The 72,089-nt window shown below is 34.4% G+C and overlaps 4 protein-coding genes, 1 long non-coding RNA gene and 1 other non-coding gene across 6 annotated transcripts in view; 1 reads left to right on the forward strand and 5 right to left on the reverse strand.

Annotated features, from left to right (window-relative positions):
- The first annotated feature begins 9,341 nt into the window (after nucleotides 1-9,341).
- LOC142641873 (small nucleolar RNA R71) lies at nucleotides 9,342-9,450 on the forward strand. Its single transcript, XR_012845546.1, has one exon. It is a non-coding gene; the product is annotated as a small nucleolar RNA R71 (small nucleolar RNA).
- Nucleotides 9,451-14,123: 4,673 nt separating this feature from the next.
- On the reverse strand, nucleotides 14,124-18,788 carry LOC142639285 (protein disulfide isomerase-like 2-3). Its single transcript, XM_075813480.1, has 9 exons — nucleotides 18,512-18,788; nucleotides 17,474-17,632; nucleotides 17,174-17,287; nucleotides 16,220-16,377; nucleotides 15,957-16,056; nucleotides 15,100-15,276; nucleotides 14,867-15,012; nucleotides 14,502-14,648; nucleotides 14,124-14,425 (listed from the first exon to the last, which is right to left on the reverse strand). The coding sequence occupies exons 1-9, from the start codon at nucleotides 18,635-18,637 to the stop codon at nucleotides 14,251-14,253; spliced, it is 1,302 nt and encodes a 433-aa protein (XP_075669595.1). The 5' UTR covers nucleotides 18,638-18,788; the 3' UTR covers nucleotides 14,124-14,250.
- A 4,144-nt stretch (nucleotides 18,789-22,932) lies between these two features.
- On the reverse strand, nucleotides 22,933-25,324 carry LOC142640371 (uncharacterized). Its single transcript, XR_012845188.1, has 3 exons — nucleotides 25,118-25,324; nucleotides 24,125-24,192; nucleotides 22,933-23,263 (listed from the first exon to the last, which is right to left on the reverse strand). It is a non-coding gene; the product is annotated as an uncharacterized LOC142640371 (long non-coding RNA).
- Nucleotides 25,325-28,454: 3,130 nt separating this feature from the next.
- Nucleotides 28,455-29,581, reverse strand: LOC142639764 (uncharacterized). The gene is made up of 2 exons (XM_075813903.1): nucleotides 28,534-29,581; nucleotides 28,455-28,465 (listed from the first exon to the last, which is right to left on the reverse strand). Exons 1-2 carry the CDS (start codon nucleotides 29,579-29,581, stop codon nucleotides 28,455-28,457), a joined length of 1,059 nt encoding a protein of 352 aa, XP_075670018.1.
- A 12,529-nt stretch (nucleotides 29,582-42,110) lies between these two features.
- Nucleotides 42,111-46,140, reverse strand: LOC142639765 (triacylglycerol lipase 2-like). The gene is made up of 9 exons (XM_075813904.1): nucleotides 46,012-46,140; nucleotides 45,808-45,915; nucleotides 43,878-44,018; nucleotides 43,682-43,792; nucleotides 43,402-43,545; nucleotides 43,264-43,304; nucleotides 42,843-42,922; nucleotides 42,667-42,762; nucleotides 42,111-42,433 (listed from the first exon to the last, which is right to left on the reverse strand). The coding sequence occupies exons 1-9, from the start codon at nucleotides 46,138-46,140 to the stop codon at nucleotides 42,111-42,113; spliced, it is 1,173 nt and encodes a 390-aa protein (XP_075670019.1).
- A 23,946-nt stretch (nucleotides 46,141-70,086) lies between these two features.
- LOC142639767 (triacylglycerol lipase 2-like) overlaps nucleotides 70,087-72,089 on the reverse strand; it is a 2,338-nt gene continuing 335 nt past the window's right edge. Inside the window, exons 3-8 of the mRNA XM_075813905.1 lie at nucleotides 71,821-71,961; nucleotides 71,623-71,733; nucleotides 71,360-71,508; nucleotides 70,848-70,927; nucleotides 70,667-70,762; nucleotides 70,087-70,409 (exon numbers count right to left, since the gene is read on the reverse strand). Of these exons, the coding sequence (XP_075670020.1) occupies nucleotides 70,087-70,409; nucleotides 70,667-70,762; nucleotides 70,848-70,927; nucleotides 71,360-71,508; nucleotides 71,623-71,733; nucleotides 71,821-71,961 (900 nt within the window). The remainder of the gene's footprint in view (nucleotides 70,410-70,666; nucleotides 70,763-70,847; nucleotides 70,928-71,359; nucleotides 71,509-71,622; nucleotides 71,734-71,820; nucleotides 71,962-72,089) is intronic.

The raw sequence follows: 72,089 nt of genomic DNA on the forward strand, positions 1-72,089 counted from the left end.
CGTCCATTGATAACTAAGTTATATAACATAGCGAAGTTCTCTATGGACGAGATGGTCTACATATGACTAGCACATGGACGACCAAGTTATACTTGGTGAGTTTTGTGTAAAATTCCCCATTATATTCACATAATAGAGAATATGACACGTTGCATGATACGTGGAAGGAATTCCACACACGACGCTCCATATAACCCATTTGCTTTATCAACCGCCAACATTACTCACGATGGTAATGAATCCAAACAAGCAGACCCACATTTAACTCTTTATAAAAGGGGTAAATCCTATTCACCCAAGGTAAGTCTAGACCATTCATTATTTTCTTTCCTTGTGTCCTAGAGAGAAAACTAACTTAACCATCGGAGGGTCTTGGCCAAGTCACACCGGTAACTTTGATAGTTTTTTCTTTCCTTTCAGGATTGACAGCCATTACCGTAGTCCGAAGTATTTCAGCCTACTGATTTTTGTGCTTCATCAAAAATAATTAAATTTTTATTAACTAAATACCCAACCCAAACCCAACACAGCCATAATCGTACGCCGATTGATCAAATGGTAAAGCAAAACTGAAATCCTAACCTAAAGGAAAAATAACCTCATCAACAACATCAGGCGCATTGGCGTCTCTGCCTCAAACTCAGCAAGATATATAGCAATAGAGCACAACGGGCCAGCAATGGCGAGATCAGATTGGAGATAAGAGAAAGAGATTACGTGGGCCTTGAGCAATAGCAACAGAACTCTCAGAGCACATCGACATCGGCGACGGTGAGATTGAATCAGAGATTGATTTGCCTTGGATCGGCCTCGAGTCCTCGACATGCTATTGCAGCGCCGCCCCTCAAGGTATTTTAGTTCTCTACTTCTCTCTCTTTTTCTCTATCTCATCTTACATTTTTACTGTGCTCTAAGAGTGAGAGCGGAGCTCTCTCTCTCTTTTTCTCTTTGAACTGAAAAATGAGATTCTCTCTTTGGAATTGAATAGCTTTATCTTATGTCTAATTGCCTTTATTTGACATTTTGACTTTATCAGTTTGTGATTTTGTCATTTTGTGTATTGTGAATTTTGTGTGTTGTGAGTGATTTATATCTTTAATGTTTTGTGTAATGTTGATTGGCTCTTATGGCTCTTGTCTGTGGAGTGGGGCGTGGATGGGGGCCATGGGGCCGTCGGGTTGGCTATTTGAATTGGGGAAGTGGACAGGTAAAGGCAGTAAATGCATAAATGTGGACAAGCAGAGGTAGTAAATGCATAAAAGTAATTGACCAATACATTATAAAAGACAAAAAATTAAATTATTTTAGGCAGTGGGTTGAGGGATAATGCACATGGGATGACCACTGTTCCCTCTTGGTGCGGTGGTTACTCTACAAGTATAAATACTTGTGGGGTGTAGGGGCAAGGGCCGGGTTTCAAGTCTCTAGGAGGGAGCTTCACACACATTTGCGCTTAGATTAGGCTAGAGTAGAAATTCTATCTTGTATTAAAAAAAAAAAAAAAAAGACAATGCACATGGGATGTGTGTTACTGCATAGTGGGGTGTGTGCTAATGCACAATGAGGTGTGTGCTAGACTGCTAGTAGTTAGTAAAGAAAAATAATGAAACAACTAAACAACAATAACTAATAATTTTCTTAACCAATACATTATAAAATACAAACAAATTAAATTATGTTAGGTAGTGGGTTGAGCCATGGATAATGCATAGTGGGGTGTGTGCTAGATTGCTAGTAGTTAGTAAAGAAAAATAATGAAACAACTAAACAACAATAATTAATAATTTTATTAATATTTCAAATGAACTTATAGTTTATTATTTATTCTTTTGCTATAATTATGGACAAATATTTGATAAGAAAACCACATACCCAAGATTCATCTTTTATGCAAGATTCATTTCTTGTGCAAGATTCATCTTCATCTTTTAAGCAAATTCATGTTGAATTTAACCTAGAAAATCTTCCTTTAGATCTTGGGCTACAAGAAAAGATATCATCTTATCATCTTAATAATCATGATGAAATAAGAAGATTTTATTTACAAAAAGGCCCTTGTTAACCTGTTCTAGAAAGCCCTGTCAATTTAGATCCTAATGGTATGTAAATAGAAACTAGTTGGAATATAGTATAAATAAGGATGCAGTATTTTGCTACCTATTTGGGCAAAATGCTGGTAAGCAAGGAGGAGGAGAGACTTTTGTAATGAGGGGATTCAAACTTTGGAATCAGAAAGAGAAGTTATTATCCCATGTTGGAGGAGTTAATAGTGCTTACAACCAAACTGTCAAGAAGAGTGAAGATCTAATGAAGGAAAAGCAACACATTCAAAGTGTTTTGGTTAAGCAATCAAATCAAGATAAAATTGAATATTGAGTTCAATTAAATGCAATAGTTGATTGCATAAGATTCCTTTTATGTCGGGGATTAGCTTTTCGTGGTCACGATGAATCTCAAGGTACAAGTGATAAAGGAAATTTCCTTGAGCTTTTACAATTTTTGGTGGATCACAATAAATCTATCAATGAAGTGTTGCAAAAAGCTCTGAAAAATTGCAAGCTTACCCACCATGAAATTCAAAAAGACATTGTGAATGCAATTGCACGTGAAACATCCAAAACCATCATCAAGGATCTTGACAATGGGTTCTTTTCAATATTAGTTAATGAGTCACGTGATATCTCAGTGAAAGAGCAAACGGCTCTTGTTCTTCGTTATGTAAAAAAAAGGGAATTATTATAAAGTGGTTCCTTGGTATTGTACATGTAGGAAGTAGCACCGATTTGTCACTCAAAAATGCTATTGAATGTTTACTTTGTGAACATAATTTGAGTTTATTGAAACTATGCGGGCAAGGTTATGATGGAGCTAGTAAGAGCATTCTTATCAAGAATGCTAAATATTTTAGCATTTAATACTTCAAAAACTTACTTTATCAATTTTAACATTCCATTTTACAATCCAGCATTTACAATTTCATTTAAATAATATTATTTTTATTTTACCACTTTCTCTCTCTTTCCACCACTTTCTTCTCAATGGCTAGTTACTGTCAGCCACCACCACCATAAACCATCAACAGCAAACCCAGACCCATGGCGAACCCATTGCCACCACAATCAACATCCATCCAAAAATCAACCCCATAGCCAAAAAATAAAAATAAATATAAAAAAACAACAACAACAACAACAACAAAAACTAAACTAAATTTGAGAGAGAGAAGCCTCACCGTGAGAGGAAGAGAGGAAGGCGAAGGATAGAGCGGCGAACAAAACCCACAAACCCAAGACCCACGGCGGCCACGGCAAGCAAAACCCATCAAACCCAAGACCCATGGCACCACTGCCAGCCATCATCACCCAAACCCACATCCTCAACCACCAGCCACCACTGGAGAAAAAAAAAAACCCCACCATCCACCACCCACCACCCACCACAACCCACTAGCTACATAACTCACCCAACCACCACTACATTATTGCCATAACTCCGATCATAACCCACATCCATTGCCACCAACCCTTGCAACTGGCCACCACCACCACTGGAGGGAAAAAAAAAACACAAACCGGACCAGTTATGGATGCCGTGGTTTTCAGTTGTGGATGCCGGTGAATGAATGATGTGCATTGATAATAGCTTAATTTTGCATATTTATATCATTGTTAGAAAGCATTATCATACTTATTTTGAGGTAATTCATGCATTTTATATTTGGTTTTGGAATAATGGTGAATAATCAATTTTGTGCTTAATTAAATCTTATTGCGTGAATTTATCTTTTGTAGGAGAATGGAATTAAATAAGTGGATTTGTGCAAAGAAGAAAGCTAATGGATTTTACTTTTACAAGGGCCATGATGAAGTTAAAGAAGACCAACCCAATTAAATTTAAGTCCAATTGGAGCAGGGAATCAAAGGAAATTTGCATCAAATCCAAGTTCAATTCGGATTAGGATTCTAGCCTGCACATCAGTTAGTATTTTTGGCATAACTTTTGGCTCAGATGTCCAATCAAGGTGATTCAAGTTGGTCTGGAAAGTTAACTTAAAGGGCTACAACTTTTTAGTTTATCAAAAGTCTGAATTCGGAAGTTAAATGGGCCAAAATTGTCGGTTAAGTGAAGCCTAAAAATCTGGAATTTTCCTCAAACGGGAATTCAACTTGTAATAGGATTATTTAACCTATTTAAAGGCTCTTTAGGGCAAAATTCAAGGGAGGCCAGTGCTAGGGCTGGGGGCTGAACATAGAGAGTGCAGCTACTTCTTTGGTTTTCTTCCATGACAGTTAGTTTTATTTTATTTGTCTAATTTAATGTTTAGTATTTTATTCTTGTGTTTTATTTTATTTACTTTGAGTAGCTAAATTTATAATTAGGGTTGAGGATGAAACCTTGTTAAGGATTATTAGTAATATTTATGTGATTTGATTTTTCCCACAATAGTTGTTCTTTAATGATTTAAATTGTTCTTGCTTCATATCAATTGACTAAGATGAGATTCTAGATATGAGTTCAATCATGTTTTTCTCATGATTTAGGATTTGTCTTAATTAATTGAATGCTTGGTTTATTAATTCTTGATTATAAAATTGGATATCGCTTGTGATTTATCTGTCAATGGATACAATTTATGATTTGATTTTTAGAATTGGATATATCTTGTGATTTGTTTGGCTATGGATACAATTGATGATTTGATTTTATACTTAAGAAGCGAAGAAGAACATGCTTTTGATTTTTAAAATAAGGATTTTAATGAGAATATTTTCCATGATAGCAAGATTGATTTCTAGATTATCATGTAGTAGTTGGGAAAAATTAATGATCATAAATATATGCTGATATGACTTACAAGGCGGATTCCAAAACCTTAATTCCTTTCCCTTGATTGTTTACATCTTTTTATTGCTTTATATCTTTTGCTTAGTTTCACTATTTGCTTAGTTTATTTAATTTCAAAACAACCAATTTTTATTAAACTAGATTATTTAAGATTTGATTAATTTTCCTACGTTCATTTAAGTCCCTGTGGGTTCGACCTCATTCTTGTCAAACTATACTTCGGTACGGTTCGTACACTTGCGAGTATTTTAAAATTTCACAACAAGTTTTTGATGTGCGAGTATCAATGCACATCAAATACCCCCAAACCTACATTTTGCTGGTCCTCGAGCAAAACAGATAAAGAGTAAAACAAAAAAAAGAAATAAAAAACAAAGAAAAAGAAAATCCTAACTAATCCACTTTCGCTGGAAATTTTGATTGCATTTAGCGTATGCAACAAGCCTTTAAACCCCTAACTTACACTAGTGGACGAGTTGTAGTCTCGTGAGGGTTTGCAGGGAATATACCCACAAAATTATGAGAATGAATACTAAAATAAACAAAACAAAGAAAATCAAATTTTTTTTTTTCAATTGCCTTTTGCAAAGAGGATTAGTTCAAGTTCAAAAACACTACAAATGCTAAAGAAATTTCTCATGCCATCAAAACTCAATGTGAGTGAAAAGTGGTAGCCAACCCAAACATACTCTTAGTTTTAGAATAAACTTGACTCGAATCTCTATTTGAAAGTATGCTTCAACTCAAATCTTTCCGGTGTTATCACTCAACAAATGAAATCACTCTGAAATGGGGTGTAACACTCTCAACAACATATGTGAGCGGAATAATGTAAGTAAAATCAAATACCTCACATATAAATCGCATGAAAAATGCTTAATCGAGAAAGAACAAATAGTCTCATGAAAGGATGCCAAAAATATTTATACCGCATCTTTTTTCTTCTCAGTCATATAAATATCTGAACTACACAATCTTCAAGATCAAATAAGGACTTTATTAGGACGTAATGTAGGGTAAAAGCAAAGGGAATGAAATAAAAATGAGTGAAGGTAAATATAAGAAGTGTTTTCAAGATAGTTGGAATGTCAACACTTTTTGGAATTTCCATTCAACATTTTTTTTTCAACTCTTCTTCTTCAAAGCAGTACTCATTCCTTCCATTTCACATCTCAAAATTTGATGAGAACCCTTTTTATTTTCTTCTTTTTGACACTTTTCCTCTTTTTTTCTTTTTTTTTTTTGTTCTTGAATTTTTTTTTCTTTGACTTTTTTTTTCTTCCCTCTTTGAATTCTCACACAAACCACCATATTGAAACAAACTGATCAAATTCTATCTTGAAACACTATGGATAAGGGTTTTAAGAAAGAAAGGCTAATTAAAAGGCTCAACGGGGTGACTAGCGATAATGTATCAAGAAAGAAAGAAAAAAAACACATATATGGCTCAAAGTACACAAAAATGGCCTAATCTCATCTCTCAAAGACTAGTATAGTTCATTCAACATCAATGACTTCAAAAGATTCAAGTGTGGCATAAAATTAGATTTTTTTTTTCTTGGCCAAAAGAAAGAACAATGAGACTACAACAAGGGAAACATGTTATGCACTTCCAAATGAACTTTAAGATTAGAAACAATAAATAGCCCTCAAAAAATAATGATTGGCTCAAAACTCACAAGGGTTACAGTCTCCACATTGTTATCATCAAGATTTTCTAATCATTTTTATCCTTCAACAACAAGTTGTGTCCGAGTGGCTACGTGCATTTGCAATGAATTGAGCATGAAAGCAATGAAATTCTTTAAGCAAGAGTAGTATAACAAACTCAAAACATAGACCTCAAGCTAGGCAAAAGATTTTTTTTTTTAACACAACAAAACAAAACAAAACCAAAAGATAGAAATCTATGTACATCCCCCCCCCAAACCTAAACCAAACATTGTCCTTGATGTTAAAAATGATACTCTCAAATATATGTCTTGAATGAAAAGAGAGCAAAAAAAATTAATATGCAACATGAGAACCAAGTAGAAACAAGTAAGGTAAGGAGAAGGAGGAGAAGTACCTTGATCGAGCTGATTGTTATAAATTTTAATTTCTGTCAAATATCAATTAGAACAAAAGAGAATAAAACTAAACAAGAAAATAAACACAAATATTAATCTACAAACAGAAAATAAACAAGAAAAAGATTTTTTTTTTTTTTTTTTTTTTTTTGCAAAAAGATTTAACACAACTAGAGATCAATCCTGATAAACAAGACCATCCAAACCTCAACAACACCATGGAGATAAATAATGTATATTATGAATGGACTAGTCCAATGAGATTGTAACTTACCTGGATCAAAAACATGTTGGAAAGCTTTTGCAATGTCTTCCAAGTGAATTCTTTGCATAACCATAGAAGAACTAATACTCTTAATATCAGCAATTTTCCAACCTATAGCTTCCTTGTGTTCTTGAGGTATACTTATCAAGTGGTGTTCCCAAAAGTTATCCAACTGTGGTGGTTCTACAATAGATGGGAGTGGGGATGAAGAAAGTGGAAAAGGGACCACTTTTGGCTGCCAGTTATCAGTACTTAAGAAGGGAATAGAATCCAACAATGCATTGACTTCCTCAATTGATTTTTCAATATCCGAATTGCAATAAAAAAGGGTTAAGCAATCCTTTAGGGGATCCTCACAGCTTGATTGTATAAGATTATCATGGACTAGGTTCCCAATCATGTTAACCTTACATATATTCTCATTATCTGGTACTTGCTTACTTATGTCAAAGATATTAAGCTCAACAGTCATATTTCCAAAAGAAATCTTCATCACACCACTTCGACAATTGATCAAAGCATTGGATGTGGCTAAGAAAGGGCGACCCAAAATGACATGGATTTGTGTATTGGCATTTAGAGCAGGCTCAGTGTCTAACACAACAAAATCAATAGGAAAATAGAATGCATCCACCTTAATTAGCACATCCTCAACAATACCCCTAGGGATTTTCACAGACCTATCAGCTAATTGAAGTGTCATGGTTGTTGGTTTTAACTCCCCCAAACCTAGCTGTAAATAAACTGAATATGACATTAAGTTCACACTTGCCCCTAAATCTAGCAAAGCTCGCTCAATGAGATGATCCCCAATCTTGCATGAAATTGTAGGAGATCCTGGGTCCTTACATTTCACTGAATATTTATTCTGAATAATTGAACTGACTTGCTCTGTCAAAAATGCCTTTTTAAGGACATTTGTCTTTCTCTTCATTGTCACAAGATCTTTTAGAAACTTCGCATAAGCAGGAACTTGCTGAATTGCATCAAGAAATGGAATGTTTATTTGCACTTGCTTAAAAACCTCTAAAATGTCTCCAAATTGTGCACTTTTCTGAGGACTGATTAACCTTTGAGAAAATGGAGCTTTAGGAACAAACCTCTTATCAAGGGGGGAACTAAGATCCTGAATTGGAATGAAGGGTGGGTTGTCTTTCTTTTCTCCATGATCATCATGTGAACTATGAGTACCTTTTTCCTTTAACACAATATTTTCATCATCCTCCACTTCTGGCATTTTCAGTTGATTATCAACTTGCTTACCAGACCTAAGGGTAGTAATAGACTAAACACGTTCTTGTCCATAAGTAGAACTAGAAGAACCATTGATGGCATACTGTCCTTTTGGGTTAGGTATAGGTTGACTAGGAAACTTTTCTTTTTCCCTCTCTCCAACTTGGGTTGCTAACTGGCCAACTTGATTTTCCAACTTTGAAATAGCTTGAGTATTCAAATGGGTGGAACTTTTCATCTCTTGAATGGCTTGACCAGTTGATTGCATAAAAGTTTTGAGAGACTCCTCCAATGATGATTGTTGTCTTGGTAGTGCTACAAACTGAGGAGGTGATTGAGGAATGGGAGGATATGCTTGAGTAGGTGGACAAAATTGACTTTGTTGATGCACTTGTTGTCCACCTACATTTGTGGGAGGCTGATTTTGCCTCCATGAGAAATTAGGATGGTTCCTCCAATTTGGATTGTATGTCTCTGAAAATGGACTAGCAAATGGTTTTCTATAATTATTCAGTGAATTTGCTTGTTCAGTATAAAAATCAGGGTACCCAGCTATGGAAGGACACATTTGTGTTGTATGCATAGGACTTGCACAAATAGAACATGTTTCACTTTGAACTTGATTGACAAAATTCATCCCTCTACCTAAAGCTAAAGCCTCAACCTTACGAGTGAGATTGTCCAACCTAGTTTTTATGTCTAAATCTTCACTGACTTCATACAATCCTCCTTTCTTAATTGCAGGGGTAGATCTCTCTTTACGGTTGGAAAAATCCCATTGCTGTGAACTTTCATAACAATTCTCAAGAAATTTGTATGCCTCATCATCTACAAGACTCAAAAATCCACCACCATTCATGGACTCAATCATGTTACGATTTGCTTGAGTCAAACCATTATAAAAATATTGTACTAGTCTCCATGTTTCAAAACCATGATGGGGACACTTTAAGATCAAGTCCTTAAATCTCTCCCAACTCTCATAAAATTTCTCTTGTTCATCTTGATAAAAATCTGCAATTTCTCTCCTCAAAGCATTGGTCTTGGCCATTGGAAAAAATTTAGAGAGGAATTTTATGACCAATAGTTCCCATGAAGTGATAGATCCAGGTGACAAAGAATTAAGCCATGCTTTTGCCTTATCCTTCAAGGAAAAAGGGAATAAACGCAAGTGAACAGACTCATCAATGAAATTCTGGAACTTACAAGTAGCACAAATCTCAAGAAAATCCTTCACATGCATATAAGGATCTTCTCTATCCAATCCATGAAAAGTAGGAAGAAGATGGATTATCTGTGGCTTTAACTCAAAATGTGCAGCAGTGGTTGCAGGCAATACTATGCAAGATGGAGGGTTGGTGGTTATGGGTGAGAACAACTCCCTAAGAGTTTTTGAATCATCTCCTGTTTCTCCCATTGTGGATGAATAATCAAAACTAACAAGACAATTATCTTTATCACATATCCAAGTTCTCATACACCATGCACAAAGAAATAATTTTTTTTTTTTTGTTTTAAAAAAAAAATTAACTACAACTAGTAGAAGAAAAAATTCAATTAAGACCAAATTTATTTTCCTAACCAAGTCCCCGGCAACGGTGCCAAAAACTTGTGAAATTTTAAAATACTCGCAAGTGTACGAACCGTACCGAAGTATAGTTTGACAAGAACGAGGTCGAACCCACAGGGACTTGAATGAACGTAAGAAAATTAATCAAATCTTAAATAATCTAGTTTAATAAAAATTGGCTGTTTTGAAATTAAATAAACTAAGCAAATAGTGAAACTAAGCAAAAGATATAAAGCAATAAAAAGATGTAAACAATCAAGGGAAAGGAATTAAGATTTTGGAATCTGCCTTGTAAGTCATATCAGCATATATTTATGATCCTTAATTTTTCTCAACTACTACATGATAATCTAGAAATCAATCTTGCTATCATGGAAAATATTCTCATTAAAATCCTTATTTTAAAAATCAAAAGCATGTTCTTCTTCGCTTCTTAAGTATAAAATCAAATCCTCAATTGTATCCATAGCCAAACAAATCACAAGATATATCCAATTCTAAAAATTAAATCATAAATTGTATCCATTGACAGATAAATCATAAACGATATCCAATTTTATAATCAAGAATTAATAAACCAAGCATTCAATTAATTAAGACAAATCCTAAATCATGAGAAAAACATGATTGAACTCATATCTAGAATCTCATCTTAGTCAATTGATATGAAGCAAGAACAATTTAAATCATTAAAGAACAACTATTGTGGGAAAAATCAAATCACATAAATATTACTAATAATCCTTAACAAGGTTTCACCCTCAACCCTAATTATAAATTTAGCTACTCATAGTAATTAAAATAAAATACAAGAATAAAATACTAAACATTAAACTAGACAAATAAAATAAAACTAGACAAATAAAATAAAACTAACTGTCATGGAAGAAAACCAAAGAAGTAGCTGCACTCTCTATGTTCAGCCCCCAGCCCTAGCACTGGCCTCCCTTGTATTTTGCCCTAAAGAGCCTTTAAATAGGTCAAATAATCCTATTACAAGTTGAATTCCCGTTTGGGGAAAATTCCAGATTTTTAAGCTTCACTTAACCGATAATTTTTGCCCATTTAACATCAGAATTCAGACTTTTCGTAAACTACAAAGTTGTAGCTCTTTAAGTTAAATTTCCAGCCCAACTTGAATCATTTTGATTGGACATCTGATCCAAAAGTTATGCCAAAAATACTAACTGATGTGCAGGCTGGAATCCTAATCCGAATTGAACTTGGATTTGATGCAAATTTCCTTTGATTCCCTGCTCCAATTGGACTTAAGTTTAATTGGGTTGGTCTTCTTTAACTTCATCATGGCCCTTGTAAAAGTAAAATTCATTAGCTTTCTTCTTTGCACAAATCCACTTATTTAATTTCATTCTCTCACAAAAGATAAATTCACGCAAGAAGATTCAATTAAGCACAAAATTGATTATTCACCATTATTCCAAAACCAAATATAAAATGCATGAATTACCTCAAAATAAGTATGATAATGCTTTCTAACAATGATATAAATATGCAAAATTTAGCTGATATAAATATGCAAAATTAAGCTATTATCAATGCACATCAATGAAGAAAAGAGAAAGAAAGAAGAATAGAGAAAAAAAAAGTGAGACCAGTGAGAGAAAAGGAAAGAAGAAATGAGAGAAGAGTGACACCGGTAGAGAAAAAGAAGGAAGAGTACAGTGAGAGAGAGAGATGAGAGAAGTAATAAAAAATTAATTTTTTATAAGATTTGAGCTACAGTGCGCTCTTATTTTTGAGAGCGAATTGTAGCAAGATTGCAAAATTTTTACAATACAGCATGTTTGATAGAGCACATTTTATGGGTTTAGATGCTAAAAAAATAGCATTTATAGCATTTACAACCTTTGTTAAGAATGCTCTAATAAGCAAGGTGATATCAATGGTCTCAAAACTTTAATTTTGAAAGAGAATAAGTTAGCATTTTATGTCCATTGTTTTACTCATCAACTTCAATTGACTCTTGTTGCTGTTGCTAAAAATCGCATTAACATTGCTAAATTTTTTATGTGGTTAGTAATTTAGTAACTATTGTTGGAGGCTCTTGTAAGAGACGAGATGCTTTTTGAGATGCACAATTTGCCAAAATTAAAGAAGAATTATAGAATGATATACGTAGAAGTGGGCAAGGTTTGAATCAAGAGATAAATCTTAAAAGTCCTGGTGATACATGTTGAGGATCATATTATGGGACTATTCTCAACTTGATTTTGATGTTCTCTGCTGTTGTTGATGTACTTGAGATTATTGAAGAAGATGGCCTCTCCGACCAAAAATTTGAAGCTCGATCTATTATGAGGTCAATTCCATCTTTTGGATTTGTCTTTGCTCTACACTTGATGAAAAACATTTTAGGGATCACAAATGAGTTGTCAATAATATTGCAAAAAAAAAAAAAATTCAAGATATAGTAAATGCTATGGATCTTGTTAAAGTATCTAAGTAACAATTGCAAGTGATGAGAGATGATGAATGAATATCTTTATTGACTGAAGTGTCTTCATTTTGTATCACACATGATATTCCTATCTTGAACATGGATGAAATGTTTGTAGTTAGTGGGAGGCCTCAACGCACCTAACAAAATACAAATTTACATCACTATCATGTTGAACTATTCTACACAGTCATAGATTTGCAACTTCAAAAGCTTAACAACCATTTTTCAAAGGTGAATACCGATTTACTACTTTGTATGGCTTGCTTGAATCCAAGTAATTCATTGGTGGCTTTTGATTAGGAAAAATTGATATGTCTAGCAAAGTTCTATCCATCTGATTTTTTTTGTGACAGATATCTTAGCACTTGGCTCTTAACTTCAAAATTACATTTTTTATATGTGTAGCAATGACTTGTTTTTAGAGCTTCAAGGAGTTGGTGAACTTGCTGAAAAGTTAGTGAAGACAGGGAAGCATGATACTTCTCCATTAGTCTATTTGTTTGTGAAATTAGTTTTGACTCTTCCTGTCACTATTGCTACAGTAGAATGAAGTTTTTCAACAATGAAATATATAAAGAATGAACTGCGCAATCGAATGAGAGATCAGTGGATGAATGATTGCTTGGTTGTGTACATTGAAAGAGATGTAACTTGTAGTATTAATAATGAGACTATCATACAATGATTTCAAAATATGAAAATACATAGAAGGAAATTGTAAACTTTATGTATTTTCGTGTTTTTTTTTTTTTTTTTTTTTGCTATTGTCAATATATGAATTTCTCTTTTTATTAGATTGTGTAATTTATGCTTCTTAAAAAACACCATGAGAAAAATTCCTGAAACTACCATGCTGCTTGATATATTGCTATGGATACATAGGAAGGAGTGAAACTAAAAACAATATTTCCTAGGGGTAACCTGCAAAATTTGCCAAATAGACAAAAGAACTATTGCTTTTTGCCAAATAAGTAGACACGTTGTGTTTGAAGAACTTGCATGCAATATGATAAGATCTAATTTTTTTTTTTTTTTTTTAGTTTCCCACTGTGTATCCTCAAAACTTTCAACTACAGACTAATCACTGTTTGCGATGGATGAGCCTTAGTAGAGTAAATCGCTGACCCAGGGAGCATTTTCAAAGTGTAAGTACCCGGATTCAAACTGAGGAGCACACCTAGTCGAAACTGGGACAAGCACTTTAAAACCAAGTTCCCAACCCACTTGGGTTGATAAGATCTAATTTTTATTCATGCATATTTCATTCATTTCAAAAAAAATGTAAAATACATTTGAAAAATATGGAAATGAGAATTAAAAAAAAAACCTTTATAAGATAAGTTTATAAGATATTATAGAAATCAACTTATTAATCAATTTAATATTTTTAGTATTTTCTTTTTCTCCATTACATGATGCTCCTTGATAATAAATCGTTAGGAGTGAGGCTTAGGTCCAATGCATATAGTGCACTGAATCCGTTAAGATGGTGACACGTGTTAAAAAATGAACGCGTGTTATAATCTCAACTGGTCCAGTGCAACTAGACACTGGACCCAAACCTCACCCAACCTTTAGATGGTGATCGTACTTCAAACCTCTGGACTACCAAAAAAAAGGCAAGGGAAGAATTGGAGAACATTCCTCATAATAAGTCATCAGGAAGTAGAGCACGTTCACTATGGGAAATAAGTCATTTAATAGTAACTATAAAATGTCTCATGGCACAAAAACATTGTTTGTTACATCAAAATCGTTCTTAGACTGAAATCTCATTCTCGTTTTCTAATATTCTGCCTCAAGGTGATCATAACTCATCCTTGCTTGCAGCATCTTCCCCCATGAGTTCTTCAAGGGAGAATTCATCCTCTTCAATGATCTCCCCATCTTTACCATCCCATGGTTCTGTCTTCACAATCTCGGGAGTGCCATCCAGAGGCAAATTGCCCTTTCCTCCAAGCCCAGCTTCCCTCACAAATTCTCTGCGAAACCAAACACTAATTCATCCTCCTGTCCATATCTATATTAGTATTTGAGGTAAACCACAACAGAACTTACATAATATGGTCAAGCTCAAATGCGCTCTTAAGCGGCGCAAATGCACCTTTCTTCACATTCAATGCTACCAAAGCAGGATACCCATACCCACCAACACCTACACGCTTCTCAAGATCTGGCTGCTTACCAGCTGCTGCCCAGACATAGCTGTAAGATACAGGACAATTTAATTTCAGTATGATATCTTCAACCATTAAGCCAAAGAAGTTTCTCAGAATAATTTGAATTCAATGAAGTAGTTGACGCATATATAAAATTGGATTGCCAGCAGAAATCTTAAGAACCTAACTCAGAGAGGAATAGAATAAAAAATGACATTTCAGTAAAAAAAAGAGTAAATCAGAATGGTAAGAACTCCAAGATACCTGTATGAATTCCTTTTGAACTTCTCTGCAACTGATAATAACTGCTGGATGTACTTGTTCCTCCCTTCTGCCTTGGAATCCAGAATGTCAGGGAGGAAAGATACAAAACAGATGGCCACTGACCCACATTTCTCTTCCATGGTATCCTATATGGAGAACTTGAATAAAATTAATACACTCCCCTTGATTATGGTTCCATATTAGAAGTTTTGGAAGTAAAGCAAGGGGCTTACCGGGCCTGTCAGCTCAGTCACTTCAGGAGGTGCAATATTTGTTTCCAGCTGCTCTAAAGCAAATGATTCAATTGCTGAGGCACTTCTTGCACCCTCATAGGGGATTGGGCTATCTTTGTCAGCACCAAATACTAAGATCGTTGGAAATCCTTGAACATTGAACCTGCTCATTAGAGACTGGTAAAGCCAACCTATTAGAACCATATGATTTAAGAAACAAAATGATGAATCCAATACATATACTTCATGAATCTCCCATCCAAGGCTTTGAAGTATCAGTGTGCTATGTGAAAACAATCATTAAAAAAAAAGAGTACTTGCAGACCTCTAAAAAATGAATTAACTGTGCATAAACAATGTGTTTCACTCACATTAAAAAGAACACTAAATAGAACTATAAACAAAGATAAGTGGAGAAGAAAACATTGTGATTTGCTGCAGTCCATATGAATTAAACATCAGAACTATAAGTACAAATGAAGTAGATGAGATATTTACTTTGAAATGCATATTATATTAACCAATTAGGTGGAAGAGTAGACCTTTGTGGCACAATATCTACACTACTAGTAACAACCTTTACCTTTTAACCTAAAACTAATGGTCTGTTTAGATCGAGGGGGAGAGAGAGTGAGTAGAGTAAAATTGGTCCAAAATTAGCCTATTTTCAGCCAGCTCTACTCTACTCCCCTCCACCCTCCCTCCCTCCCTCCCTCCCTCCCTCCAAACGGGCCCTAAGCCTATGCCAAGAAAAAAAAAAATCAGACTAGTAAAGAACATCTCCACACCTTGAGGAATATGTTAATAAATGAATTTAAAAACTGTACATTATTTCTCATTCCAGACCAATGTTTTACCTTTTCCGCATCACAGTCAACATGACCCAGCTTCACCTTCCCCTTTAAGTTACCAGCAGCCTTCTTCCACTCAGGAGCCAATTTTTTACAGTGTCCACACCTTTTAAAGAAGAAAATTGGACAAGAATCATCACCAAAAACTACAAATCTGAAAGTAATTTAGGTATGGCCAGGCCCACTATATTACATTTAATTTATGCTGACAATGTGCTAGACCATAAATCTAAATTGACTCAAAAAGATAGCCTGACAAAACCACTTACCATGGTGCAAAGAACTCCACAATCCAAAGTTCTTTACTTTTAAGCACCAGTTCATCAAAATTGCTGGAATTCAGTTCTACTGAAGCACTAGGTTCAGATTTTCCATTTGACCCTCCGGTTGTTTTTCCATCTAATCGTTCCTTAAGAAGTGCCTTTACCTGTAAAAGAGAACACACTTAGAATATAACACATAATGCAAGTTGCAGAAACTCTAAGTACAAGACTACAAGCTCTATCTCATAAACAAGTGAAAAACTAAATAAATGTACAATTAAAAAAAAGAAGAAAAAGAAATATACATATATACATACATACATACATATACACACAGACAAAAGATATCTCCACTCAGTACTGAGAAATTTCATTTTGAACAACCAAATACCCATACCTTCAAACGTAAAACTGAAGTGTGAGTCTTTTGTCAGCAGGTTCCACACCCCCCCCCCCCCCCCTCCCTCTCTTATGTTAAAAGAAAAAAGAACAGTGAATGAAGTACTTCTTTTGAGGGAGATAACAGCTAAAGTAGTCTATCATGTGAACTACCTGCTTGACCCTCTAGAAGAAGACATCAGGCCCAAATCAGCAAAATTAAAGGGCACATCTAATGTGAGATGTAACATTTCGTGGTCACTAAAACCAACCAAACTTAGGTAGAATCAGTGCAGCAGCATATTAGCATGCAGCCCACTAATTTTAGCCACTGTTTGTAACTTCATAAATGTGCTAAACATTGTCTTCTTTAGACTCAAAACAAGCCATGTCATATTATATTTCAGTCCAGTTTCCAATTCTAGTACACACATAGCCGATTTAACCCTTACATCATTTACTAATAACATCAAATTGCTACACATTTATCCAAAGGATTTTACACGAAAGGAGGAAGGAAGTTAGGAAAGTCTATAAAATCTCTTAATAGATTTAAAGAAAGGGCTGAAAATCACAACAAACCTGTTTAAGTGCAAATTCTGCAATGGGTTTGACATCTCTAGCTCCTTGATAATCTACTGGAGGCTTCCCAGGTGCAAACACCTTTATGGTAGGAAATCCTTTGATCCCATATTCCTACAGAGCAATCACATGCATACCCAAACAGAGACTCTGGTTAATTTTGAGTGAGCGATAGAATGTTATAGGTCACAATTACTTCAGATCAAGCACTAATATCTTGTGAAAAAAACATGTGACCCTTCTCATCTTTAAATTTTGATGAAACATGAAAAGATTATTGTCAAGAAAAGAATTCCAAACCTGAGCTAAGGACTGGTGTGCATCGGCATCGAGCGCTGCCACAGTGGCAACACCTTTCAAGACAGTAGCTACCTTCTCCCATGTAGGTGTTAGAGCCTTACAGTGACCACACCATGGCGCAAAGAACTCGACCAGTACCACTCCATTGGAGTTCAGAACCTGTCATGTTCCCAAGATATTGCTTAGAAAATCATAATTGGATGTGATTCAAACTCTTTTTAGTCTTCCAGAGCTTGCTTACAGAATTGAGGTGTTTTTCAAAATTCAAATGGAAGCACCCCCAAAAAAAGAAAAATCATTATGTTTTATACCATTCATGTAAAAAAAATAATATTGACTTCATACCATACGTTTAGATTGTCAAAAAGATGATAGTGAGAAAACTATTTAATAAAAAAAATTATAGAGACCCGCCACCACCAACAACAAAGCGTTTGGAAATGGATCAGATTAGTCAAGGTCCGCCACATGCATTCAGGAAACGCCCCAAAGAGAAGAATTTATGTAGTAAACAACATGGAAGACATGAACGAACATTACATGATCCATTTCCAGACAAACCCATTTAACATAATATACAATTAAGGGTACACATGACTCCTCACATGGAGATGGAATCCACAAACTACCAAATCATATTTTTCCTCAAAAGAAATTGTTTATCCATTCCACTCCCAACACTAATCACTATTTCCAAATCCAGCTATAGTAAACCAAAATCTCATCACCCAAAAAGTAATTCTTTTAGACAAAAAAAAAAAAAGTGGAACAACAATGAAAACAACAACATCAACAACAATAATAATAATATCTGCACTATGAAACTGTAAAATCAGATCGAAAATTATGACAAGCAAATACGAATTAAGAATTACTTCGACATATTCCAACATATATATATTTTTTCCCGAGCTAGGATTTTCGGGAAGTGATCTTTCAGCAGAAACGATGCCGTTTTCACATGTTCACGAAATGTGAAGAAATTTTACAAAGAAAAATAGTATTTTAAATAAATAAGAAAAAAGAAAAAGGAAAAACCTTGGACTTGAAGTTGGAGGGGTTCAACTGAAGAACTGGAGAAGAGGGTCCGTACAGTGCTTCACAGAGATTGAATGCGATGAAAATAAACACAGATACGACCACGGCTCTGCTATTCTTTCTCATTCTCGTTCTCTCTCTCTCTCTCTCTCTCTCTCTCTGCTTTGAATCAGTGAATTACAGACAGACACTAATAAGGGACCCCAAATCGAAGAGGGGAGAGAAGAAGGAAACCTCACTCTGGTTTTTCTGCTGGGTCGAGCTACGTGTGTTCACCAATCAGCGACTTACACCTCAGCTCCTCATTAATATGTCATATTTTAGGTGCTGTGATTGGGTGAGGTCTGTCAAAATCCTTATATCATGCCACGTCTTCAAGTGAGCAATTTTTTTTTTTTTGTTGCTAATCCGTAATTTATTTATCAGAATTTCTAAGTAGGAGAGGAGTACATATATCATGGTTTTAAAAACCAAATTGGAACCAAAACCAGTTTTGTCTTCGGTTTCCAGTTTAACTTAATTTTCGGTTTGTTTTGATTGGTTTTGGGATTTTTCTAAATTGGATTGGTGCTTAGTTCTCAATTAAACCAGTTAGGCTGACTAGTTCGATCCGGTTTTTAAAACCATGACATACATGCTAAATTCACAATATTTTCATAACAAATTATAGATAGAAATTGTTATTAGTTAAATTCACAATTGAAAACAAATTTCTAAGTAGGAAAGGAGTACATACATCATGGTTTTAAAAACCAAGTTGGAACGAAAACCAGTTTTGTCTTCAGTTCCCAGTTCAACTTAATTTTTTGTCTGTTTTGACTGGTTTTGGGAATTTTTTTTTTCCTAAATTGGATTGGTGCTTAGTTCCCAGTTGAACCAGTTAGACCGACTAATTCGATACGGTTTTTAAAACCTTGACATATATGCTAAGTTCACAATATTTTCACAACAAATCATAGGTAGAAGTTATTATTAGTTCTAATTTAAATCTACAATTAAAAACACATTTTTGCCTAGTAGTAACAATCTACTACTTAAAATGTGTTATAAAAATATTGAGAACACAGTATTTTTTAAAGTCAAAACCTTTTATCAAAGTTGAACATCATTTTGATTTGATTACTAAAACAAAATATTTAGCTATTGGTTGATAACAATATATTGTTTCGAAATTACTGTTGCATAATATATATATTGGGTAATTGTATACTTTCTTTTTTATAATTTTTAGGTAAGTGATACTTCTTTTAGTAATAATATATAAAAATATATATATAACAATTTTTACAAAAATTTCAATACTAATATATAATTTTTAAAACAATAAGAACTTATTATACACAGGAATACTTTAGAAATTCTATTTAAAGCTTCGAACAAAAATAATAATAATAATAATAATAATAATAATAATAATAATAATAAGATTGTCCATGGGTTAGCTCGGGTCGAGTTTGTACCCAACTTGAAACTAACCCGATCACTTCAGGTTTCCCATACTGAGACCCACCGCTAACCGGAAAAAAAGTTGGTTTGGGTGGTCAGATTTTCATTGAGTACCGATTGGTCCCCAATCGGATTCGGGTTATGAGAAATTTTGCCGAAAGCTGTCGGATTTTGCAAGATCTAGCTGGATCTTGACAAGATTAGGCCAAATGAGATCTTACTTGATATCTTCAAAATCAGGCTGGATCTTGACATATTAGACAGAAAAACACCGACAAACCACTATTATTGTTGGAGAATGACAACTTTCCGGTATGTAAACAGTCGAGTCAATTGAAAATTGGTTTCTTAGGCTCAGACCTGCTAATTGACCTGCCGTTTTCGGGTTCTAGGGCAGAGACCCGCTGTTGACCATCATCGAGTCAGATCGAACAAGTTGGGCAAGTGGGTCAAGTCACGAATTTGTTTAGACACCCCTACTCATATCCATAAGATGAGACTTGAGAGATTTATTTGATTTAAAAAGAGAGAAAAAAAGTCTCCAAAACCCTTATGTCTCATGTCATTCACCTTTTCCCAAACAAAATATCAAAACCAACCATTGTTTCCTTCACTAACCCTTTTGTTACCCTATGGCCTTTGCTACCTTTTAGTCTTCCCCAAATTAGATTAGATCTGCTCCAAACAAAAGTAAATGGTAAGATTTTAGCAACAGTGGAATTGTCGGCTGCAAAAGAATACTAGATCTCATTCATAGTTTCATTTTGTCAAAATTCCCTTTCACCTCCTTCTCTCTATTCCAAAATTCTACTCTCACTCTAAAAGAACTCTACGCTTCATATTGGGTGCAATTTGAATTTCAACTGAAATTACCTAGAATTGACTAGAATGGTTTAAATGTCCTGATATTATCCGAAACAACATTCCAGCCATTTTCGCTGAAATGAAACGAAATTCATAACATTAGGTTTTATAAATATATATATATATATATATATATATATATATATATATATTATGGATTTAGAATTACTAATATAACTAGGAGTGTCATGAGGCCAGTTTTAAAAAATGAACAAATATTACATATTTATTTTGCAGAAAAAAAACCCTGTGTTTTCATTTTATATACATAATATTTATTTTAAGAACTTAATTTATAAGTGGATAAAGCAATTTGAAAATCAACAAAAGAGTAGCCCTATTTTTTAGGCAATGTTTTAATAGGAGTTAAAGTTGTGTTTTTACCAAATTGTCCTTTAATTTTGTCTCTACTTAAATATAGGGGTGTAGGGGCATTTTTTAACTAAAAAAAGAGGATCCTAAATAAGGGAAGTTCTTTAAATAGTAGTAGTATATATTTTAGCCTCATCACATGTGCTTTGTGCGTTCGATGAGGCTTTTTTTTTTAGTGATCCTATTATATAGAAAAAAAAAAAAACCTATGTTTTTATTATATATATATATATATATATATATAAATTTATATTTTGAAAATCTAATTTATAAGTGGATAAAGCAATTTGAAAATCAATAGAAGAGTGGCTTTATTTTTTAGGCCATGTTTTAGCGAGAGTTAGAGTTGTATTTTTACCGAATTGTCATTTAGTTTTGTTTTTACTTAAACATAAGATTGTAGGGGTAATTTTGAACAAAAACCAAATAAAAATCCCAGATAGGTGAAGGTCCTTAAATAGTAGTGTGTGTGTGTGTGTGTGTGTGTGTGTGTGTGTGTGTTTGTGTATTGTAGTTGGTCCGAATTTGGTTCGGTTGGCTTTTGCTACATTGAATTTATTGATGAAAGGAAGCTCTATTGAAGCTAGGTACCACTTGAGTCCTTAAGAGAATGTTGTTCAATGAATTAGAGTCCTTAAGAGAATTAGTGATTGTCCTTGGTAAAGATTCTATAGGCAAGTCATAGAGTGTCCCTAAGAGGCTTAAACATAGTCCTCGAGAGACTTAGAGATATTCCCTAAAAGGGTAAAAAGTGTCATGGGAGACTTATAGAGTTTCCTTGAGAGGGTTAGAAAGAGTCATCGGGAGAGTGTCCAAGAGAGTTAGAGACAATCCCTAAAACGGTCAGAGTTATAAGAGAATTAAAGAGAAGGAGAAAGAGCCAACCCCCTTTGCCAAATTGTCTTCTTCCTTGATGTGTAGTTGTAGGTGCTCAAGAGAATATGTGGTGGTAAGTAATAGAGAATGTGTGCCTGTATGTGTTTTTTGAGTGGGACCTCTTAGTTTCACTATCAAGATAGGGAGGGGAAGTGGACACTGGAAGCATTTTGGGGCCTTAGATAGCTCGAGGCTTTGCCATACTTGGATAGGCTAGGGTTTTGAGCTAATGGCAGCATAGAACTTAGCCATACCTAGACGGGCCAAGGTTTTAAGATGCCTAGACAAAACTAAGAATTAAAAAATTGGTGATGTGGGACTCGGTCATACCTGTAATGGCGGCTAGGGACTCAGCCATACGTGGACATGTTAGGGTTTTAATTGTCCAATGTCTTCAAATAAGAGCTTACGAAAGGCCTTTGTGATAGACCATCCTGGGAAAACCTCTAGTAATAAGTCATTAAGATAGACCATGAAGAATGGTCTCAGCGATGGGCCACCCTGATCAAGCCCTTATCTGATGTGTAACTATGGGCTACTTTCTTGTAGGGGCTGGACCTTGATCTTAAGTTGCACCATTGCTTTAGTTCTGCTCCCTAGCAACAACGCCAATCACAATGGATCCAAAATTGGATTAGTTGACTTTTCTATGATGAATTTATTGATTAAAGGAGGTTTTGTTGAAGCTAGATGGCATGTGTCACGACCCAAACCTGTACTTCAGAATTTAGAGCATGACCGGCATGTTAATATCAAGTTTACCTTAATACTAACATGAACCAACCTAAACAGAAGGTGCTTATCAAGAATTGTTTCCTGTACACCTGCTTATTCTCTTTCATAAAAGCCATAATGTACAAAAATGTGAAAACCTTGAAAATTCATTTCATTAGAACTTTGCAAGATTGCCACTTGGCTGAAACTTCAGGTATTCGTGCAAATATTACATAGCTAAACGTTTAGCAAAACTCTTATTTACAAACCTAACCCCAAAGACATACCACTGGGGTTCAAACCAAACTAAAGTTCAGAATTACATCTGTGCTCAAAGAATCAAGTACATCTTGATTCCTCTTATACAACAAAAGAGCTAAACTACTATACAACAAAAAAGACTATACAATCTAAACAAAAGAGAATCACAGAATCTTGCCACCTCTAATACTCTCGCTGCTTCCAAGAAGGACCTGTGCACTGAAATATAATAGGGTGAGCTGCGAAGCCCAGTAAGGTTTTTAAGCTCCATGGGCCTTTGATAAGAATGCATGTAAATCAAATATTTTATGGACATGCCAGCTTTGATAAAATAGCCTTCATTACTATTTATATTGTTCTTAAATTAACTTATGAACTTTCAAATGAAAATACTTCATTTTCCTTTCAAATAATAACAAAAGAACATGATAAGGAACTTAAACATAATTCAACATATTTTTCTTATCACCATACTTTTCTTATAACTTCCAAATAGCTTAATAGCTTAATAGCTCTTTTATAATACATATTAGTTAGTCCAATTGTAAGTCTGTCACAACTTTGGGAGGCTTCCAGCACTTAATGCCAGGCATCCAGCATTCCCCACAATGCTAGGTAATTCCGGAATCATATCATAATACATACTTTCAACCATGGGGGTAGGTTGACATCCTCCACAAGTTGGTGGTTACCAACAAGGGCGGGTACAGCAGAGCCAGTCCCACTTTTAATGGCCAAACAGAATCTCCATGGAAATACCAGTACTATAACCCCTACTGGCTGAGTTCAGATCATGACAATGGAATAACTAAAAACTATACTTTCCAAATACTATACTTTTACATAACTATTTAATAACAGTAGCATATCCAATTCTTTCTTTAAACATTATGTTCGTGATATGAGTAATAGCATCAGTATGCTAAAATTATCATGTATATAAGATTCAATAAGTCACGAACATAAATCTTTACTTGAATCATGCTTATATGTAATATCTCTAATTAAAAGGTTTTAATGCGTTATAGTTTTCCAAATAGTCCTTATGCTTATCAAACGCACATGTCACAAATCCCTTACCTGGAAATAGATGACGCGAGAGATTTGTACCAGAGGAGCTCAAGTGTCCGTGTTCTCGTTCTCGGCACCTAAATGAAAGACCAAAACTTATTACTAACAACTCTTCCTAAAATATAAACTTATACCTCAAACACAACCTAACTCTCAACTTAGTAAAATCTTAATTCCCATCACATAGAGTTTCCCCTAAAACAAGGTACAATCACCAAACTCATAACATACCAAAACACAGAGTAACCAAGCCATAAAAATTCATATATGATCTAAACATACCAAAAGATAAGCACATTAAATTATAGCTCAAAACATTAACCCTAACTTCAAAATTAAATCTACAAAGTCATAGTTATCCTACACTGTTTACTGATCATTCCAGTAGCAAATTCCCCATTTGTAAAATGCGAATGGGCTGTCAAAACACATCCAATTGTCATGAAATGTTACAGAGCTACTCCCCTGTATGTCTAATATATACCGTATAAATTTCAAAGTCAAAGAATAAAACCATAATTTATTAAAAATTGTACAAGGAAACGTGCTCAAATCTGTCCTGACAGAAAATCATACAACGTAGAAATTAAACCATTATTTTTGTATTAATCCAAATGCAGTGAAACCACTTCCAAAACAACCATATGTGTCTTAGGATTCATAAAAAATACTCCTAGCATCCTAATTCACAGCAAATGATTTAATACAGAATTTTATTGTAGTGAACATCAAATCTGTCACAGTGACAGCTTCAGTGCATGTTGATACAAAATTCATCAACTAAATTCAAATGGTCTTCAATTCATTTGGGTATTTTTATACCAATACAATAAACATTAAAATGACTTATTAAGCATCGAATAGACCATAACACCATCAAACTTTCAACTTACAAAAACAGAATCACAAGTTTAGCCCCTAAAATCAGATTTGAGAACAAAGAAGGGAAAACAATTAAACTATCAAAATACTCTAAAATCAAATAAAGTTTTAATTACTTACCCACCAATTTGAAGCTGAAACTTTAGTTTTAGGATCTTAAATCCTTCTTTAGAGTGAGATTTCTTGTTTTGGTGAGAGAGGGAGAGAGAGAGAGCTCTTGCCGTGTGAAAGCAAAGAGAGAAAGAAACAAAGAAGCAAGAAAAAGGACTAGAAAAAGAAGATAAGGGGGCTGGACTTCTGATGCAGCCAAGAGGATAAGATAAGAGAAGTGGACTTTTCTTGAGGTGGGGCACGTATGATGCTAAGGAACAAAAACTATTGCTCACTTCTTCTTCTTTTCTTTTCCTTTTTATTACTTTCAACCCCTTAAAAGCTTATATTTTTAAAAAGACCCAATGCCAAAATAACTTTACATATACATATATATCCTTACCTTAATAAAACTCATTTCTACAACATCAAAAGAGTATACATGGTTTATAATATGACAATATCAAAACTTTATGCACTTAATTTAATTAAGATAATAACAAACATATAAACTCATAAATTTAATTATGCAATTAGGTTGGGGGTGTTACATCCTTCCCTCCTTAAAAATTTTCGTCCTCGAAAATTCTACACATACCATCAACAAAGAGATTCGGATACTTTTGCTTCATTTCCTCCTCCGCCTCCCATGTTGCCTCTTCTGTAGAGTGGTTTCTCCACAACACCTTGACTATAGGAATTGTCTTGGTGCGAAGAACTTGCTCCTTACGATCTAAAACCTTAACTGGGATCTCATCATATGACAAATTCTCTTGGATTTGAAGTGGTTCATACTCTATCACATGCTTTGAATCAGGAACATATTTTCTAAGATTACAGATATGAAATACATTATGTATCTTGGATAATGCCGGAGGTAAGGCAACTCGGTATGTAGCTGATCCAATTCTTTCAAGTATCTCAAATGGTCCAACAAACCTAGGACTTAGCTTATTTGTTTTCCCAAACCTCAGCACTCCTTTCAAAGGTGAAACTTTGATAAACACATGATCTCCCACATCAAATTCAATGTCTCGTCGTTTCTTATCCGCATAGCTTTTCTGCCTACTTTGAGTAGCCTTTAGTCGTTCTCGAATCAACTGGATTTTATCAACTGTAATCTGCACAATCTCGGGTCCCATCAACTTCCTTTCTCCAACTTCATCCCAACAGATTGGTGATCGGCATCGCCGTCCATATAAAGACTCAAAAGGAGCCATCTCAATGCTAGAATGATAGCTGTTGTTGTAGGCAAACTCAATTAATGGTAAATGACTATCCCATCTTCCTCCTAAATCCAAAACACAAGCCCGCAACATGTCTTCAAAGGTCTGAATAGTACGTTCTGATTGTCCATTAGTCTGAGGATGGTAAGCTGTGCTGAATGCCAGTTTAGTACCCATAGCTGTCTGTAAGCTCTCCCAAAAACGTGAAGTAAACTTAGGATCTCTATCAGACACAATGGATGTAGGAACCCCATGTAACCTCACAATCTCTTGTATATACAACTCAGCAAGCTTATTTAAAGAATAGTTAACCTTAACACGAAGAAAATGAGCTGACTTGGTTACTCGATCCACAATCACCCAAACAGAATCATAACCTTGAAGTGATTTTGGGAGTCCAACAACAAAATCCATAGTAATATGCTCCCACTTCCACTTAGGAATAGGGAGAGGCTGCAATAGTCCTCCAGGTCGTTGATGTTCAGCTTTTATTTGTTGACAAGTCAAGCAACGACTTACAAATTCAGCAATATCTTTCTTCATACCACTCCACCAGAAATTTCCTCTCAAGTCACGATACATTTTGGTACTACCAGGATGTACGGTATAGGGAGTACAATGAGCTTCTTCCATAATCTGTCTTTTCAACTCATTATCTGCTGGAACACATAATCTAGAACCATGCATTAAAACACCATCCTTGCCAATGAGAAAACCAGGTATATTGCCATTAGATGCTCTATCACGGATCTTAGCTAATTCGGGATCATTAAATTAAGAGGCCTTAATTTTCTCTAATAAGGTAGGTTTCACAACTAAAGTGGAAAAACATGTACTTGAACCACTGATTATAAACTCAATCCCCATCCGTTGTAAGTCTGCCAAAATTTCGTTTTGAGTAGTTAGCATGCAAGCTAATTGTCCTGAAGACTTTCTACTCAAAGCATCTGCCACCACATTTGCTTTGCCAGGATGATACTCAATGGAGCAATCGTAGTCATTTATCAACTCCAGCCATCTTCTTTGTCTAAGATTCAACTCTTTTTGCGTAAACAAATATTTGAGACTCTTGTGATCTGTGTATATCATACAAGGTTCACCATACAAATGGTGTCTCCAAATTTTAAGAGCAAAGACCACTGCTGCTAATTCCAAATCATGGGTAGGATAATTCTGTTCATATGGTTTTAGCTGTCTAGAGGCATAAGCTATGACCTTCCCTTGTTGCATGAGAACACATCCCAAACCTTTCTTAGAGGCATCACTGTATATTACAAAACTTCCTGAACTTGAAGGTAAAGTAAGTATTGGAGCTGTAACTAGTCTTTGTTTTAACTCCTTAAAACTGTGCTCACATTTATCAGTCCATTCAAACTTCACTGCTTTCCTGGTTAAATTGGTTAGAGGCCCGGAAATCTTAGAGAAACTTTCTATAAATCTCCGATAATAACCAGCCAAGCCCAAGAAACTACGAACCTCCGAGACAGTCTTTGGTCTTTCCCAATTCACTATAACTTCAATCTTCTTTGGATCAACTGAAATTCCATCCTTTGATATCACATGTCCTAAGAAAGAAATTTGTGACAGCCAGAATTCACACTTCTTTAGTTTGGCATAAAGCTGCTTATCCCTTAAAGTCTGTAATACAATCCGCAAATGCTTCTCATGATCTTCCTGTCTTAGAGTATATTAAGATGTCATCAATGAATATCACCACAAACTGATCTAAGTAAGGCTGAAATACTCTATTCATTAAATCCATAAAAGCAGCTGGTGCATTTGTCAATCCAAACGGCATCACAAGAAATTCATAATGACCATATCGGGTTCGAAAAGCAGTTTTCAGTATATCGTCCTTCTTCACCTTCAATTGATGATATCCTGAACGCAAATCAATTTTTGAGAAGACTGATGCTCCTTGTAATTGATCGAATAAATCATCTATTCGGGGAAGGGGATACATGTTCTTCACTGTTACCTTATTCAATTCCCGATAATCAATACAAAGTCTCAAACTTCCATCCTTCTTTTTAACAAACAGAACTGGTGCACCCCATGGCGAAACACTTGGCCTAACAAAACCCTTATCAAGCAGATCTTGTAATTGCAATTTTAACTCTCTAAGTTCAGCTGGGGCCATTCTATAAGGAGCCTTAGATATCGGACCAGTACCAGGCAAAAGTTCAATCGAGAATTCAATCTCTCTATCTGGAGGTAGACCTGGTAACTCTTCTGGAAAAACATCAGGAAATTCCTTAACAATAGGAATATCTTCTAACTTCTCATCAGTAGCTTCAGAGTTAATCATATATGCCAAAAAGCCACTACACCCCTTTTTAAGCATATTCCTAGCTTGAAGAGCAGAAATTATACTCAAAGGTTTAACCTTTCTATCTCCCTCAAAATAAAATTCAGATTGGCCAGGTATATGAAAGATTACACGTTTTTCAAAACATTCAACAACTGCATGGTGAGTCGACAACCAGTCCATACCCAAAATGGCATCAAAATCATGCATATTTAACAATATTAAATCTGCAACTAAATCCCTACCAGCAATATCAATAACACAACTTCGGTACACCCATCGAGCACACAAAATTACACTCGAAGGAGTAGACACCCATAGTTCACAATCCAACAACTCAGGACTCATTTGTAACATATCAGCAAAAGCAGGGGATATAAAAGAGTGTGAAGAGTCAGAATCAAATAAAACATGAGCAGCTTTAGAGCAAATATCGAGAGTACCTGATACCACATCCGGTGCTGCTAATGCATCTTGTTCTGTGAGGGAAAAAACTCTTCCCTGGACCATTGGCCTCTTTTGTCCACTTCCAACAGTGGAGTTCCCTTTGTTAGAGTTATTTGGACAATCTCTAATAAAATGACCAGGTTTCCCACAACGAAAACATGTATTGTTGGCAGCACGACATTCCCCAGAATGAGGCCTTCCACAATGGGCACATTTTTCTACAGTTCTTGGTGGGTACTTATTGGTATTCTTCTTGAAGGAATTATGAGATGGTTTTCCTTTCCAAGGCTGGTTAAACTTCACTGTCTTACCTTTATTCTGTTCCAACGCAGCTTTGATTCTTGTACGTTCTTTGAGGTCTTCTTCTACAGCTTCAGCAAGTGTAACCAGAGTCTTGTAGTCTTCAACTCGAGAAGTAGTCAAACGCTGTCTGATTTTGAATTCTAGTCCATTGCGAAACTTCTTAACCCTTAAAGCTTCAGTAGAAACAAGATGAGGAGCAAAACGAGACATCTAGGTTATTGAAAACTAGAAATCAAATAAAAATTAAGCAAAGAAAAGAAATTTGGAAAATCTAGGTTTCTAGATGAGCTTGCTTACGCATGACTAAGGCTATGCACGCAGACTTCTCAAGACAAATACATGTGGTCAAGCTTGCATATGTACCTCAAGATTGGAACCCTCCTCTTTATTCATTTTAACCTAAATATTTGCAACCTAAGGAACCTAAGCCTAGGAAACATCAATGACACAAATAAACAAGTTAGAAAACTTTTAACTAAAGCGCCAAAGACATGAAAAAGGTCTTGGCCAAGCAAAAATAAAAAGAACTTCAAAGGATTTTTAAGAAAACCCAATCTTTTTACTCTAGAATCACTTTTCAATTATTCTGATGCATATTTCAGTGAATAATTGCTTGTTGTTTTGAAAAGAATGCCAATGAAGCTTTTATAGGTGAAAATTGGAGTGCAAAACCATCTTCCACTAGTGTGGAATCAATTTCACATCTGATTTCGAAGAGAAACTTTCTTTAAATAGCTCCACCACCAGTTCTAACCTATGAGGGCAGGCTTGATACCTTGCACATGTAGGTATCAAACTGTGTGTTAGGATACAAAATGCGAAATTAAGGAATGGGTTCTTTCAATGTTGTCATTGAGGAATAAGGGCTTAAGTAGTGTAGGATACAAAATGAGTTATTTACATTTTGATGTTAGTCCCTAATGTAGATAGCAGTCCTACCCGGGTGAGAATCATAGACTAAAAGAGTCATACCTTGAGAATGGACACATCTATTATGAATAGATATACTTATTAGAAGAGTCATACCTTTACCTAAATACCGTTTTATTATTAATTCTCTACGCGAAAGAATTCTATGCCTATGAAGCAACACCATCCACCTAGTGAAGGTTATTGCACGTGTAAGACTGCACAAAAGTATGATGTGATCTCCCTACACCTTGTAGTAATATATACATGGTGTTAACACAATTTGTAATGTTTAATTTAGTGATGGCCGTTTATTAACTAAATAGCAAGCTATGGGCAAGCAACCTTATAGCTTGTCCCATTCCTCCTCACTTAACCTTTCCCAACTTTTAGATCAAATTGGGCCAACCTCCATCACTCACAATAGTCCAACACATGAAGGCCAGGTTTTAGCTTCCTTGTACTACGCAACGCTTCTATAGTTAGTGATGGAGAGAAGAGAGGACTTATATTATTACAAAATTTTAAGTTTAAGGTTTATTTTATTTTATTTTTTATTTTTGAAGGGGAAAAGATTCATTTCATTCCATGAGTGAAATTGAATTACAACAGAGGGAAAGTACAAATAAGCCAAAAGGAAGAATTAAGGAGGGTCTTGATAGCGAAGTTGCTAGAGTAGAGGGGGCATTCCTTTCCAAACTTGTGAGGTTCCAGTAGTCCTTGCAAAGGCAGCAAGGTCATGAGCGTCTCTGTTGTAGTCCCTTTTCAAGTGCTGCAATTTCCAGCCGCAAAAGTGGTCAAGGGAGGTGAGGATTCCATGGAAGATGTGACCAAATTCTCCACCAAGCTTCTTGTTATTAATGGCTTGAACTATGGATAAGGCATTAGACTCAATAATGATCTTGGAGACTTGTAATTCCTGGGCAAGAAGGATGCCATTTTCAATTGCAATAGCCCCAACAGCTTCAATGGGGTGACACGCTTGCAGAGATTTGCACAGGGCAGCAACAACTTAACCATTGGAATCATGGATGATAATTCCGATGCTTGAGGGTCTTCGATCCTTGGAGGAGGCACCATCCACATTTATTTTGTGGTAGCCAGGAGGGGGAGGGGTCCAAGAAGAGGCTTGGGACCTTGGGGGAAAAGTTGTCGAGATTGCACCTTTGAAGTCTTTAGCTAGTCTGATGGCCGAATCCCAAATTTGATGAGAGAGTGAAGGTGTAGACTCATGTACTATTTGGTTGTGATTGTGCCAGATGAGCCAGGTAATGATCAAAAAGGCTTTAAGGTCCTGCGTGAAGCCATTAGACAAAAATTGGAGGGCAAGGTTCGAGAAGTCCTAGGTGCTGTCTTGAAGTTTAATGGAGCAATGTTGCCAGTAACCCCATACTGATTTGGGAATGTCACAGTGAAGGAGTGCATGGGTGGTGCTTTCAAATAATAGATCACAGGAAGGACAGTAGCTAGTTGTGTTCACACCCCTGATTCTAGGGTTTTGCATTGTTGGAAGAGCATTCATACAGCATTTCCAGGCAAAAATCCTCCCTTTGGCTGGGATATTTAGATTCCACATCTTCCTCCAGAGGGGGGAGTACGGGTTACCATAAGAGCTTTCACCTCTGTGTGATGGTTTGGCTATTGTGAGAGCAATGTAGTAAGCGCTATTGATGGTAAACTCACTTTTTTTGTTACCAATCCTGATTATTTTATCATCAGGGAGGGAGAAGCTGATTGGCAAATTGAGGATGGTATTGGCCTCAAAGGGGAGGAAAGTTCTTCTTACCAAGTCAGCCTTCCATCTCCTTGTGTTAGGATTAATTAAAGCGGAAACCATGGGGAAATCATCAAAGTGGGGCAGCAGAGGGGAGATGACTTTATATGTGGACGAAGTTGGCATCCACCTGCCCTCCCATATATGTATCAGTTTGCCATTTCCAACACGCCATCTGGTGCCCTTTTTTATGACCTTAATGCTACTGTGGATACTCCGCCATGCATATGAAGGGTAGCAACCAAGGTTAGAGTTGAGGAAATCTGAAGATGGGAAGTATTTGGCTTTGTATATTCTTGAGATGATGGAATTTGGGTTGTTTAGGATTCTCTAGGCTTGCTTAGCTAGCATGGCAAGAGTGAAAGCATGGAGGTTCCTAAAACCCATCACCCCTTCAAATTTGGATTTGCGCATCTTTTTCCATGCAACCCAAGCAATTTTTGATTCCTGTTGCTTTTGAATCCACCAGAAATTTCTCATCATGCCTTCAAGGTTATCACAAAGTCCCTTTGGAAGGAGGAAGCAGCTCATGGAGTAGGTAGGGACAGCTTATGCGACAGCTTTAATGAGTATTTCCTTGCCCCCTATAGAGAGCATCTTTTCTTTCCAGCGAGACAGTTTTTTACCCACCTTTTCCTTAATTTCAGCAAAGATCGCAGATTTGGACTTTCTAATGATTGTTGGCAACCCGAGGTATTTAGTATGGCAAGACCTGTGCATAGGACTAGGATTTCAAGCACCTCATTTTTAGTTTCATGAGGGGTGTTATGGCTGAAGAAAATAGAAGACTTGTCCGTGTTAATCTTCTGTCCAGAGGCTGCTTCGTACTTTCTCAGAATTTCAGTTAATGTATGACACTCCTGGCTGCTTGCTTTGCAAAAGAGTAAGCTATCATCAGCGAAGAATAGGTGAGAAATATAAGGGTAGCCTTTGTATATGGAAATACCATTCAGCTCCTTGGATCTGGCTGCATTGTGAATGAGAGAGGAAAAAGTTTCTACACAAATGAGAAAGAGATAAAGGGAGAGGGGGTCCCCTTGCCGAAGCCCCCTTGATGGTGTAATGCAGCCATGAGTAGATCCATTAATAATGATAGAGTACGAAACAGTAGTAACACAATGCATGATAAGGCTTATTAACTTCTCATGAAAGCCAAGTTTTTCCATAGTAGCCTCAATGAAGCACCATTCTACTCTGTCGAAGGCCTTGCACATATCAAGCTTCACCGCCATTGAGCAATCCTTCCCAACTCTTTTATTATTAAGGTAGTGCATAATTTCAAAGGCAGTGAGGACTTTGTCAGTGATTAATCGCTCAGAAAGAAATGCACTTTGGTTTTCTGAAATGATGTTGGGGATGATGGCTTTAAGCCTATTTGCAAAGACTTTTGCAATGATTTTGTATACCACATTACTAAGACTGATGGGTCTAAATTCAGTCATTTTGGTGGGTAACTTTGATTTGGGGATAAGGGTAATGTTGGTTCTGTTTAATTTAGCTAAAGATATGTTATTGTTAAGAACATTGAGAACCATTCTAGTTACATCATTGCCAACAATGGACCAATATTTTTGGAAAAAAATTGCGGACATACCGTCAGGGCTAGGCGCCTTGGTTGGATGCATTTGCTTGATAGCAGTGAGAACTTCTTCCCCAGAAAAATATGTGATGAGTTCCATGTTCATCTCCCCGGTGACTTTGGTGGGAATGTGTCTAGTGACCTCGGTAATGGTAGAAGGGGAAGATGTGAAGATATTTCTGAAGTAGGAGATGGCGGTGTCCACAATAGTCTCGTTAGTGTCACACCACACTCTCTGGTCATTCCAAAGGCCAAGGATGGTGTTTTTTCGCTTCCTTTCTAAGGCTTTGTTTTGAAAGAATTTTGTGTTACGATCTCCTTTACAGAGCCATTGCACTCTTGATCGTTGATTCCAGTATGTTTCTTCGCTGTCTAACAACTCATTTATCTCTTTTCTAAGGAGGTTTATTTGAGGTCCCAAATAGCCATTGGTGTCCTAGACAACTAGCGCACTGAGGGCCTTCCTTTTCTTCCCAATCCTCTTCGGTATATGCCCAAACTCAGCTTGATTCCAATTTGAGAGCTCAGCAGCACATTGGTTAAGCCCCTCAAAAATACCCTTAGGAGAATAAGCATCTATACCTCCCTCCCAGACTCTTCAAATAATCTCCTTGCACTCCTATTTGCGAGTCCACAAGGCTTCAAAATGGAAGTGCCGCTTGCCATGGGATTGGACTGTGATGGCATCAAAGACGAGGAGACCACAATGATCAAAGGTTGAGTTAATGAGATGATGGACCCTTACCTCATGGAAATGATCGCTCCAACCAGCAGTGGCTAAGGCACGGTCAAGCCGCATGTAGGTTCCATCTGGTCCCTCTCTCATATTGCACCAAGTGAAGTTGGACCCATTGTACCCCAAGTCTCTCAGATTACAGAAGTTTATAGCGTTTCTAAAATCGTCCATCTGTTGCTGTGATTGTATAGCCCCCCCTGTTTCTCACTATTAAAGAGAATTTCGTTGAAGTCGCCAAGGCAGATGGTATCTGTTGCTGAGGTCCTTAAGAAGTTTCCAGGAATTCTTTCTTTGGGCCGTGTCAGGATGGCCGTAAAACCCCGTGATTCTCCAGATAAAATTGGAATCTGCTTCGATAATGGTAGCGTCGATGTGATTTGAGCCGTATGTTTTGATGTCAAGATTTGTGTCTTTTGTGCAGAGCATAGCAAGACCACCACTCTGACCATCACTAGGAACATATAAACAATTGAAAAGATAGAAAGACTTTTTGAATTTTTCCATACCTCTTCGTTTCAGCTTCGTTTCCGCGAGGAAGACGACTTTGGGATTCCACCGCTACACAAAATCTTGCAACATCCTACTGTCCGGGGGTTCCCAAGTCCCCGACAGTTCCATCCAAAGCTAATCATTGCGTCCGACGGTGTTGCTTAGTAGCCACAGCCGATGTAGGAGTTGGTTTAGAGCTAAGAGGTGAAGCATCACTGCAAGGCTTCTTTTGGGTTCTGCTTACTTCCTTCTCTAAAGATTCTAGGTTGCCAGGGCATTTAGTATCCACCTTAGAACAAAGGACAGACATCTCAGCATCTTGGGCTTGGGTTTTACTTATTTCCCTTGCTACTTTCTTCAGCCTCACTTTTCAGCTCTGTCCACTAATACTCACTGGGGCTTGGGTTGGATGGACTTTTTTGTCGAGTGGGTTGGCTTTTGTTTTCAGTTTCAATCGGCTGGTGGCTTCGTGGTTTTCATCTTTGAGCTGTTTGGGTTGGCCTGCAGTGGAAAAAGCATCCTGTTGTTCTCCACTTGGGTTTTTGTTCGGGCCTAGGATGGATGTGGTTGGTTTGTCACGTGACTCTCCACTTGCCCTTAAATTACGCTTCACCTCTCTCGGTCTGTCCCATCCACTCTGATCCTCAGCCGCCTGTAAGACTAGGGCGGCATCATTGTTCCCTGCTGAAGTGTGGTTTTGGCTTCCCAAGGTTCTTTTCCCGCCATTGGTGTCGCTTCCCCCCATGCCTTCTGACAGGTTGGGTTGGCCAAGGGTTGCGTGTGTGAACACGGTCTCCACTGCTGGGTTTGATCCATCATTCTTATTGTCACAACTACTACCCGCTTTTCTTGAGGGTTCCTTAGGGTGCCAACCTGCCCTGAGCCAATCCCCATATTGAGGGGTGCTGTCACAACTCATCACAAGTTCAGGGCAGTGTTTTTCGTCATGTCCCAGTCGTCCGTAGGTAAAACAGAGGGTTGGGAGTCTCTCATACTTGTAAGTTAGCCAGGTTCTTTAACCGTCCTCATTGTTAAGAAAACTGCCTCTCCTAAGAGGTCTATCGATTTGCAGCTCCATTCTGAGCCTTAGGAATTTGGCTTGTTCTGACTGCCAAGATCTTTTATCAACTTCTAGGAACTTTCCAACCCAATTTCTTTTCCGGTATTCTCGGACATATGTTCAAACGGGAGCCCCCAAACTTGGACCCATAGAGGAGTGTCGGTGAAGGTTATATTGGCTGTGGATAAGCCTTTCTTCCATCAGCACAGTAGCAAAAGGTTGTTGTCAAAGCTCCATGGTCCACATTTTTCAACCCACTCAAGCTGGAATTTGGAGCTGAACTTGAACTGAAGGATGCTATTGCCAACGTCTACAATTCGGAGGTCTGAACCCATTTTCCATGCCAAGCGGAGGACATTTTTCAAGGCTCGTTGGTTTTGTTTTTGGTTTGATAGGAGTTTCCCAAAGAGACTTAAGGAGCATTCTTCGAGAAGCTCTATGTGGTTTGGGTTGGAAAGACAAATATCTTCTTCTTCGTCCTTGGTTAATTGAAGTTTCTCTAAGTCATATAGGACTGAATCTTCCATGACAAGGTGGGAGGGTAGGGGGGTGTGTCTGTTGCACTTAGATGATTAATGCAAGCAGAGAGAGGTCCCTATAGAAAAAAGAACTAAGGGAGGGAGAGCTCGCTAATGGTGAGAGAGAAAAGCTCCTACCTAGGGAGAGTGTATAGACCTCCGGCCCCTATAGTTGGAACCAATTTAAGGTTTATTTTGTAACTTATAAAACTATAAGGTTTAATTTGAAACCCCTTAAACTATAAGATTTAATTTGTAACTTATGAAACTATAGGGTTTAATTGAAATCCTCTCTAAAATAGATTAGTGTTGTGTAGTTATGTTTTCTCAGTTTATAAGGCCTTAGAAATCTATTAAATTTTCCCAAGTGACTGGGTTGAGATTAGGGGTGGCACCCCCTTATGGCTAGGGCGGTCCTAGGACCACCCTGACCTGAAAAAAAAAAATATTTATACATAATAATTTAAAATTTTATATTTATCTACCTTTAAAAAAAATTTGAGAACACCCTGAATTTTTTTATGCCAATAAAATTAAATTTTGATCCATAATTTGAGCAACTTAACAATATATTAGGGTCTTTCAAGCAAAAAGAATCACATGCTTTTATATTCTTTTAAGCCTATACTACGGCTTTACTTTTAGTTTTTGCTTTACCTGAAACACTATCATTGTACGACTACATTTCCTAAAAAACATTATAATATATATATTATACAACTAATTGGTCAAAGTCATGTAAATTTAGTTTTTTTCATCGTACAAATACTTTTCTTTTTTCCTTTTCTGATAATTTTAATTAGAAAAAAATAGTAGTTTTAGTTAATTAAGTGAATAAACTTAAAAAGTTACTTAATTTTTATATAACATCAATTAATTCATTATATATATAAAATAAACTTTTTATTTTTATGATTATAATTAAACATGTGATTGTCCATTCTAAGGAAATTTGATTAAATTTACACGAAAAGTGTCACTAAATATTATATTTTTACATTTTCTATCATATTATTAGAAATAAACTTATTATATTTTTAGTTATATAATTTAAAATTTTATTAATTATATTATTTATGATATCATTGGTTCGACCATTGGTCGGATCTCAATTCGACCAAAAAACCAGTAACTAGTCCCTTTTCTAGTTCTTTCACAGTATTGATTTACAAAACCATGGAAAAAACCCAAAAAAAAAAAAAAAAAACTTGAATGAAAATATGGAAAAAAAAATATAATAAAACCACTAACAAGGCCCAAACCAAATGCCAATAGAATAGCCTAGTACAAGATCAATCTCATCTCAAACTAAGATTATCACTACTCCAACACCAACACGATTACGTTTTTAATTCAACAATTTTTTTAAAAAAATCCTCACTGCCTCAGCGCCTCGTGGATTCACAAGTCACTAAACAATTTAAACTAAGAGTAGATCAAATTGAAAGGGTAAAAGGAAATTAGAAACTCACTTTCTCTCCCCAGCCATCGTCGTCCATCCCTGTTCAGCAACACTAACAACAACCATGACTAAACTCCACAAGCTTTATATTGTAAAATTTTATGTATGTGCGTGTTTTTTGTTGTTGTTGTTGTTGTTGTTGTTGTTGTTGTCAATATATAAAATTTTCTTTTTATTAGATTGTGTAATTTATGCTTCTTGAGGAACATCTTGGAAAAAATTCTTGGAGCCGCCACTAGTTGAGATTTCAGCTTGACGTCAAAGAAGATGGACACTTTCCACAAATTGGTGTTTTTTTTTTCCTCAATGTTTTAACTGTTTTTTAAAATATAATGAAATTTTAAACTTATGCTATGTTTGGAAGTTTTGAGAGAAATGAGAGTAGGGGGGAATAGAGACAAGGATAGTAGTGGAGAGGAAAGTAGAGAGAAATTGTTATCCTCTACCTTGTTTGGATGTTTTTAAAATTAATTAAGGAGGTGGAGAATAATTAGTCTTTTCAATTTTAATTTTGTTAATATGCTAAGGGCAAATTTGATAATTCATTTGATCAAGCATTTTTGTGCTCCACTCTCTCTCTAAATCTCTCCAATTTAGGGGAATTAAAAATGAAAGGTTACAAGTAGTTCAAACCCCTCCAAACTCCTCCCCCTCATTCCTTAAAAAAATCCAAATAAGGTAATTAAATTACTCTTCCTCCTTCTATTCTACTCCCCCTCCTTCCCCTAACATCCAAACGTAACATTAAGATCTGATTAATGATCAGTTTGTAAAGGGTTACTCTATTGTTTGTTGACTAATAATAGAGACACTACAAATTTTATTACAATATCTTTAAAATTTGATGTGTTACAAATTACATAAATTTGATTTTGACATTCATTTACAAGTGATGTGAGGTATATTACAACTTTTACCATATAGAGCTTACAAACTGGATTAAAAAAAAAAAAAAAAAAAGAAGCTTACAAACTAATATGTTACTAAAAATAAAAAATAAAAAATTCATTTATTAGTTAGTTGAAGCCCATTAATCACATTTTTTTGTCATATTAGTTTGTAAGTTTTATATTTTAATAAAGAGTAATGCTACAACTACAAGTTATTTTACAATATTTTCACAAATTGTGTGGGGTTCTAGAACTCCGAATAAGGCCGTCGCGCCACATGTCATGGCATGGCCGAGGAGGGCAATCACAGCGCCAAGGAGTCCACGCCCTCGAATTCTATGGTCGCGTCATCAACCCGTCATCAAAGGAGGTCTTACTATGCTGAAAGAGCTTTAGGAAGGGGTCTAGCACTGATGTGACTGAAGAGCTGGAGGCTGCCACCACATTCAATACATTCTACCAAACCTCCTAGCTGCATTTATGTGGAGAAGACCCTTGAATAGTGCTACCTTGGATGCTGCATTTCACAGGGGTATAGGGAAGGTGGTTAATGGGACTGACACTTGAGTGGTGGCCTGCGTGATCAACAAATGGAAGGATAGGATCATCCAAAAGGGTCTATATAAGGTAGAAGGTCCCCTTGAGAAAAGGGACCAAGAAAACAGCAGAGAAAAACACTGTAACATGAAAGAAAGGAAATTGTAAACTAGTCTGATAGTGATATATTCAAGAACAAAATCTCCTCAAACCTATCTGAGAAGAATTATCCTTCTTAATTTGGGGAATGCCTTCTATTTTTCCTTGTCTCATTGTTGTCCCTAACCCATGGTAAATACTATCTCGTCCATGAAAGCCTAGTTTAGGAGCCCACTCTCTAACAATTCATTGTGTTCGGCTATTTGGGTCTGGGTCCTTCAATCATTTAGGCTCAAGCACTAAATCTAGTCCTTACAGTTAATATAACCAACTTTTTACTGGTTATCATCTAGACTCACTACTAACATATCACTTTTTCATTTACTAATAATCACTCACTACATCAGTAGTTTGTAAAAAAATTTGTAAAATAGTTTGTATTTCTAGCATTACCTTTGTTGGAAAATTTAGACCCCAGTTGATAGAATTAACAAATTTTAAATCCAAGTTGTTAATTAGATTTATTATGCATAAAACTTGTTAAAACAAACAAACATCAATATCATGTCAAAACTAAGTGCAGCTGAAAAATAAATAAGACAAAATATGATGACTCAAGAAAACCAATGAAACCAACCAGTTTCATAGTAAAAAACCTAGGGGGAAACCTTCCCGAAAAGCAATCTACTATAGTAAAAAGAAGTTTCAGATCTAGTACAAAACTTTTGTCCCTAGATTCTACAATCCCCGTAGATGAACTCACAACAGAAACCTTCTACCGCTTCAAAACCTCTGAACTCTTCAATATATGAACGCCACCCTTTAATGCACAAATCTCAATACGTGACTCACTTCTTTGCACGAATCCCAGTATGTGACTCACTCACCAACTTGAGAAAGAAGAATGTTGGTTGCAAAGTTCTTCACTTCATCAATAATGAAGATCAAGAAGTACTTGGTTATAAAACCCTAAGGCTTAAAGACGTAGTAACTTATTTCAAAGAAAATAAGGTTTCGGTCACCTTTTGCATATATTCCCCTTGTATTTTCTTATGTGATGGCCTCTAAAATAAGCCTTATATATGCCTAAGGTTGTGAGAAAAGAAATCCTACACAAATACAAAAGCCTAGCCTAAAAATCATATCTGAAAATTCTTATTTCCATAACCCCGATAGATACTTCGATAGATAGTATCTGTCGAGCCTCATTAAATCTCGATAGATAGCTATCTGTCGAGCATTTGTCCAGCTTTAGTAAACACATTTTCTTCACTTGTTTCTTGGTCCAATCTTCATGGCTTTAATACTAGACTTGAGCAATATGTTCTTTGAAGTATTAAACACATCCTAGATCTACCCGAATACAAGTAAAGTGTGTTTTGTCAAAAGATTAGTCAACTACATAAAATATGTCATTAACAATCTCTCCATTTGGCAATCCGTGACAAAACCACAACAAACAAATGAACATATGAGAGAAGTCATAAATCACTCAACTCATACTCATTTGTTAAATACAATAAAATCTACCCTAACACAAACTCTTGAAAAACTTTGCAAGAAGAGAGTTCATGGCATGGAAGACTTTGATGACCTGTATTTTTGAAACACTTTAAACAAAACTCATCAAGGACATGAACAACATGTTCTTTGAAGTATTAAATACATCTTAAATCTACCCAAATACAAGTAAAATGCGTTTTGTCAAATCTTCATGGCTTTAATACTAGACTTGAACAATATGTTCTTTGAAGTATTAAACACATCCTAGATCTATCCGAATACAAGTAAAGTGTGTTTTGTCAAAAGATTAGTCAACTACATAAAATATGTCATTAACAATCTCTCCATTTGGCAATCCGTGACAAAACCACAACAAACAAATGAACATATGAGAGAAGTCATAAATCACTCAACTCATACTCATTTGTTAAATACAATAAAATCTACCCTAACACAAACTCTTGAAAAACTTTGCAAGAAGAGAATTCATGGCATGGAAGACTTTGATGACCTGTATTTTTGAAACACTTTAAACAAAACTCATCAAGGACATGAACAACATGTTCTTTGAAGTATTAAATACATCTTAAATCTACCCAAATACAAGTAAAATGCGTTTTGTCAAAGGATTAGTCAACTACATAAAATATGTCATTAACAACTCTTTAGTAAAACTTATAATACCTTTAACATTTTCCTTCTTTTATATTATGATTTTAAACTCCACCAATGATGTCCATTGCCATGTCAATTTATAAAAGTTATACTTAAATTTTAAAGCAATGCCGTTTAAAAAAATTAGCATCAATTTCTTTCCTTGTTTATTAGCAACACACAACGTGCCATTTCAAATTGTGGTGTCCTTAGTTGACACCACAATGGACAGATCACCCTTGATGAATTGAGCCATTATAATTTAGAATCCTTGCACCCCAGTACTAAGAAACCATAAATGGAATAAATAAATTCTCTTTGATTGAATGATTTATAAGAAAGGGTAGCACGCTTTTCAATCAAAACGGCTAAGTTAACATTCATTTTGTTTTATGATATTGTCAAAAAAACAATGTTTAACCAAACATAGAGTTAAAATCAAATCTAAGGTGCAGTACCAACTAAAATGAGAAACTCTTGGCTGGAACAAAGAATTATCTGTAGTGGATCTCTAAAAGAGTTCTGAAAATCAAGCTTGGGTCCTCAAGAAAGCTATCAGGGGATCATATGCTACACTTTTCACATTCTCAGCCGCAATGAAATCCAAATGAGCATAATCATCTCTGTACAGTAGCACAAGCTTGTCCTTCTGATGATCTTTAAGGTCGTCTAGCAAAAGCTTCACATCATTAACGTCAGAAAGCGAATCCTTCCCCCCATAACCAATGAAAAGAGGAATGTCTTTTGGAATGCTTGTCAGATTGTACAGAGGAGCAGTGGGCTGCCCGTAGTGCTTCTTGTTCTCACTGCCATCATCATAGTCATACTCTGCTACGTTTCCAGCTCTGAGCACTATCCAAAGTTTTTGTTTTAAAAGAGTTAATAATTATAAAATCAATGTGATCTATGGAACTCAATTAGATAAAATAAAGCAACTTTAACTACTGGCAGTGTAAATTTGTAGGCCTTGGACTTGAACCGCTAAATGATAATGAGATACGCACATAGTAGGCTTATTTTTCATTTTGGTTTACTAAAATGAGCTTAGCAGAAGGGTACACAAAATCGAAAATTCAAAGATTTACTCTGTGCCAAATGGACCATGTTCTTTGTTGACGTTGACTGGGGTGTATGATTAAGTACGACATCATACGTGGGAGGCTTTATGCAGCAATTCGGGCCTATAAATAGAGAAGACATGTAAATCAGTACTCGAAGGGAAAGGAAGATTACATTATCATGTTAAGCAAGTGAGAACAACCTGCAATAGCGGATACCAGGTTGCTACAATCAATGAGTGGCAAGTGGCAGACACTTTGCAGAAGTTTGCCAACAGCCGACCTGTTTGTTAGGAAAAAAAAGATTGTTTGTGGTGTAATTTTCATAATTTGGGTTCACAAGAATTTGAATCTAAAAGATGAAACTAAAAATTTGGATAACTTCTTCACTTGGAAAGTTTCAGAATATCTTTAAACAAATCTCAGAAGTGAGAATACTAGTACTTGTCCATTTTGATTAATGTTGAAATATCATAGATAAAATTCACACTCATTTTTGGTTGAAAAATTACTCATCGACTGCAAGCAAGTGCAAGATTTTGTTTTTGTTTTTGTTGTTGTTGTTTTTGTTCATTAAGCATGTGCAAAATGTTACTCAATTACGATGGCTAATTGCTTCCTCACCCTCCTGCAATGAATTCATGGAGACCCAGCCAGTATGCGCGCTGTTAAATTTTACAAAAATACTTAATGATATTGAATTCGATATTAACAAAATATGGGTTTCACAATTGAGCAGGAGAGTTTCATAATTTGTCTTACTTCAGCTAGATATGCTTTGGCAATAGTTCTTGGAAACACCGAGGTCGTCTGACTCGTATAAGCAATTGGGCAAAGCAAAGCTGCGGATTTTGTCAGGTTCACCAGTTTCTCTTGGGAAAAGGAAGCCAAAGCAAGCAAAGTTCCCTACAATTTAGAAAAAAGTTACCTTAGTTTCACTTAGCACATGCCGAACAAAATTTCAAATTATAAATAATGTCCTTGAATAGAATGGAAGCAACAATTCCACATATATCCATTCAAAAAAAATCCACATATATACCAAGGAATGCCCAACATAGTACAGTTTCTGCCGTGTCTGATTATGTATATAGTCATACATAGCAGGAAGATCATCATTCGCTAATTGCGTCCATGTCCACTCCCAGTATGGCTATAGCTTAAGAAGGTTAAAATCACAACATATTTGAATGTGCTTCATATGTAATGCAAGTGACATTTTGTAAATGAAAGAGAACCGGATCATTAGCAGTGAGTGAAGTATGTCCACGGCTAGATTTTGTGCCTCGATTATTTCCAATCCACACATCAAATCCATTATCTGCTAAGATGAACGCCAGAGATTTATCTGGAGAATTGAACAACCATGTAGCTGCATCCTGTGACCAGCCACAACTTGTGTTAGTATTAGGAGTTGTGTCCTAAAATCCAATTTGTATGAAATAATATGATTAATTAAAATGTTTAATTATATGATACAGTATCTACATGAACTAATTGGATATTATATTATGGCCCATGAAATGCATTGTATATGATTTAATTATGTAAGATATAAATTACAAGTTCTATATAAACTCAAAACTCCTAGTTCGTAGTTGGTGATGAAATTGTGTTTTTCATTTATAAAAGTTATAACATATCAACTAAGATGATTTGTTTTAATTATGAAAGTGAAGACTTCTAGTTGATGTATTGATGTGTATTAAACGAGTAAGTAAAGATATTCATCAAATAGGGATTGATCTTCATCAAACTTTAGTAAATAATAACTAAAGTTTATATTTAATAAAATTAAATATAACAAATATAAGAATAACTAAAAGATTAAATCAAAGATTCACTAAAGGCCTTGCAGTTGAATTGGCACTTCTCTATGTACAAAGTGCTTGGGAGTCTAGGGGGAAAAGGGTTCAAGCTGTCACTAATTATTGACGTCGTTTCACTCTAGTGGTGTTTCATGGAGTCAATTGATTTTTTTTTTTTGAGAGAGAGTCAATTGATATAATTAATAGATTTTTAGATGTAACTTTATAATAAAACTTATAATGCAATTATATTTTCATAGGGTTTGTTTAGATACCGCTTATTTTGCTGAAACTGAAAACTTATTGCTGAAAATATTGTAGATAAAGATAAAAGTTAGTTAAAATATTATAGCAAGGCCTATGAATAGTACCAAAAAGTGCAGTGGGGCCTATGAATAGAAGAAAAAATAAGCTGAATAATAAAATATTTTTCTTTTTTCATTTCAATCCAAAATGGAGACATAATAATGCAAAAAAAAAAAAAAATTAATAGTATTTTTGAGTTTATCAAGAGTTGACAAGAGGTCAAAGCCTATTGAAGTAGAGCTTTATTATATTCTTTGATCTCATCCCAAGCCATAAACTAAAAGTCCATAAAACTAATTAGTTTATTATTAATTAATTATTTATTTTAGTAAGAAAAGAATAAATGCAAACCGTTATTATTCTAAAGAAAATAATTGTTAGAACATATGTACGTTTTCAAAAAAACGATATTCATTCTCTTGAAAATACATAGAAGCTTACGGAGAGTAACTGACTGGTTGCAAAAACCAAGGAGGAGAATTGTTCTAAATTTATCACACACCTATACACATCACACAATCAATCAAATTGGGGCATCATAATCTCCCCCACTTAAATCTCTAATGTCCTCGTTAGGGCCCACTTTGTGGGATAGTGTTTCTGAGCCCACACGAGGGCCGACTCTGATACCATATGTAACGATCCCAAAAAAAGAGGTAGTCATATCAGCGCTATACCTCAAAAGGACTAATCATAATTGAGGCTCCTTGCAGTTATTAATAAAGCTCAATTCAACCCAGTAAATACCCGATGTGGGACTCATCACACACCCACACACATCACACAATCAATCAAATTGGGGCATCACAAAACCATTTATCTAACATTCATAGTTCATGCATATTATATTGTATTATAGAAGTAGATCCTATGGCTTCCTCTATTTTGGTTTTGTATGTGATGCAAATTGGTGTTTTCCAACAGTTAGTTATTGATGTTATCAGACTAATGTTCCATACTTCCATGTATGGAAGAAATACCTCACGAGCGCACATACAAAAAGAAACATAATTCAAGTATATGGTGTAGAAGGTCCTAATTATATTAGTCAAACCATGAAAATCCCATGTTGTAACAAAACCGGTGGCCTATTTGCCGTCGTATTAGTCCTCCCCACCGGAATTCTCTGCACCCCAAGAATATAACCATCTTGTGTCGTTACCTGAAGCATCAAAGTTTAAACACATTAATTAGACATTAGTATGAGACAAAGCGAAAAAGCTTTATAAACTAAAAACCACGCAATCATGGTAGATACTTTATGTTCTTCGCAAACATAGCCATTTGTCTCCACCATGGATTTGCATAGACTATTTTGACTATTGACAGCAACTGCTGATGCAAATAGTAGAACCGCTAGAAGTATAGTATTTGAAGTGTAATCCATTTTCATTTCAGTGCTGTAACAACTTTCACACTTCCCGCTATTTATGCTTGAAGAATCCAAATTCATACAAAGATTACGTTGTTTGGTAACTTGAATTACATACTAAATTACATATGTTTCATTATTATGAACGTATTTTAATATAATTTTTTTAAAGAAACACGTTAATTGCTATAAATAAAATACCTTTTTTTCAGAATCAACTATAAATAAAATACGTTTCTCAAAAAAACTATAAATAAAATACCATTTTTGTTTTTTCATTTCCTTAAACCTTATCTCTGCATCACATTATATTATAGTACCATTTATTATATATTATAAATGTTATATACTATACACAACAATGACAAGTGTGATGAAAAATTATTTCATCTACTAATGCATAATACTCATCACACACCTAGATTTTTTTGTGATTGGAAAATGTAGTAATCCCAAATTATAATAAATGCTCTAAATAAACTCTTACCCAAAAAATAGAAGAGCCTCTCACGCGCGTGCTTAGAGGCTAGTCTTTTTAATTTGTTTGAAAAATAAAAATATATATTTCTAAATTATAATAAATACAAATTATTAACCTTTATCTAATAAATTAGAAGAGTCTCAAAGGCTCTTTTATTTTTTGGGTAAGGGTTAATTTATAGTATTTATTATAATTTAGGATTACTACATTTTTAATCACAAAAAAAAAACCTAAGGATATGATGAAAAATTATTTCACCTGCTAATGCATAATACTCATCACACTCCTAGATTTTTTTGTGATTGGAAAATGTAGTAATCCCAAATTATAATAAATGCTCTAAATTAACCCTTACCCAAAAAATAGAAGAGCATTTGAGCACGTGCATGAGCGCGTGCTCAGAGGCTAGCCTTTTTTAATTTGTTTGAAGAATAAAAATATATATTTCTAAATTATAATAAATACAAATTATTAACCTTTATCTAAAAAATTAGAAGAGTCTCAGAGGCTCTTTTATTTTTTGGGTAATGGTTAATTTAGAATATTTATTATAATTTAGGATTACTACATTTTTCAATCACAAAAAAAAACCTAGGGATGTGATGAAAAATTATTTAACCTGCAAACACATAATACTCATCACACCCCTAAGTTTTTTTGTGATTGGAAAATGTAGTAATCCTAAATTATAATAAATACTCTAAATTAACTCTAACCCAAAAAATAAAAGAGTCTCTGAGACAAGCGTGAGCACGTGTTCAGAGGCTAGTTTGTCAGTAAAGAATATTAAGTTTAAAAATTCAAGATTTATATTTTTTTTACCAAAAAAATGGATCAAGATTTAGAGGGACAGCTCCAAAAGTCCAAACGTCTCATCTACAATAAATCCCAAAACACAATCAATTAAGAATTACTTACGCGCGTGCTCAGAGGTTAGTTTGTCAGTAAAGAATATTAAGATAAAAAGATCAAGATTTATATTTTTTTACCAAAAAAATGGATCAAGATTTAGAGGGACAACTCCAAAGTCCAAACGTCTCATCTACAATAAATTCAAAACACAATCAATTAAGAACTACTATTTTTCTTATAAGAGGATTACTAAAGTGACTTAAAAGTGAATTTTTAAAAAACTTTTAATAGAGATGAGCTATCAATTCGTGTAAAGCCACCTTAAAGTATTCTTTTAAAAACAATTTTATGTTAACTTGAACTAAAATTTGTATATTAAGTCAATGCAATGTGAAGTATGACTCAATACAACAACTAAAAGATAGATCTAAATTGACGGTGTGAATACATAATCCAAAGACAAACTTAAGTAGAAATAGAGAAACTTGAAATGATACAAAGTAACTCAAAAGGGGAATAACAGCACAAAAAGATTAGGGGCATTAAGCAAATGAATGCCCAATTTCCCCACAATTATAGCCGATTCTCATCCATGCCATGATCATATCCTTCTTATTAGGGCTATCTCATCATTCTAATTAGGGCGATTCTTGACTGCCCTTGATGCCAATAAAGTAATCATATCTGCAAGTATCACATAACATAAAAAATCACCATTATAAGTTGACTTTATGCCACAAAAGAACATTTGTCATTTCCATATTCAATCGCTCACATGCGTGCTCCTTCTTTTGGCTTCTCTCCCCATTTCTTCATGCCTGTCAAAAAAGATTAGATTTAGGAAAGGATTATAGTTATCTGACTCTACCATAAAAGAGTCAAATGATTGTCATCCTATCTCATACTAATATTTTTCCTGTACACTACCCACATTAAAGAGTTCAAATCAAACACAAACAAATAATACCATAAATTTTTGTGTGGAAGTTAATTTTTTTTTATAATTGAAATGGATTTAAGATTGTTTACATCCATGGCTAACACAACAACAAAATACAATGAACAGTCATAGCAGTACATTAATCCTGAATTCGGCCAATTGATGAGACATTCTAGAAAAAATGACTCAAGAAAAAATGTATGAAGTGATGGCATAATGTGATTAGGACCATCAGACACTCTTGAATAATAACAACAACAAAAAGTTCCGAATTATAATTACTGCAAATTGAAAGGTGTACCGAGACCCTTAATAATGCTTCTAGCAAACAAAGTATCATAATCTTCTAAACCCACAGCCGCAATCTATCTGTCCCCAACCTTCCTATTGAGGACCAACAATGACATCAAAACTGGTATCAGTTTATGAACAGGATTTGGAAAAACTATGAAGACTTAACAAAGTGAGAGTGAAAGATGGTGGAAGAAGATTGGGTGGATGACAGAAGAAGAAACTGAAGGAGAAGGATAATATTGTGGTGGATGTGAGAACGCGGTTTTTTTTTTTTTTTTGAGAATGAACATGGTTTTAATAGGTGTAGCAATCCGATTTTTACAACTACCTTCAATTATCTTTCTTTTTGAAACATAAGATATATTTGAAAGTAGAGTTTTTTTTGGATAAATCTGAAAGCGGCTTTTTTTTTTAGAGAAAAGTTTTTTTTTTTTTGATAGAAGTTGAACGTGGGTTTGAATGTGGTATTTGAAAGTTTTTGGATTTCTTTTGGATATGATTGATTTTTACTTTTTAGTATATTTTTTTCTTCAAAAAAAAAAAAAAAAGATTTAAGGAAAAAAAAAAAAAACTAAATGTGAGATGAGATTAAGGGAAACCTGGGTATTGAAAAAAAAAAAAAAGTTCAGTTTTTTTTTTTTTTTTGAGAAACGAAGAAAATAGTTAAGTCTTGATAAAGGAAGAAAAAAAAAACTGAAGAGAGAAAATTGAAAACATGGAGCAATGCTTGGAGTTAAACGTGGGAGTTAAATATTGCCTATTTTGTAGGCAAAGTTATAGGTGAGAGTTAAAGATGTATTTTTACTATGTTATCCTCAAGCTTTCTATCTACATAAATTTAGGCCGCAAGGGTATTTTTTGAAAAAAAATTTAATAATTTGCATCAATTATAATTTTAAATTTTTTGGCCAATTAAAAAAATAAATAAAGAGAAAATTTTAAACGTGAAATTTGTTTCTGAATAAGTGGGTTAGCGGGAGAGTAATCTTATTTTGTAGGCAATGCTTTAATGGAAGTTAAAGATGTATTTTTACTTTGTTGTCCTTTAGTTCTGTCTCTACTTAAACTTAGGGATATAGGGTATTTTGGAACAAAAAAAATCTGATCCAAATAGGGGCAGCCCCTTAAATAGTAGTACTAGTCTTTGAGCACGCGCTCACATGCGTGCTCAGAGGCTCTTTTATTTTTTGGGATGAGCGCGTGCTCAGAAGCTCTTCTATTTTTTGGGTAAAGGTTAATTGATAGCATTTATTATAATTTAGGATGACTACATTTTCCAATCACAAAAAAAAAAAAATCAAGGGGTGTGATGAAAAATTATTCACTTGCTTATGCATAATACTCATTACACCCCTAGGTTTTTTTTTTTGTGATTAGAAAATGTAGTAATCTCAAATTATAATAAATGCTCTAAATTAACCCTTACCCAAAAAATAGAAGAGCCTCTGAGCACACGTGTGAGCGCGTGATTAGAGGCTAGTCTTTATTTAAAAAAGTAGATGTGGTAATGATTTGTACTTGCTTTATTATTGCATCGTCTTTCACTCTCATTTTCTATTTGTCTTTACTGTTTTGAATGTTGAAAATTGCATCGTCCTTAGTTTTTTTTTGTTCGTTTCTTTTTTTTCTCATGGATATCGGAAACCACATTGTCCTTGATTTTAATTCTCCGTTTGTCTCTGTTGGCATGAGTGTTAGAGATGACATTGTCCTTCATTTTTCCTTTGTTTTTATTCTTATGGATGTTAAAGGAAAGCAACGTTAAAGGACTAACCATCCTCAAAAAAAAAAACGTTGATGCAAATTCATATTGGCAATTTTCACCACAATTTTAAAATTTTATCTTTATAGATAAGTTATCCAGTATCATTCTTGCTTTAGCAAATTTGCATATATGACAATTGCTTACAAAGTCATCAAATGTGCAATGAAAGGCACAAAAAAGAACAATATTAAATTTCATAAGGTAGGATATTTATATTACAAAAAATGTTTTCTAACAACTACTTCATAGATTGACTACCATTTCGTTCACCCGAATTCATCCAATGTGTCTGCTACGCAATCTACCCAAATTGTTGATATGTCACCCTAAAAAAAATACAAAAAGAGAGAGAGAGAGAGAGAGTAAGGTTTAAATGTAAGAAAAATAACAAAAAATAATAATAAGAGGAAGAGAGGGCACCATTTAGAACACATGCACTAAAATAATGAGCCAAACCTGATAACCACAAAGAAAAAGAAAATCAATATATATCATTCCTATTGTTTAAAAAATAGTCATTAATTAGAGAAAATACTTAAACACCCATCAAACTGTCCAAATAAAAGAAAAGAAAAATAAAATTCATCAACCTTGATTTCCTATAAAATCCATCAATGTTGGTTTACCATTTTTTTGCAACTTCAAGCAAATAAAAAAAAAAAGAATCCATCAACATTGGTTTCCTTTTTCTTTTTTTTTTTTCAACTTCAAGCAAATTAAAAAAAAAAAAACATCAACATTGGTTTCCTTTTTTTTTTTTTTTTTGCAACTTCAAGCAAAAAAAAAAAAAAAAACCATCATTGTTGGTTTAATTTTTTTTTTTGTGCAACTTCAAGCAAAAAAAAGAAGAGAAGATGAGGTAAAATAATGATATAATAAAAGAAAAGATAAATAAAAAAATATAAGAAAAGATAAGATAACCATCAACATTGGTTTCCCTTTTTTTTTTTGCAACTTCAAGCAAAAAAAAAAGAAAGAAGAGAAGATAAGGTAAGATAATGATATAATAAAAGAAAAGAAAAATAAAAAATATAAGAAAAGATAAGATAATGATATGAAAATGATAATGATAATGTTAACAAAGTGGAGTCCTTTTAGTATCTAAATCACAATAAAATAATATATTTTTTTTGGAGATAAAACAACCCTTTTTTTACAAAAAAAAAAAAAAACGTTACTAACCTGAGGGAAACAACCTTCAACCCTGAGCGTTATGATGGCAAGGCATTAATCTTGGTGGCAAAAAAAAACCTGTACATATAATAGAACTTGTTCGATGTGGCCCAAAAAAAAAAAAATCAGACATAAAAAATGAACATGAGGGAAACAAACTTCACGCATACAGAAATAAAACCTACTCCATATGGCCCAAAATTAGTTTGTGCAGTCATCATTAAAGACAAAAAAGTGAGATAAAAGAGAGAGAGGGCTGAGATTTGATATAAGAAAAAACTTACCTCAAATCTATGCTGTTGTTGTTGTTATTTGTATTGAAATCTGAAGCAAAGAGGTGGGTGCAAGGAGTTTGAAAACACAGAATTGAGAGAATTGCATAATTGAAGAAGAAGCAATTTGAGTTTGAAAACTAACGTAAATGTACTAGAAGTGTGCTCCTATTTTGTAGATAGTGTTTTACCTGAAGTTAAAGAACCATTTTTTCCAAGTTTTGCCCCTACTTAGACATAGGCTATAGTGGTATTTTAGACAAAATAAAAATCATTTACCAAACTATCCTTTAGTTCTGTCTCTACTTAAACCTAGGGACATAGGGGTATTTTGGAACAAAAAAAAATCCACTCCAAACAGGTGCAGTTTGTATTGAAATCTGAAGTAAAGAGGTGGGTGAAAGGAGTTTGAAAACACAGAATTGAGAGAATTGCATAATTGAAGAAGAAACAATTTGAGTTTGAAAACTAACGTAAGTGTACTGGAAGTGTGCTCCTATTTTGTAGATAGTGTTTTACGTGGAAGTTAAAGAACTATTTTTACTAAGTTTTGCCCCTACTTAAACATAGGTTGTAGGGGTATTTTAGACAAAATAAAAATTATTTATTAAACTATCCTTTAGTTCTGTCTCTACTTAAACTTAGGGACATAGGGGTATTTTGGAACAAAAAAAAAATCCACTCCAAATAGGTGCAGCCGCTTAAATAGTAGTATAAATAGATACACAACAATGGCAAGTGTTACAATGACAATACATAAAATAATGACACATCATATTTTTGTATCTTCCTCCATATTAAGTATGATATGAAAATCTTCTATATATATATAAAAAAAAGTATGATATGAAAAAATAACGCTTCATGCAAACAATTATTGGCACATCCCAATCTTTTTACCATGTGCCAACAATAAATAAAAATTAAAAAAAAAAAAAAGTCCTTAAATGCACACTATAGAGGTTGGATCTCAAAACTAATGAATATATGCACACAATTATGACACGTGTCCTTTTGACAATACATAAAACATTAACACATCTCATTTTTTGTAACTTCCTTCATCAATTTGGTATGATATGGAAAATTAATGCCATGTAACAGATAATTATTGGTACATGTAGATCTTTTTCTCATGTGTGAATAGTAAATAAAAATTAAAAAAATAAAATGTCCTCAAGTGCACACTAAATTCTACAATTATAATAAATATCCACTATAAGCTCTTTCAAATACTCTTATCAATTTTTTTCCTTTTCTTTCTCCCTTAATTCTTTTCTTAGAGTAATCTAAAAGATAGATTTTCATTTTAGAGGGCAACCTGAAAAATTACACTTTACCCTCTTAAACTATGATTTGTGGGATGAGGTGTAAAGTGTTACACTAGTAATGGTTTTAGGTTGGGGGTGGGGGGGGAGGAAGGTTTAGGGGGTAAGTCTAATTTGCCCAGGCAACCTAAAAGGCATGTTTTACAATGTGCTGAATATGTGTAATGTAGTACCATAATATATAATATATATTAAAAAAGTTTGATCCCAAAACTAGTGGACGCGCACAATGATGACACATACCCCTTTGACAATGTATAAAACAATGACACATCTCATTTTTGTAACTTCCTTCATCAGTTTGGTATGATATGGAAAATTAACGCCATTGTGGCAAGTAATTATTGGTACATGCAAATCCATTTGCCATCTATCAACAGTAAATAAAAATTAAAAAATAAAATCTCATTAAAGGCACACTATAAATTCTACCATGATGATAAATATCCATAATAAGCTTTTTTAAAAACTCCATCAATTTTTTTCCCTTTTCTTTCCCCATTAATTTTTTTCAAAAGCAACTTAAAAGACATGTTTAAAATGTGCTAAATATGTGTAATGTAGTATCACAATTATTATTATATTATAAAAGTTGATCCCAAAATTTGTTGATGCACACAATAATGATACGTGTCCCTTTGAAAATGCATATAAACAATGACACATCTCATCTTTTGCAACTTTCTTTGTCACTTTGGTATGATATGTAAAATTAACGCCACATATCAGATAATTATTGATACATGTAAATATTTTTGCCATATGCCAATAGTAAATAATTTTTTTAATAAAAAAGTCATTAAATGCACACTATAAATTCTATCGTTATAATAAAGAGAAATGCTAGTGATACAAATTTTTTTACAAAAAAATTGTCAAACTGCTAATGTGGTGAGTGTTATTAGTAAATGAAAAAGTGATATTAATGGTGTGTCTAGATGAAAACCAATAAGAAGTTGGTTACATCAACATTTTGCAAAAATGTTGTAAAATAGTTTGTAACTGTAGCATTACTCTATAAGAGTAAATATTCACTATAAGCTCCTTTAAATACTCCATCAATTTTTTTTTCAATTTCTTTTTCCCTTAATTGTTTTCCTAATTAACTTAAAATGGAATTTTTTTTAGGGGCAACCTAAAAAGAAAATTTTAAAATGTGCTAGATATATGTAATTTAGTACTGTAATAAATTACAAATGTTAACAGATTTATTTTTTAATAGAAAGATTCCAAATACACATATCTAATTATAGGTCATTCAAATTAGATGTGTGTGTGTGTGCGCGCGCGTTGGGATTAAAAGCCATAGATGCATCAAGTAGTTAAACCTAATTGCAGTAATTTTTAGTAGGGCTATCCAGAAGGATCTGGTAAATCGACCCACCTGAAGAACTGACCGGATCCGACCCGAATCTGGCCGACCCGACTGCTCCGACGGGTCGGTGGCGGGTCTTCACCACCAAAAACCGATTTCGGCGGGTCGGTTTTAGTTTTCCTCCCCTAAAACCAGAAAAAATCAAACCGACCGAGAGATTTCCAGATTCCGGCCAAATTTTCCAAATCCCAGGAAAATTTTCTAGAATCTGGCGACATTTTTCCAAAATCTGGCGAAAAAACTCAAATTCTAGCGATATTTTCCTTAGATCCGGTAAGATTTTGACTAGATCTAGTGAAATCTCATCAATTTCGATGAGATTTTTGCCGGATCTTGCGAAATCTCACCGGATCTAAGGGAAATATCGTCAGTATATGGAAAAATTTGCCGGATTTGTGTTTTTTTCATCGATTTCTCGCCGTCTTCTCAGATCTATGACTTCAACCAACCCGCCCACCACCCATTGATGATCTGAACACCCGACCCAATTACTCCGGCGGGTCGGCGATGGGTGCATTTTTCTCCACCCAATTCCGACAGATCGGTTCTCGGTGGGGCACAAACCCGACTCGTGGACAACCCTAATTTTTAGATAGGCATAGAAGCCAGGGATGTTCCAAGTGGTTTTACTAAATTGAAGTTTTTTTTAGATAGACACAAAATCTTAATTGTTCTAATCAAATTGATAAACTCAAAAGCTCGATCGCTAATATCAACATTTTTTTTCTTTTTCATTTTATGATTTTTTCCCATTTTGTAATTTTGTTGATATCAACCTTCTTTTTTGGTAATTAATTTATCTACGATTTTAACTTTTTATAATACTATACTAGTGACAGTACCTTGAGTTGCACAATTGTGATCATAAATTTTCTCTATATATTTATTGGAAATAATATTTAAATGATCTTTTATTGTTTGCTTCTAAAATGCATAGTTTTATATATTTTTCCTTTTATATAATATCTCTAATAAAAATGATCAATAAAAAATTTTCTAATTTTTCTTATAATTTCATACGTATATATTAATCAAGAGGGGAGTTTGAACGCTCGCAATAAAATATTTTCTAATATTTGCAAGAATAAATTCATTGTTAGATTACATTACCTTCATGCATTCTCCAAGCTTGCAAAATTTCAAAATGATTAAATATCAATAGTTATGTTATCAATCAATTGTTTAAATTCAAATTTTTGTAGTTTAAAATAATAAATAAAAGATGAGTTTATGGATCAAATGGTAAATAATAACTGATTGGCATGGATATTAGTATGCATGTTAAGAACAAATAGAACATATAATTCAACAGTGGAATTTTTAAAATATGAATTCAATACTAAGTTATTGGGTGGTGTAACATTACTTAGAGTTACACCAGGTGTAATTTGAACCCAACCCACCCACACACACACACACACTACTAATAACAGGATTTCCTGTTTAGGTTTTATCATTTTATGTATTAAAATATCCTCACAAATTCTTAAACTCTCTAAAATACCCTTATATTTTAGTTGAATAACTTTAAGGGTAAATTAGGAGTTTGGTCCCTATCATTTAGGCTGATGTCAATTTAGTCTCTAATATTTCATTTGCGTCAATTAGTCTTTAACCTTTTGGTATTGTGTCAAAATGATCTCTACCATTAAGTAATAGATGAAAAATACTAATGTAGCTAATAGTCAAAATAAAATTATATTTTAATGCCACATATACTACCAAATCATCATAAAAAATTTATATAAAAAAGTTAGACACTAAAAACTCATAATTTTCTTTTCCTTTTGCTTTCTGGGGAACCAAATCACGGTTAGAACTTAAAACTCAACTTCCTTCATTTTCCCATATTTCCTGTCAACCAAACATGTATGGATGGTGGGGAGGGGCCTCATTGACGATGTTTTTGAAAGAGGAAGACATTCATTGCCCGATTTACCAAGTCCCATTACAACAACTAGATAACAGTAACTTACCAAACGGTGTCGTTTCCTTTATAAATAAATGGCATCGTTTGGATAAGTGAAGGCCATGCTCTTTATGACTCAAGATGTCACTGTTTCTCCTTTACTGACACGACGACGTTTTGAGTTAATGCTTTAGACTTGGTCTTCTTTCTTCCGTAGCTCTGCTTCAGTGTTTTGCAGTAGAAGTCATTGTGATCTTTTCTTCTAGATATTTTCTGTAACAAATCAGATATTTATGCCGTGAGATTAGGATAGTTTGTTATAGTTAAATATCACGTGTTCAATTATAGGAGCTATATAAATAGAGTTGCATGCAATTTTTCATTTGAGCATCTTGAATACAATTTCTAGAATTCTCCATTACTGTTTTTTTTTCTCTCAACATCCATTTCTTTCTTTCAAGCTTTTCATCTTCCTTTCATGGTATCAGAGCCACTTTCCATGGCTTCCACAGCTTCCACCACTGCTTCCACATCTAGCACTAGCTCTCCTTCCACAACTCACACTCCACCATTGCAATCTCCACTACTACTCCTCTCTAACATGTCAAACTTGATGTCAATCAAGTTAGACTACACAAATTTTATACCATGGAGGCATCAACTTGTCACCATTCTTGAAGATTATTCACTGTTTGATCATATTGATGGCACTGTGCCACAGCCATGTCAATTTCTTCTTGATACTCAAGGTTCTTCCACTGTGAATGTGAATCCTGAATACTCAGCTTGGAAGATCAAAGATAAGGCCTTACTTTCTTTGATCAATTCCACACTGACTCCACAAGTGTTCTCTCTTGTGGTTGGGGTTACAATCTCTCGAGAGGCTTGGAATACTTTGGAACAAAGATTCACATCTACTTCAAGAGCTAACATTCCAAATCTGAAGCTTGAGCTACAAAGCCTCAAGAAAGGAAATGATACTGTGAATGTGTTCTTGCAAAAGATCAAGATTGCAAGAGACAAGCTTCTTGCTGTAGGTGTTGTGGTTGATAATGAAGAACTGATTTGTATTGTTCTTCGAGGCTTGCCTAAAGACTTTGCTCACTTTTGCTCAGCTATTTGCACCAGGAGTGATCCAATCACATATGAGCAACTCTCCATTATGTTACAGAGTGAAGAACAGGCTATGGTTGAGAATCTTGAGTCTATTCCTCCATCTCTGGCCATGTTTGCCTCCAATTCTAGACCTAATGGAAGCAACACTCAAAATCAAGGGTCTGATAGAGGTAGGGGCTGTAATGGCTCTAATAGAGGAAGAGGTGGTGGCAGATATAACAACAACAATGGTGGTTTTTCTCATCAGAATTTTTTTCCTAGTGGTTCTTCTCATTAGAATTTTTCTCTACATCAGAACCAATATAATGCTCAATTTGGAAATCAGTCATATAGAGTTGATTCTGGTCGTCCTGTGTGTTAGATTTGTGGAAAAACAGGACATTCAGGACTGGATTGCTATCACAGAATGGATTTTGCTTATCAAGGCAAAAATCCTCCAACCAAACTTACAGCTATGGCTAGTGTCTCCAATGCTGCTATCACTGGCAATCAAGATCCATGGTCGGCTGATTCTGGTACTTTTGATCACCTTACAGCTAACTTGAACAATATTACCAATCCTTCTTAGTATAAGGGTGCAGAACAAGTCACTGTAGGTAATGGTCAAGCCCTTCCAATCAACAATATAGGTAATTCTTCTATTCATACCAAAAATCACAAGTTTATACTAAAAAATGTTTTACATGTCCCTAGAGTAGCCATGAATCTTTTATCAGTGCACAAGTTTTGTTTACACAATAATTGCTCTTGTCATTTTGATGCTAATGAGCTCAAAATTCAGGATATTCCTACGAGGAGACTCCTCTACAGGGGCTTGAGTGAGAATGGTGTCTATCCTATCTACTCAAACCTTCAAGTCAAGCCTTCTTCATTCACACATCCTTCATTCAATTCAGCTCCTACAGCTTCACCTTCAGCTTTTAATACTAGTAGGTCTAATAAATGGTTGCTATGGCACTATAGACTAGGTCATCCTAGTGATAATGTTTTACATTCTACCATTTTTTGTTCTTGAACATTCTGATGTTTTCAAGCTCACTTCTGATGTTGTAACACATTGTAAGCATTGCCTTAGTGGCAAAATGCATCGACTTCCCTTTGTTAAGTCTAATAATCAATCTACAACACCTCTTGCTCTTATTCATGGTGATGTATGGGGTCCTGCTCCTATTATTTCTGAGAATGGTTTCAAATATTATCTTGTCCTTGTTGATGACTGTACTAAATTCACATGGGTTTATTTGCTTAAACTCAAATCAGATGTTTTTAATATCTTTAAGCATTTCAAAACCACTGTTGAATCTCAACTTAATCTGAAAGTTAAGAATTTTAGGTCAGATGGTGGTGGAGAATTTTCCTTTAAAGCCTTTGCTGAGTTTTGTTCCTCTCAAGGCATTATCCATAAGTTTTCTTGTCCTTACACTCCACAGTAAAATGGTGTTGCTGAGAGAAAACACCGACATCTTATTGAGTGCTCACTCACTATGTTATCTCTTTCAAAACTACCTCTCTCATACTGGTCTTATGCAGTTGCCACTGCAACTCATATCATTAATCGTCTTCCTACACCCAATCTGCATAACAGGTCTCCTTGGGAACTTTTGTTCCATTCTATTCCAGGCCTAACACACCTTCGGGTCTTTGGTTGTACATGCTTCCCTTTCCTTAAGCCCTATAATACTCACAAGTTACAGCCCCGTACTAAGCCTTGTGTCTTTCTTGGCTATCCTGCCTATTCTAAAGGTTACATCTGTTATGAACCTTCTTCTCATAAAATATATCTTTCTCGGCATGTATTGTTTAATGAGAATGAATTCTTGGGTTCTGAGGTCTCTTCTTTATCCATTGGTCTCTCAAATTCGGCTGCTACTTCTCAGTTTTCCACTTTTCCTGTCTGGCTGTCCTATCTCTTGCACACCTCTCCACCATCTGTTCACACATCCTATCCCACTGCTCCTGTCCTTGCCCCACTGTTGTCATAATCCTCTGATTCACTACTAACAAAATCCATTACTTCTGCTCCAGTATCACAATTATCCTCACCTAATGCACAAATATCACCCACTAGCATTACCCCTCCTGCAGAAATGCCACATACCATTCCTCCTTCCATTGCTCCCATTATTACTGAGTCTTTGTCTACTGCATCCCGGTCACCAGATATTGTTCCACCAGTTGTCATTCCTACCACTAATACCCATCCCATGGTTACTAGATCTAAGGTTGGCAGTTCCAAACCAAAAGCCTATGCTGCCAAACCTACCTCCATTGACTATACCCTTACTGAGCCTCCTACATACAAGGTTGCCGCTCAATTTTCTCAATGGTGTTCTGCCATGGATGAGGAGTTTGAGGCCTTACAAAGGCAGGGTACTTGGAGTTTGGTTCCTCCATCACCCTCTCAAAATGTTGTTGGTTGCAAATGGGTGTTTAAGCTCAAACACAACAGTGATGGTTCTATTAGTAGGTATAAAGCTCAGTTGGCTGCTAAGGGGTTTCATCAATAGTATGGTGTGGATTTTGAGGAAACATTCAGTCCTGTCATCAAGCCTCCTACAATAAGGATTATTCTTTCTTTGGCTGTCCACTTCAATTGGCCATTACAGCAGCTTGATGTCAGGAATGCTTTCCTTCATGGTCTACTTAAGGAGGAGCTTCACATGGTTCAACCTCTAGGGTACATTGATCCCATCCACCCTAACTATGTTTGCAAGCTCCATAAATCACTCTATGGCCTCAAGCAGGCCCCTTGTGCCTGGTTTGATAGATTCTCTACTCAATTGCTTCTTCTGGGATTTCATGCCTCACTTGCTGAGTCCTCTCTTTTCATTTTTAGACAAGGCAACATTCTGGTTTATCTTCTTGTCTATGTGGATGATATTGTTCTTACTGGCAACAACCCTACCTTTCTCAATGCTCTTATTCAGCAACTTAGCCACGCTTTTGAGCTCAAGGACCTTGGTGATCTTCACTACTTTTTGGGTCTTCAGATCACAAGAACTGCTAAAGGATTGTTTTTGAATCAAGCCAAGTATGCTCATGATCTTCTTGAAAGGCACAATATGCTTACTTCTAAGCCTGTCAATACTCCTTGTGCTCCTCACATGAGACTTGTGCCTAATGAAGGTTCATTGCTGGCAGATCCCCATCCTTATCGTAGCTTGGTGGGTTCGCTGCATTACTTGACATTTACTCGCCCTGATCTTAGCTTCGTTGTGCATCAAGTTTGCCAGTTTATGTCCAAACCCACTGATGTGCATCTCATTGCTGCTAAGCGTATTCTCAGGTATCTCAATGGCACTATGGACTATGGCATCTTCCTCCAACCTGGTTCTTTGTCTCTTTTAGCCTTTTCTGACTCAGATTGGGCTGGTGATCCCTATGATAAGCGTTCAACCACGAGTTACTTGGTCTATTTGGGGTACAGCCCTATTACTTGGAGTGCCAAGAAGCAACTCACTGTGTCTCGTTCTTCAACTGAGTCTGAATATCGTGCGCTCACTTCCACCGCTGCTGAACTTTGTTGGCTTCGTCAATTATTGAAGGATTTAGGCATTTTCCTTTCTTCTCCTCCCAAGCTTTGGTGTGACATCTCTGCCCTTGCCATAGCTTCTAATCCTGTCTTTCACGCTAGAACGAAGCATATTGAAGTGGATTATCACTTGATTCGTGATCGTGTGCTTCGCAAAGATCTTCAGGTCAAATTCATCGTCACGGCTGATCAACTTGCAGATGTGTTTACTAAGAGTCTTCCTACTGCTCGATTTCAGTTCTTGCGCTCCAAAATCATGGTGTCTCTTGCCCCCTTGATTTTGAGGGGGGATGAAAGAGGAAGACATTCATTGCCCGTTTTACCAAGTCCCATTGCAACAGTTAGATAACAGTAACTTACCAAACGGTGTCGTTTCCTTTATAAATAAACGGCATTGTTTGAATAAGTGAAGACCATGCTCTTTATGACTCAAGACGTCACTGTTTCTCCTTTACTGACACGACGACGTTTTGATTTAATGCTTCAGACTTGGTCTTCTTTCTTCCGTAGCTCTGCTTCAGTGTTTTGCAGTAGAAGTCATTGTGATCTTTTCTTCTAGATATTTTCTGTAACAAATCAGATATTTATGCCGTGAGATTAGGATAGTTTGTTATAGTTAAATATCATGTGTTCAATTATAGGAGCTATATAAATAGAGTTGCAGGTAATTTTTCATTTGAGCATCTTGAATACAATTTCTAGAATTCTCCATTACAGTTTTTTTTTCTCCCAACTTCCATTTCTTTCTTTCAAGCTTTTCATCTTCCTTTCAGTTTCTCCATTTGTGGGAAAGTCTTGTTGTTGAGAAAATTAGAATTAGGATTGCGAGGGAATTTGGAGGGGTGATTTGTTAAGAATTGAAAACGTGGTTTTTGCTTTCGTTGTTGTTGCATCAGAGAATCGAAAACATGTTTTTGGTGTTGTGGCTTTGGGTGGCTATACATAGTTTGTAGTTTGTATATGAATTATTAGCTAGGTGGGAATTACCATAGCTCTCATCAGCAAGTGAACCCACTCAAATATCAATTAAAAGCGGTATATTTCCAACAAAATTCCTCCATATGAGTTTCTAGCCATTGAATAAAGATAGTAAGGACTAGGGAGAGAAATCTTGTTGGCGCTCTCCACTCCACCACATGCTAAGTTTTACTGTTTAATCTGGGAATGGGGATTTAAGAATGGTTCCATGAGCTTTGAAGTTCTATTTTTTTCCACGTTTGGTTGTTGGGAAAATATGGGAAAATGAATGAAGTTGAGTTTTCAATTTTGGGTTTTTAACCTCAAAATGGTCCCCAAGAAAGCAAAGGAAAAGAAAATTCTAGGTTTTTAGTCCTCACTATTTTTTAAAATCTTTTTAAAGTTTATGATGATGTGGCAATACAAGTGGCAATCTATTTGGCATGAAAATAATATTTTATTTTAACTATTAACTATATCAGTATTTTTCATTCATCACTTAACGGTAAGGACCGTTTTGTCACAAGATCAAATGATTAGGGACTAAATTGACACTTGTGAAATGTTAAGGACCAAATTGACATACAATGTAAACGTAGTTAGGGACCAAACTTGTAGTTTACCTTAATTATAAATTTTAAAAAACAAACTGGTTAAAAGAGTAATTTACTTTTTTTTTTTAAAGTTCCTAAATTTTAGGCATTTTCCTTTCTCTTCTCCAATCTAAATTACCACATTTTATTTTAAATTCAAAATTTCAAACTTTTATAAGCCACTAAGTCAAACACAAATAAATGATTAGAAAAGAAAAAAATTCATGTAGAAAAAGATCCTAAAATTTAAGACATTATTTTTATCTCACTTTTAAATATTATGACACTAAATCAAAAAAAAAAAAAAAAAAAGGTAAAACAGAGAGAAAATCCAATTAAATTTCAAATTGGAATTCAATTAGTGTCTAATTTTACGCCACATGTCTCATCTAATCTAAATTTTAGAATTTTGTGCCTAGTGAGTTAATTTAGGTAAAAAATTGAATTTCAATTAGAGTTTTATTTTGCGCCACTAGTCCCATGTAATCTAAATATTTGAATTTTTGTGTCAAATTAGTTAATTTAATGTAAAAAATAAGGAGTCCAATATAATAAACCATAATAAAACATAATCATATAACTAAAGGAATTCAAATTTATAAGTCATATATATATATATATATATATATATATATATATATATATATAGCTAAAGCAGAGAGAAAATTTAATTAAATTCTAAATTTGAGTCTAATTTTGTGTCACATGTTATTTAATTTTTAAATTTGTATGTCAAGTAAATTATTAGGTGCAAAAATCAAAAGGTCTAAATTCAATTAGATTTTAGATTGAATTTTAATTGGAGTTCAATTTCACGCCATGTGTCCCATCTAATTTGTTAATTTTTGTGGTAAGTGAATTATTGGGGGCAAAAACTGAAGAGTCTAAATCCAATTAAATTTCAAATTATATATATATATATATATATTATATGTAATTGTGATTATTTTTAAATGTATTCGTGCATATGCACAGAGTTACACACTAGTAGAAAATAAAAAATAGTCTCATTGCACGTGATATGCACGTGACGAGGCTAATATATATATAACACCCTAATTTATTCAACTTGAGTAATGCCTTTAATTACGTTGTGTTTTAAGCCTCAAGCAATCACCACATCTATAAACTATCCAAATTTATAAGTATAACAAAATAATTAAAACTAAAAGGAAAAAATCACAACACATATATTAATATATACACATGGAAAAAATAATGAATTTAATAATAAAAAACTTTCAAAACAAAATTAACTAAATATTTCAATTCATTAATTAAGAACAATCCAGATTTGTGAACATTTAAAACATATGAGAATAGAGTTAAGTAAGGGGTGGCTTACATAGGAATTTGGATCAATTTATATAATTATCTCATTATTATAAGCTAGGCCCACATGTAAGAACTTTTGTAGATGCTTCTTTTTGTATCCAATTTCATGTTGGCAATAAATTTTGCTTTTAAAGAAGCTAGACCAAATGAAAACCATGATTGTCAACAACAAACATTCTTGTGATAAGAAAATAAATGATACACATATTTTTCTTGCTATATAATCTACTTGAAGAGAAAACATTCCACACCATTACATCACAGCAAAATTCCTTTAAATACCTTAAATTAAAATTTTATATATAAGTCATCAATAAAAGGTGCAACGTCTACAACAACAATAAAAAAAAAATACAATCACTTAATCACTATGAGATTCATAGATACAAAAGTTTAGAGAAAAGTTATATCATATACTATATAATAAAAGGAAACAAATACACAAAACTTACATATCTTTATTTTAAAAAAAAAAGCCCAAGAAAACAAATACATACATGCAAGGTTGTAGTTAGGTATAGAAGAAGCTAAAAACCTAATACACACACACACACACACTCCACCTTTATATAGAGAAGTTTAAATTGTGAAGAAGTTGATATGAACAAGGAGTTTAGGTGAAAATCAAATATTGTATAAATCAAGAAGATGGAATAGGATGCATGTTTATCTACACAAAAAATAATCGTAATCTGAAAAGGAACAAAAAGTATGTAAGTTTTGAGTAGAATTTCATTGTTATTCAAACTTATTAGGTTTCTGTTAGATAGTAGTTGTATGACACCAGGACATAAGATGCTTAGGTTTAAACTCATCAAGTTTCTTGTAGGTAGTAGTTGTATGGCACCAACTAGGGGTGTTTACCAAACTGCACTACCACACCTAAACCGACCAAAACCGCCCTCAAAATAGAGTAACCACACTGTGCCGCAAGTGGTAATGAACCACATTGCAATATGAGCTACAATGTGCGGTTTTATAATAAGAAAACCATACCGCACTACACCCATATATATATATATATATATATATATATATATATATATATATTCAATTAAATAATTAATAATTTAATATTATATCAAGTAAGTGGCCAGCTTAGTGTTAGTACATTCCAGTTTCATGTTAAAACAACTTTGTTTTGGTTAAATACAAAATCAAAAGGTCCAAACCTCATTCACTTCTCCACCTCTCACTCTCACTCTCACAAAATCAAAAGTTCAAATGTGGTACTTTTAGTTTATTGTTAATCTATCATGGATTTTTTTTTGTTGCGCAATTTTTTTTTAAAACTTACTGTCATATTGTTATGGTTATTAATAGCAAACTTGTAATTGACCATGACATTTTAAAAAAATATATCATTCCAAAACTGACCATATCGCACCTTGTACACCGCACATGTGACCATAAAACTAAGGTGTGGTGCGGTGATGGTTTGGCCAAGCTGCAGCACAAAGTGTTGTGCTTAAAATAGCCAAAACCGCATGGTGAACACCCTTACCACCAACTAATGTTTTCAAAAAAATTTAATATATACTATGCAATTGGATGTAGTCACTTGGCTCAAACACAATTTCTAAACCCAACTATATATTTTCTGCAATTTTATGCAACCACTTGGTGTAACCACAACTTTTATGTCCAATTTCTATTACATAGTATATAATATAATATGATATGGTTTTTTTTTTTTTTTTTTTTAGCATTTAAGGTTTGAGCAATAAAATATTTAAAATACTAGCTTGGAAAAATAATTAAGAACATTTTTACAATTAACTATATATATATATATATATATATATTTATCAACAATATATTAATCCATACTTTTGTTCTTGTTCTTGTTCGTGTTTGTGTTCTTCTTCTTATTATTCTTCTTCTTGTTTTTGTATAATTTAGTGAACATCCAAACAAAAATTCCTAGAGCGGTCATGCTAGAGTGTGTGTATGTATATATATGTGTGTGTGTGAACCAAGAGAAAATGCAAGCAAGCTTCATGAACCACGCAGAGCCTCCATAAAGCTTCTGTATATTCCATGGGATACCAACACTACAGTTTGTTACACCCCGTTTGTTATGAGTATAAAACCAACACTGTTAGAAACTTGTGGAGAGAAAGATAAGTCTAGAAAAAATGTTACAGTTAAGGGGTGCTCTTAGGTAATTTGTTTGATGTAGGACAGAATTTACAACATAGTATTTGTGATTTATTAATTTTGGCATTTTATGTAATTTATGTTATTTTAGGTTTAAGGTATTACCACCACGCACTCTTGGTGCGGTGGTCACTCTATAAGTGTTTGTAGTGGTGTAGGGGATAAAGGCTGGAGTTCAAGTCTCTAGGAGGGAGGTTCGCACACATATATACTTAGATTAGGCTAGAGTAGAAATTCTATCTTGTATACAAAAAAAAAAAGGTTTAGGGTATTTATTTTAGTGTTTTTAATGTTGTTTAGTCAAATTAGGTTTTGTGTGTTTTCCTAGCCGCTTGAAGTTTTCTTTTTACTATTTAAATGTATTGTAGCCTCTAAAGGCAATTTAGTTTTTAGATTAATAAAAACTCAGACTTTGTCTATTGTTTTTTCTAGTGGATTCCAAACCTATAAATTAAATTAAGGAACCTCTCATAGATTCAAGATTTATTACCATAAACTAACAGTTTAGTTTTTGTTCTATCAAAGAAAGTATTGTGTGTGCTTTCGCAACATTAGTTGGCATTAGAGCCTTAACTTACTCTAGTCCGATGCCTAATTGACGAGACAATAACCACCATAACAACAAAAATGAAGTTGAAGACACAATTCTCACTAGGGTTGAGTTCCACCAATTTCATGAAGATAGCCAGCAAAGTATGCGCGAAATCTGGCAAGGGATTGCTGCTCCTCTTGCTAGGAAATCATATCACAACAATAATTATCAATATATACAAATATACACTTCTAACTACAAGAAAATTTCATTCTTTGATGGAGATATGTGTAAGTTGGATTTTATTGACTGACTTCTTGATTTGGAGGAGAATTTTAATTTTTGGAAGATTTTTTATGAAGAAAAATTATAGCTTGCATCTAATAAATTGGACAATGAAGCAGAGGAATGGTGGGAAGACATTCAAATCGATTGAAACTGACAAGGTAAGCATCCAATCCACTCTTGGCAAAGAATGAAAGGGTGTTAATTGATTTATGGTTTCCTAATGACTATTATGATATACTAGATTATACAAGTGTTGATTAAAATTTGTATATTCGTACGAAAAGCAATATGTTCAAAACATGAAAGTTTTCTACACAATCCCCAAGTTTTGGTTGATTTGTTGAAGATGACAACATGATATGTTGATTTTTCTGGAGTAGAAAATTTTAATTTTATTATCAACCCTTTGTTGATTGATGTTGCAAATAAATTGAAGGTAAATGAGGAGAAATTTTATGCTACACTTTATGAAGGATTCAAGTTTCAAAACTGGATCAAGTTATCAAAGCATTTAAAGTATTTGTTTATTTGGAGTGGAAGATTTTAGATTTCAACTATCAACTCCAACGGTGGCTCCCGGATTTTTTAAAAAGGGTTAGTAATAATAGAGCTAGAAATTTGTCATGGGGTAGTTAAAAAACAAAATGATATATTTTTATTCTGTTCATAAAACTTCCATATTATATACAATCATCTAAAATAGTATTCTAAATACAATTCAGTATACAATACAACTTTATTGTACAATAGTCTAAAAAATTATTAATAGTTTAAAGATTGGTTTAACAACAAATATAATTAAATAATTAATCATACATTTTTGTCAAATTAATAATAACTTATTATATTTATATGTATTGTAAATTAAGTAAAAATAAAAATATATAATAAAGAAGAATAGTAACACACCTAGGAGTAGAACTAGGAGTAAATGTGAAACTAAGGAAAAAATAGTAATTGATATAAGTTTTTGCTTTTGAAATATGGTTCTTTAATCATAAATGTGGTTACTCTTTTGGAATTTGAGCAAGCACTAAAATACTTCTTGGACTTGGAAATCTATAGAGTATTTATCAAACAATTTGATCAAATAAAAAGAAAAACTGAGAAAATATAGAAGAGAGAAAGAGAGATAAGGAGAATGACAAAGAATCACATATGTAGATAGAAATCTGTTGGTTATAATGTAAATTTTTGCTTATGAAGAAAAAAAGTGCAGGAAAAAACAACTTCATTTTGCTGTCAGCAGTAAAGTAAGCTAAAGTCCCGTAGAGATTTTTTCTTTTTCTTTTTTTAACAAAGGAGCAAAAATTTGAAACATTTTTTTAAAATAAAATTCAATACACAAAAATTTTATAACAAATCTAGGTGGCAAGTTGTTAATGATAGGTAAAAAATGATATTAATTGTGGGTTCAAATAAAAACCAATAACAACTTGCCATATAATATTTATTGTGAAAATAGCATTATTAAGATGATCATATTCAAATTTATTTCAGTTGGGAGTAAATAAAATTTAGGGTTAGGGTGTTCAAAAAAAAATTTTAGGGAGTCAAAAAAAAAAAGTTTAAAATATAAATATTTGACAAGTCAGGGGTTCATTTGAACCCCCTAGCTTGAACATAACGCCACCCCTGATCAACTCAATGACATGTTTTTTTCAAGTGTATGGGTCTGATGTAGGACAGAATCTTTGTAATTCATTAATTTTGTCATTCATGTAATTTACATTTTTTAGATTTAGAGTATTTATTTCATCGTTTTTGTAGGTGCTTTTAATGTTGTTTAGTCAAATTAGGGTTTTATGTGTTTTTGTAGCCACGCTAGGTTTTCTCTTTACCGTTTAAATGCTTCATAGACTTTGTCTATTAATAAAAATTTAGACTTTGTCTATTGTTTTTTTTTTCCTTGGTAGATTCCAGACCTAGTACCTTGTGGATTCAAGGAACTGTTTGATGTATATTATTATTAACTAACAGTTTAGTTTAGATAGCATTGAGTATGCTTTCTTCCGGCCTTTCGCGACATCATTGTTAATGAACCATTTTTTGAAAGTTTTGATACCATTTTTATGAGAAATATAAAAAATTATAAAGTAAAATCAGTTTCTTTTTCGTTTTTCTATAAAAAAATTTCTTAAACTAATTCCTTAGCAGAGATTTTCTTTATTCTTTTCATAAACTCCCTTTAACTCACAAAATTGAATTTGATAGTGGCATCGGAACTCAGTGTACCCATCTATGATAATGACAGGGGATACAAATTTTCATGATCTTTTACATAGTTTTTGACGTGGCTGGTTCTTATTAGCAAATAAATTATTTTCCTTTGGATAAATTACGAGGACAAAAATTCTAAGAAGACGTAAAATGCTATAATTTGTGACATATCTTTTACATAGTTTTTGACGTGGCTGGTTCTTATTAACAAATAAATTCTTTTCCTTTGAATAAATTACGAGGACAAAAATTCTAAGAACACATAAAATGCTATAATTTGTGTCATAACTGTTCACATGGCAGATTGCAAGTGATGAAGAAAAATAATGCGTTTATATAAAAGTGATGGGCTGCTAGTCATAGTCTGATACTATAAAATAGTTATGGTAAAAGTTGTAACATTTTATATATTACTAGAGAAAAGAAATTAAGTTTTTCAATCAAATCCAGCAAAAAAAACTCCACTGAGTTCGTTAACATTCATTTTTTCACCACTGACAAACCTTTTTTTTGGGATAAAAAGATTGCAAATTTTGAGCCAGTTTGGTTTCGCTTATTTTGCTAAAATAAAATTTTTTTTGGATAAAAGTACAGTAAATAAATGTAAAAATTAGCCGAAATAGTACAATAACATTTATGAATAGTACTAAAAAGTGTAATAAAACTCATAAATAATAACAAAAAATAAATTAAATAATAAAATAAGTTGGCAAATATTATATTTGCCAAACAAACACTTCATTCAGAATTCAAGGAGTTATGCAGTACAAATAATACTGAGAAACTTTTGACTGGACCAAAGAATCATCTGTAGAGGATCTCTGAAAGAGTTTTGAAAATCAAGTTTGGGTCCTCAAGAAAGCCAACAGAGGATCATATACAACACTTTCCACATTCTCAGCCATAACGAAATCAAAATGAGCATAGTCATCTCTGTACTGTAGCACAAGCTTGTCCTTCTGATGATCCTTAAGGTTGTCAAGCAAAAGCTTCACATCATTAATGTCAGAAAGCAAATCCATCCCTCCATAACCAATGAAAAGAGGAATGTCTTTTGGAATGCGTGTCAGATTGTACAGAGGAGGAGTGCACTGCCCGTAGTGCTTCTCGTTCTCACTGTCGTCACCGTAGTCGTACTTTGCTATGTTTCCAGCTAGGAGCACTATCCAAAATTTTAAAATTCGAAGAATTAATATATTTATGAAGTCCTTGTGATCTATGGAATTCAATTAAATAAACCTATTAATTACATTCGAAAAAACGACTCTGACTATTGGTAGTATTACTTTGTAAGCCTTGGACTTGAACGGCTAAATGACAATGAGAAATGCACATATAGGTTTATTTTTATATTCATAAAATTCAAGGTTTAGAAAAGACACAGGCGAGCTTAGTGTAGTATCCAAAATTCGGACTTACTCTGAGACAAATGGACTACGTTCTTTGTTGACGTTGACTGGGGTGAATGTTCCAGAAAAACATCATAGGTGGAAGGCTTTATGCAGCAATTTGAGCCTATAAATAGAAATGTCACATGTCAATCAGTAGTGTAAGGGAAAGGAAGATTATATATTATGAAGTTAGGGCAAGTGAAAACAACCTGCAATAGTGGATACCAGGTTGCTACAATCAATGAGTGGTAAGTGGCAGACACCTTCCAGAAGTTTGCCAGCAACCGACCTGTTTACTAGGAAAAGAAGATTGTTAGTGTTCTAATTTTTCACAATTTGGGTAACTTTCGAACATCTTAAAACGAGTCTCAGCAAGTGAGAATAGTTGTACATATTGATTAATGTTGAAATATCATAGATAGAAATCACCAGTCTCATTCTTTCGTTGAAAAATTTACTCAGGAAATGGCCGAAAAGACAATACCAAAAAAACAAAACCTTTAATCATTAATTGCAAGAATGTGCAATTTTTTTTTTTTTCAAGCAAATGCAAGATGGTACTGAATTAAGATGGCTTATTGCTTCCTCACCCTCCAGTAATGAATTCACCGAGACCCAGCAAGTATGCGCGCTGTTAAGTTTCAAAAAAAAGTTATAATATTGAATTCGATAATAACAAAATATGGGCTTCAGAATTGAACAGGAGAGTTTCATAATTTGCCTTACTTGGGCTAGATGTGTATTGGCAATAGCCCTTGCAAACACCGAGGACACCTGACCTGTATAAGCAATTGGGCAAAGCAAAGCAGCGGATTTTGTCAAGTTCACCAGCTTCTCTTCGGAAAAGGATGCTAAAGCAAGCAAAGTTCCCTACAAATTTGAAAAATTGGCCTTAGTTTCACAGATCATATGCCTAGCAAAACCCAAAAAGATAAGTAACGTCCATAAGTAGAATATATGGTAGCAACTATTCCACATATTTACCAGGGAATGCCCAACATAATATAGTTTCTGCCCTGTCTGATTATGTATATAGTCATACATAGCAGGAAGATCATCATTGACTAATTGCTCCCACGTCCAATCCCAATAAGCCTATATAGTAAGAAGAGATTAAAAATTACGAAGTATTTCAATGTGGTTCATATAATGCAGTCGACATATCGTTAAAACAAAGAGAACCAGATCATTAGCACTGAGTGAAGTATGTCCACGGCTAGATATTGTCCCTCGATTGTTGCCCATCCACACATCAAACCCATTATCTGCTAAGATGAAAGCCAGAGATTTATTTGGAGAATTGAACAGCCACGTTGCAGCATCCTGTGACAAACCATAACTCGTCTTAGTTCATTGATGTTTTATTCTTCCATGTATAAAAATACCTCACGAGCACACATACAAAAAGAAACATAGTTCAAATATATGGTATCGAGGGTTCTAACTCCTAA

The sequence above is a fragment of the Castanea sativa genome, chromosome 6, assembly GCF_040712315.1.
Source record: "Castanea sativa cultivar Marrone di Chiusa Pesio chromosome 6, ASM4071231v1".
Classification (NCBI taxonomy): Eukaryota; Viridiplantae; Streptophyta; class Magnoliopsida; order Fagales; family Fagaceae; genus Castanea; species Castanea sativa.

What these genes read in the sequence shown, in the direction of transcription:
- LOC142639285 (XM_075813480.1), bottom strand. Translation starts at nt 18,637, where the DNA reads ATGAGAAAGAATAGCAGAGCCGTGGTCGTATCTGTGTTTATTTTCATC. An exon ending in TTGACTGTGATGCGGAAAAG is followed by an intron (nt 15,277 to 15,956) that starts GTAAAACATTGG and finishes TGGCTTTACCAG; the next exon opens with TCTCTAATGAGCAGGTTCAA. An exon ending in TGACTGAGCTGACAGGCCCG is followed by an intron (nt 15,013 to 15,099) that starts GTAAGCCCCTTG and finishes TTCTCCATATAG; the next exon opens with GATACCATGGAAGAGAAATG.
- LOC142639764 (XM_075813903.1), bottom strand. Translation starts at nt 29,581, where the DNA reads ATGTCTCGTTTTGCTCCTCATCTTGTTTCTACTGAAGCTTTAAGGGTT.
- LOC142639765 (XM_075813904.1), bottom strand. Translation starts at nt 46,140, where the DNA reads ATGGATTACACTTCAAATACTATACTTCTAGCGGTTCTACTATTTGCA. An exon ending in TACAACATGGGATTTTCATG is followed by an intron (nt 44,019 to 45,807) that starts GTTTGACTAATA and finishes GGCTGGTCACAG; the next exon opens with GATGCAGCTACATGGTTGTT. An exon ending in CCTGGTATCCGCTATTGCAG is followed by an intron (nt 42,763 to 42,842) that starts GTTGTTCTCACT and finishes CTCTATTTATAG; the next exon opens with GCCCGAATTGCTGCATAAAG.